The sequence below is a fragment of the Lytechinus pictus genome, chromosome 10 (genome assembly GCF_037042905.1).
Source record: "Lytechinus pictus isolate F3 Inbred chromosome 10, Lp3.0, whole genome shotgun sequence".
Classification (NCBI taxonomy): domain Eukaryota; kingdom Metazoa; phylum Echinodermata; class Echinoidea; order Temnopleuroida; family Toxopneustidae; genus Lytechinus; species Lytechinus pictus.
Genome location: NC_087254.1, coordinates 28,140,153 through 28,212,241, shown reverse-complemented (window position 1 = coordinate 28,212,241; position 72,089 = coordinate 28,140,153). Strand labels below are relative to the sequence as shown.

At 38.1% G+C, this 72,089-nt stretch overlaps 1 protein-coding gene across 7 annotated transcripts; it reads left to right on the top strand.

The window, feature by feature from the left end:
* Positions 1 to 11,722: 11,722 nt before the first annotated feature.
* On the top strand, positions 11,723 to 64,348 carry LOC129269404 (uncharacterized). Of its 7 annotated transcripts, none has more exons than XM_054906900.2 (16): positions 11,723 to 11,930; positions 20,565 to 20,625; positions 22,156 to 22,318; positions 22,736 to 22,806; positions 23,424 to 24,821; positions 26,726 to 27,889; positions 34,976 to 35,052; positions 35,865 to 36,047; positions 43,690 to 43,833; positions 44,154 to 44,363; positions 45,798 to 46,049; positions 46,976 to 47,857; positions 48,237 to 48,665; positions 49,755 to 50,183; positions 51,767 to 51,886; positions 61,185 to 64,348. In XM_054906900.2, exons 2-16 carry the CDS (start codon positions 20,616 to 20,618, stop codon positions 61,872 to 61,874), a joined length of 6,222 nt encoding a protein of 2,073 aa, XP_054762875.2. In that variant the 5' UTR covers positions 11,723 to 11,930; positions 20,565 to 20,615; the 3' UTR covers positions 61,875 to 64,348. The 7 variants fall into 7 exon arrangements, with proteins under 7 accessions (XP_054762875.2, XP_063961789.1, XP_063961788.1 ...); XM_064105719.1 differs by having other exon boundaries at positions 11,881 to 12,100; XM_064105718.1 differs by having other exon boundaries at positions 11,909 to 12,109.
* The last annotated feature ends 7,741 nt before the right edge of the window (positions 64,349 to 72,089 follow it).

Genomic DNA, 72,089 nt, shown 5'->3' with positions numbered 1-72,089 from the left:
ACAACAGTTGTAACTCTTTAAGAAACGGGCCCAAGATATTTCGTTTATCGAGAATTAATTTATGTCCCCTGGAAAAGTGCCTTGATATGTAGCTTCTGGACAGACTATCGAGCTCATTTAGCAAGTGGCAGCTGTTGTATCCGTTTTCGGAGCAGACAAGACCTGTATGAAAATTTAGAAAACGACAGCGTATTAACAAAGACTATTGGTTTGTTCTCGAAGATTAATTTAAAAGGGCTCAATGTCCCAGGTTCATGGACCTGGCCACGGATGATTATCTACTGTTACTGGGAGTGCTGTGAAAATGCTCAGCACCCCCCAGTAACAATACAATAATCCTCCGTGGCCAAGTTCCTGCCTGGGTTGAGTGAGCGGTAACGGCATCTTCAAAGGCACAAACATTAAAGCTGAAGCAATGACTTTACTTTTAGTGTGGAAAGTTGGAAGAGTTATTCGGTATAGTCTTTATCGTGAATCGATGTCGGGATCAAATGCAGATGTGCACACCTTCTTGAGTAGAGAAGTGAAGGAATCCTTAGTAAGGTTTACGAAAGGACATAGTCACGTCACAATGGATGCCGTAGACTATCAAAGACAACTGTGCATTCACTGTCCTGGAAGGGTCTTTTGATGAAAGGGGAATTTACAGGACATAGAGAAGTGTTAAAAGGTAATCCGTCTTTCTTACAAGATCAACGGATTTAGGGGAAATTATAAACACTAAATAACGGCTGTGTTTGCTCTCTGTATTTTCCATGTCACTGCACAACAGAAGATTGAGCCTCTTCATTGCTGCTCTGGTAGACAGCTATATACAGTACTGAGTGGTAAGCAGAAATATGGCGTCTTTAAGTTAATCTTGTGATTGTGATATCGCCTTTATTTTGATGAAATATGGCAATTTGTTTCTTGTGGTACCTAAAGTTTTTGCTATAGCAGAGATAAGTGAATCCATGTTGCCCTGAGACAGTTTTCAACATTGTACAATTTTTACCTGTCCATCAACTTTTCAACCTACTCTCCAGTCTTGTCGCTTTCCAACTCTACCATCATCGTGTCATGTTAGTTCTACAACTCTTCTTCGATGTAACTTATGAAGGTTTCCATGGTAATGAAGAAGAATGTAGTGGTTTCGCGGTACACCATTCTTTGTGGGCATTTGTAGGGCCTGAAAAGGACCAAACAAGTATCCGTGGGTCCTTTGATTGCTTGCTTACAAGCATCCATGCTTTCTTAGCAATCAGGTACTTGGATTATGATTGGACGGGGGTGTGAGGCTCGGGGCTTGAAACCCTGACCCATTTCTAAGGGTCATTTGACCGTGGACAATGGTGGACAGGTACCCATGTCTAAGGATTTTTCTCAAAATACAGACCCATGCTTTTCCCACTGCAGTTCCGGACCCCAAGTCTACATGATATTCGCGTCCATGCTACTCTTACTCTCGACCGGACTAACATAGACATTTCCGGGGGCTTTTCCTAGAGATTTTTCTCAGAAACGGACCCGCATCTAAGTATTATTCAGTAGGAAGATAGGACCCATGGCTAAGGATTTCTTGCAATAGCAAGACACATATGTCTAAGGATTTTTTTTTAACGACCCACATGGAGTGGCACATCCCCGTATGCGATATACACGCGAGTACCCCCCGGGTTGCGCCATCATCACCACCTGTCCATTAAGGTTGAACGTTGCCTGCATCATTGTCATTGTCGGTTGTAACAATTCTCCAGCAAATCAGTTTTCCACGTGCTACCATTTTCATTTATCCTTTAATAATTAACTTCATAACCTACCAGTTTCCCACTTTCCCAATATTGTACAATGTCGGTTGTCAAATGACTTTTCATCAAACCAGTATATGCTCTACCATCGTCATCTGTCCATCAGTTTTCCGGAATATCAACGTTACCGATGTCGTGACCTCGTACCTTTACCAACAACCCTCGAACAAACTAAATTTAGTTTCCGACGTTGCTTCAATCTTGACACGGTGTAATAAGCCAGTTCGTAGTTCCACTCTGCGCATGATCAGAAGATTCTGCGCATGATCAGAGGAAGGTCATTTGTACTAAAGTGACATGGTGGTTTAAAATTTAATGAGATAAGCACCAACTTTGATGTCTTGATTATTCATATATTCCTTTGAGTTGTGTTTTTTTTACATCCACAAAACACAACAATTTGTCCACGGACGACTGGTATCTCACAGTTTTGAAAATACATTGTACAATATGCTATAGTATGCATTCAAAGTAGAAATGCAACAAATACCTTCATAGAGTGTTGAATGGTCTGCTATTCTAGTCACCTGGTCTATTCAATTTCTTTATCCTGCTATGTAAAGCATGCTTACGTAATATCTTGCTTTGAAATCTGCCTATCACACTGAAAGAAATCAAAGGTCAGTTGACCAAAATTGTCCAGAAATAACTACGAACTGGGGAGTGTTTCATCAACATTTTCATCCGACAAGTTGTCAGATCTGACATCTTTCTCTGATGTTGATTGGCTGAGAGGTACTGTTACTATGGTAACTGTCGGATAAAATGGGACTTGTCGGATAAAACGTCCGACAAGTCCTTTCATGAAACGCTCCCCTGGTCTATTTCAACGTCCAACGAGTTCGAGTGTACGGTGTATTTTGATTCTTGTCAGGGAAGGGGGGGGGGGGCATTATGGAACCTACTTTGTTTTTCACTTGACGTTTGCATTAATTATAATTTGCGTTAATAATAATACTAATAATCCGCTTTGATATAGCGTTTAATACATAGCGGAACGACGTCTCTAAGCGTTTTACAGATATATTGTGACCCCGCTCATCTTATCCTGACATGCCTCCATACAACGTATGCACTTTCTCCATTTGCTTGGGAGCATTCCAACAAGAGTTCCAACACTAGATTGCTAGGCAGACTAGGCTTTCGCATCCTATCGGGTACCCATTTAACACATGGGTGAAGAGTGGCAAAGTGTGGGTTGACGCATAATTGCCAAAGGACACTAGACCATATGGTAGGACTCGAACACACGACCCTCTGATTACAAGACAAGAATCAGAACCGCTACACCCGATTCTTCCAGTATACGACAATGATGTGCATAACTGCTTTGTGCTTTGTGAAATTAAAGGTCCCCTGACATACATAGTCATGTTATTTTCAGTTAATGTGTACGAGTCTTTACTTCACTTAATCATTACCTCTTGAGTTTAGATGTGCATCATTTCAATATTCTTTATTCCATATTCTTGCATTTATCTGCAGTGTACTAAGCTCCGCCCCATTAAAATCTACTATATCAATTTTTGCCTCTTGTGATGTCACAGGAGGCAGAAAGCATAATGATATACAATACTATGCAACTTGCCACAACTACAGTTGTGCTCAGAAGTATTCATACCCCTAAGAAAATATGTGTTTTTTGCATTTTTCATAAAAATCAAAGCTGAACTAGGATAACTTGCATAGTAGTTAAATACTACTAGGCATTATCTACAAAAGCATGCTATTTTTTCATCTCATTTGCATAATAATAGAGAAGATGACTTTTCTGAAGTTGCTGATGCTCAAAAGTATTCATACCCCTGTCTTTCTCAAGTATGATACACCTTATTTTTCCATAATTCAAATATATTACTACCCCCACATGGTTTCAAACTGGACCCTATAATGTCAGGCATGAATACAAAAGAATTTAAGCTATGTTGCATGGTATCCAGGAAGAGGAAGTTCTCAGAAATCTTCCCTCTTCTGGGGTTTATCCAGATTTTAGTTGCCATGTTGATGAAATTGATTTCAAATCAATTAAATTCAAGATTGGGATCGAGGGGGGGGGGGCATTTCGCATTGTTAAAATGAAATTTTGTTGAGAAAGTCATTTTTTATTCCACAAATATCAGTGGTTCTACAAAATTGAGAATCAGTGGCAAGATCTTTGTCAGTTCATCAGAATCGACTTAAACTTCATCATGATCTAGCGAAAGGAACTTAGTGACGACCTGAGATTGCGAATAGTGAATGCTCACAAAGATGGTTTTGGTTACAAGGCAATGTCCAAGCGTTTTAAGGTTCATGTGGCTACCGTCCAGAGCATCATCAGAAAGTTCAGGACTTTCAACAAAATGGAGAACCTTAAAAGACCCGGAGGGAAGACCAAAGTCTCGGCAAGGTAAGCAAGATGTTTAGTTCGAGCTGCTGCTGTCAACCCCAGAATCCCCACAAAGAAGATGCTGAAAGATCTCAATGGCCAAGGGACCAATATCTCCAGGCAAACAATCCAGAGGACCTTTAATAAGGCATGATTGAATGGACGACGGCCACTGAAGACTCCACTCCTAAAACCCAACCACACAAGATCACGTTTGGACTTTGCCAGAAGACATCTGGGAAAGGATGAAACTTTTTGGAGGTCTATTCTTTGGTCTGATGAAATGAAGATAGAGCTGTTCGGACACAGAGATGTCACCTACATCTGGAGGAAGAAAGGGGAAGCCTTTAACCTAAAGAACACAGTTCCCACAGTAAACATGGTGGAGGGAGCATAATGCTTTGGGGCTGTTTTTAAGGAAGAGTCTGCTGAAACACTTCAACTTGGCCCCGATTGGATCTTCCAACAGGATAACGATCCAAAGAACACTGCCAAGAAGGTCAAAAGAGCATGCAGTCAACGTACTGGAGTAGCCGAGCCAAAGTCCTGACTTGAACCCAATCGAAAACCATTGGAAAGAGCTCAAGGTGAAGGTCAACGCAAGGAAGCTCTGCAACCTGAAGGACTTGGAGAGGATTTCAAAGGAGGAATGGGCCAAAATCCCTGTAGAGACATGCAAGAACTTAGTAACAAACTATAGGAGACGTCTGGAGGCAGTCGTTGCGAATAAAGGCTATTCAATTGATTATTAACTTGTGGTTCATGACAGGGGTATGAATACTTTTGGACATCAGAAAATCCAGGTAATTTATCTTTTCTTTTGACATGTTTGATATGCAAATGAGGTGAAAATAAAAATGGCATGCTTTGTACATGATACCTAAATGTATTTGACTGATTTGTAACTGACTCCAATTCTACTCTTACTTTTATTAAAAATGCAAAAAAACATGATTTTCCAAGGGGTATGAATACTTCTGAGCACAACTGTATGTGCCATTGCTAACAATCACAAGTCTTCAAACAACACTACGACCTGCATAGCAACCATTCTAACTGTCATTTAGTTACTGCTTGTGAAGTGGTATTGTATGAAGACTTGGGATTGTTGGCAACGGCACATAGTTATGGCAAGTTGCATAGCATTGTGTATTGTTATGCTTATTTCTACCTCCATGTGATATCGCGAGAGGCAAAAATGATCTAGTGGATTTTACGGAGGCGGGGCATAGCATATTGCAGACAAATGCAAGACAAATTAAATTAAAAGAATATTGAAATTATATGATGCACATTTAAACCCGGCAGGACATGATTTGGTGAAGTAAAGACTCATACCCTTTAACAAAGTATTCTGTATTTTCATGTCAAGAGGACCTTTAATCAAAGGGGGAGTGAACTGTGTGCGGTCTCTCATAATCTCAATAACTGTGTGTTATAAATACATAGTCTTAAAATTTACGTTTTCAGATATCTCCTAATACTACAGAGAATAAATTGACTTATAGTTGTATTTGTATAGAGAAACTGATATGTTTTGAGAAGAAAAGTAACTGTTTTACACTTGGTAACATAATTATTGTGATTTAAATATGTTGAGTAGTTAATTAGCATGTTATCATTCAAGTGGGTCTATATTACTAGCCTACATTAGCATTATGGGTCAGGAAACTGGCCGGGTATGAGTAGTTGAGGACTCGAGATGGCGTTATTGGTTCGTATATTCTTTAAGTGAATCTTTATAAATGCCATAACCCGTACTTTACATGAAATATTCAGGGATAAAAATCTCAGTAGTATGCAAGTTTATTTTTTAAAATCCCTTTAGACAAGACATGTTTTCTGTCTCGACTAGAAAATAACTTTGTGGAGGCTAAGACTATAGTATTACGCCAGTTCGACTTTCCAATTGTATTCAAATCAAATTTTTGTAGAGTACATTTGCCCTTAAATAAAGGCATTACATGTTTAAAATGGCTTCAGATAAGACGAACTTTTCGTCACGATTAAAAAAACAATAATGTGGAGGCGAGAGAGTAGCCCATGACGCAAATGACTTCTGACATCACCTATACCTGTGAGCAGTGGTTGAGAAAATATGGATAACTATTTTTGCGCTCTTAGACGACGCTTTAAAACAGAACAGTGCATTATGGATTGCTAATCCCTTTTTGAAAAGTGAAAACCTCCATTCACATGTAATGCATTAAAATTATAGTCAATAAAGAGTTCATATTACAATCCATAAGGCACTCAGGCCCATCTTTCTGGAACTCCCTTCCCTCATCTATTCTTATTTTGCCTTCTCAAAATGTATTTAAAAATGATTCATATTATATCTTTTTATCTCACTTTTCGGATTGTTGATATTTTGGCTAAGATCCTTGCTTTATATTTTTAATGTTTTTTCCAATGTATTCTCATGTATTTCTAGTATGTATTTCAATTTCTTCTCATATCCCTTTCTCTAAAATGTTCTTAAATCTTTAATTCTTTGACTTTCTCTTATTGGATTACTGCCTCGACAGAGACTTTTTTTGCAGTATTCCTAAATTCCATTCTTTTCTTGAAATCTCTCTGTCCATATATGTACTGTATTATGTACATGTATGTAATTTGTTAGCATACACGCATGTATTTCTCTGTATATTTCTTTTTATCGGAATTGAATATAAATGAATAGAAATGCGTTATTCAGCTGCGGGCAGGGACAAACAATTTTAATGACACTTTATAATCAATGAGGCTCGGTGGTTGGAACCCAGTCCTCATAAATGAATTGGTGCTATGTCAGTCGATTCTCCATAGTCTCATACTGTTGGGTGTAAGTAAAAATGACATGTGTACCAGTCGATCTGCACATGCCAAGATTGTATCTCCGACCAGGATCTTCAAACTGGCCTATTGAAATCATTTGAAGGACGGTCAACCTCAGAAAAATGTTGATATGAATCAAAGAAGAAAAAAAAATCAAACAAACATAACGCTGAAAATTTCATCAAAATCGGATGTAAAATAATAAAGTTATGACATTTCAAAGTTTTGCTAATTTTTCGCCAAACAGATATGCATGCAACCTAGTGACGTGCAATTAAGTAAGAGAGCAGATGATCCTTTTTCACCATTTCTTTGTTTGATTATTGTTTGAATTATACAATAATTCAATGTTTACAGATCTAACAATAAGGACAAAATTGACTGAACCATAAAATAAAAACTAATACTGCATGTTTAGGGAAGAATAAAGCATTGTTTCATATGGCAATGAGGACAAAATTTTGATATTTCCTTTTTTTTATTAAAAAAATACAAAAGAAATAGTGAATGGGTGATGTCATCTGTCCCCTCATTAGCATACCGAACAGGATCATGCGCATGTATAACTGTTTTGTGAAATTAAACGAACTCTTGAAAATATAGCTTTTTTTTACATCCGATTTTTATGAGTATCATTGTTATGCTTGTTGGATATTTCTATTTTTATAATTATTCAGATCAATTTTTTTTTGGGTGAATAATTTGCAATGCGCAAAGATCATCTCGTACGTAGCATGTGCAGAGGGCCAAAGTAGTCTAATCATGTACACCGCCGGGCCCTTATTGCTTTTGCAGCGCAGAAATATTTGACCTTCTTTTAACACCAGTCCCTCGATCGATCGATCATGACGTCATTGCATGCGATAGACTCGTGATAAAAAAATTCCGTGATTCATGCAGTCTCCGTCGCCGTCTCGCGTCAGGTCGTGCTCATAACCCCTCATAACATCCGTCTTGCGAAACGCTCTCGTCTTGTATCTGTATATAGCTAGCCTGTTATTACATAGAAAAAGTCACGGTTTTGCACACACACACACACACACACACAAAGAAATTGTGGAATGATTTATCATAAATGAAGTACATAGGCCAAATGTAGGCATTTGCCTACTATTTTTGAAGAAGCGGGCCTATACATACCGCTTTGATACCCCCACGTCAGTTACATTCCATAAGGAGCTTCGTTCTGGATGACGGATGCTATTAAACGCGTGACGCCCCCCCCCCCCCGCACAGTTCCCGCTGACCAATTACCTTGAGATGTAGCCTACCCTAAATGGCTTATGTACATATATTAAACAAAGTTGCGCTTAGCATGCGCGTATGGGGAAAATTAAGCCGCAAGGAATTTGGCGCGTAAACTTGAGGATCCGGCTATTTCCATCCGTATATATATTCCTAATGCAGAAGTACCACGTGATTCAAATGATCAGAGTCTTGTCAACGGAATGATTCTTGTCGATGGAGTAACGCAGATGGATCAAAGTGAAACATCTTCTGTGTGCACAGCGTGCATGTTTGTCAATTTCACCGTCAGTTATAGGCTATTCTTGCCCAATATATAATATTCTGGGTGGTCTCGATCACGTATGTGGATGCCAAAAAGTGTTCAATTAATTAGATTGGAAGGTACATGGGGTACATACCCAAGGGTTCCCTATGTCGGCAGCGTTTAACCCACCGAACCCACCCCCGCGCGCTAAATGTCTATGCCGGACCCGTCCCTTGTGATGGCCACCGTACCACCACCCACACTTGCACTAACCCTGCCATTTAGCCACGTGATATCCCGGATAGCAAGCAAACCCACTCGACAAACACTGGACAACATTTATAGATTCGCGTTCCCTAAAACAGCCAACAGTCCGATAATTACTTCAACCGGGGCAGACATTATCCCTGGGTTGTATTGAACTCCGTGCGAAGGCGATGCCAACGAGGGGCGTCCAATGATCGACGCTCTAACAAAAAGTTTGTTGTGCAAGTTTTCATTCATACAATAGACCTATTCATGTACGTAGAACACAATACAGGGCCGCTATTCAAATTGGGGGCTTCATGCCGAATTCAGGCCCCACTTGCAAATAAACGCGTACCAAGTAGGCCTATTAGTAAGCGTATAAAATGATTCTGATTGTATATTTTGCATAATTTTTGGTCAGCAACTGCGTAAGCCAAATCTATTTTGCGAGAGACCTTTTACACTCAACCCGGACCACGTTCGAGAGCATAATGAGTAGGTCATGTAATATTATAGCTAGTCTGCAAGCACAGGCTCAAATTTGTCAATTTATAACAATTCTTTATCTAGAATGTACGTGACTAGACTCCGAAGCCTATGGCCCGAATTCACAAAGGTGGATCTTGCAAAATCCATGGATTAATCCGTGGATTTTGCAGAATCCACCTTTGTGAATTCAGGGTCTGTGTGTGTGTGTGTGTGTGTGTGTGTGTGTGTGAATGGACGTATACTAGTAGGTCCATGGTGTGTGTCAAGCAGCCGACCTCGAGATAGCTATTAGAATGCTGCCGCTCGCATTGTTTCTCTATCTCACAGTACTCCTATTTTAAGATCCTTATATTGGCTCTCTGTAAAACAACGTATTGTGTTCAAGATTTTGTTGTTAACTTTCCACTGTGTCCATGGCTCTTCTCCCCAGTACCTTATTTCACTGATCAAAAGTTATACCCCTTTAAGATCCTTACATTCCTCCTCTTCCAGTTCTCTCCTTACCCCCAAAGTTTCCAAACAAAACCTGGGGGGGGGGAGATTTTGTTCACTCATCCTCCAAGTTATAGAATATCCTTCCTGAAAACATTAAACAATGCTTGTCGACCTCTGAAACTTTCAAACAATACCTTAAAACATTTCTTTTTTATTCTTAATTTCCTTTATAATATTTCTTAAAAAGCGCCTTGAGCACTCTATACAGAGCGGATTTGGCGCGATATAAGTCTAATTATTTAATTCTTTAAAATCCAAGGGGGCTATCCCAATAAATTTGGTATTATTTTAAGGCCGAATATAACGTGAGTTGCACGTTCTCAAACGCGTGGATTAGGCCTACTTGTGACGTGCCCTAAATTTGTGTTCGATTTGTCGATCATAATAGTTTACAGAAATAACCCGACAGCTTGCGCCGCAATGGTGGGTAGCGCGGGAACCCCGCCCTTCGAAAAGTCCCTCTGGTTTTGCCGAAAGGGTGCGTTTGGAGCGTCGGGACATTTGAGTGGAACCCGTTCCACCCCAATTCGTCCAAATCTCCTTGGTATTGCCGAAAGGGTGCTTTGATTTGGACTTAAAAAACACCCCATACATGACATTCTGAATAGTTTCATATAGTTTTTAATCTATTTTTGGACTAACCATCAAATAGCCGCCAATTAAAAAGGTTATCTTCCGTATCGATTTATACTACTTGGTCGATCTCGTATCTAGTTGATTCCCGGGGGGCCGGGGGGGGGGGGCACTTACATTGACGAGTGGATACCATGCGCGACCAAAAAAAACACGTAAAAAGGATGTCCTTTTCACGATAGGGCACGTTACGTACGTAACGTGATAACGGTGTCTATTTCGCTAGGAAAATTACGTGTTTTGGGTCGAATTTGCGGGAATGATAAAACAAAATTAAAATGTTTTATAAAGGATGTCCGTTTTGCCCCAACACTTCGTGTTTAGAGTCCGATTTGCGCGAGGTGTAGAAGGTGGGGTCGTACTAAACCAAATAAGGTAAAGCCGACGACCGAAGGACCCGTAACAATAAAACATTCCTGTACTTGTTTAGGGGTTCATTTCAGGGAATATTTGCCAAGAGTATCGTTTTGTTTCCAATACTTGTTAAGGGTAGGGTTTCACACGCCAATACTTGTTAAGGGGTGCATTTTCAGAATATGGAAATTACGTGTTTAGGGTGCATTTCGAGACCCCATGGTCGCGCATGGTATCCACTCGGGAATGGAAGTGCCCCCCCCCGGAGTTGATTTTAATAGACATTTTTTTAAGTCTAATGCCACTTGGTCTAATATCAGTTGGTCTCAGTGGGCAATGAGACAAAGGAGATTGAGGGGGCTAGATTCGTCGTATCGGGCAAAATTAATTAGAAAGCCGCGAAAGCGAGCGAGCAAAAATTTCGACATTTTCATTACAAATATCAAATTTTGTGATACATTTTGACATAAAATTCAGAAGATATCATATTATTTCACCGTTCTCTCTTTTTTTTCCTTTCTCATATTTTTTCATTTTTTTATAGCGGGTGGGGGGGGGGGGGGGGGTCGCCCACCTCAAGCACCCACGAAGGGTAGGATTCTCGTTGCGTATGAAATTATATATGTTATAGTACGAAAATGAACCAAACTTAAGTTTGCTTGGTGGGCATGTGACGATGATCGACACAACGTCGGAAACTGGTTTGATAGAGAGCCGTTGGACGGCAAACAATAGACCAGTTCGTAGTTCCTTCATGGACAATTTTGGTCAAATGACTCATTTCTTTCATTATAGGCAGATTTCAAAGCAAGATATTACGTAAGCATGCCTTTCATAGCAGGATGAAGAAATTGAATAGACCAGGTGACTATAGAATAGCACATTAATGAACACTCGATCTATGAAGGTATTTGTTGCATTTCTACTTTGAATGCATATTATAAGCCTATCATGTTGTACAATGTGCTTGGCAAACTGTAAAATACCAGTCGTTCGTGGACGCATTGTGTTTTTGTGGATGTAAATGAAAAAAAAAACACAATTCAAAGAATATATGAAAAATCAAGACATCAAAGTTGGTGCTTATCTCATTGAATTTTACACCACCATGTCACTGAAGTACCATTGACCTTCCTCTGATCATGCGCATGATCTTCTTATCATGCGCAGAGTGGAACTACAGACTGGCTTATTATGATATTCGCATGCAACGTTGAGAACCAAGTAGATGGGAATTAGTCGATAGGTGTGTATTTGAGTTTTGTCAGACGTGTATCAATCAGATATGATTATTTACGTCTGGGACCGACCTTTAACGTCACCATCCGAAAGACGTGACCAGGGCTCGAACCTCTGCATCAATTTGTAACTTCCCCACGGCTTCGATTACAGGCGCACGCCACGTACAACGCTCAGGTGACGATGGTACAACATTTGAAACTTCTTTGTTGGAATGTCTCTGTGGGTAACCAACAATGGTAAAATGTTAATAACGTTGGAAACTGATTATGTTTGGGAAGTCGAAAGCCTGACAGGTGACGATGGCACAATTTTGGAAAATGGACCAACAACAATGATGCGAGTGTCGAAAGGTTGGGAAGAGAATTGGAAAGTTGGATACGCGATGGCACGGTGACGGCACAACGTTGGAAACTGGTTTGTTGGTCTGTTGTTGGAAAAGCATGATAACACGGCATAGGTTGATATATATATTGTTGGCAAACGACGTTGGACGAACGTCGACGTACTCACTCGTTTCCGAAATTTCACATACGCCAAAAATATAAGGGAATTTTGATTCACTATATAGCTTTTCCCTCCCCTTTTTATTTTCGTCAAGCATCTTTCACTTTGGATTGACTTTAGAATGAACCGGAATTAACAGACATTTAACAGAGTTAAATTTATTGAAGGTATCTTAATGTAGTGAAATTTCATTCATTCTCCCCAAAGAGTAGATGAGAGACTGATATCCCAGTGAAGTATAGATTTTCACGCGATTACGTCAAGACATCAGCAATACTCTTATTGGAACCTTTTTAAAAAAAATCTAAATGCGGTCTTTAAATATTACTCGCTATAAAATGGATTTGAAAATATGATTTGGATATAATATGTCCATTTATTCTTTGAAACTTGCATTAGCAGGGCAACCACATCTCTCTTCGATCATGTTTATTGCTGCCATACTATCGGTCTGTCGGCCGCACAGACCCGGATTGAAACTTTGATCAACAAGCGGGCCTTCACACAAAAACTATCTCATATATAAAACTTACAAGTGAAAGGGCCTTCAGCACACAAAGTATTGTAGGCTTTGCCATCAGACCCCTCAACTCGAGTAACGGGTATGTTTATCAGGCTAGTCGAACCACGTCTCGCTAAAATCATCAAGGGAACATTAAAGCTATAAGGATATCATTCAAATTTTAGGCTATAGGCAAACTTCTTTTCAAAATGGCGCATATAAAATTTGAATTGAAATTCGCATATCTCTTTTCATTATTAAATTTGTTACATGCACATGGTCAATCCAAAGTGAAGAAAAAATAATTTGGGTCTGAATCATCATATCAGTATTAAATTCGCGTCGAAAAATGTTGATGTCCGACTTAAACAAGACACATAAATCGACATGAATATCCTCAAGTTTTATTTGTATACTTATATCAATATAAACAGTGTCGAGGTAAAAAAAATCACTGAGAAAATAATGGCATGATTAAAATTTATGCTCGACAAAGAATTACATTTTGTAGTTTTTACGCATGCAATTACATAAACTATCTTAGCAACACTAAAGGCAAGAGAAAGGAAAAGAAATAAACGAAACAAAATGTGACGTTTTTTCCTATGGCTTGAATAGTTCTACTGTCTTATTTATTATTGCACGAATAATGCACGGCTGAGACGGCTCAACCCGGGCTCAACATTATCATTATTGATAACATTACCGTGGGGGGGGGGGGGGGGGGGGCTTCGCATAGTTATTCAACATGTAACACACGTACCATACACACACCGGCCCGCACTACACAAAGAAGAGAATGCTACATTGACAGTCAATGAACATGTTTATGGGAATAATTTACACATTTGTCGTTCGGGCAGCGTTGGAGGGTCGTTCCTACAGACAACGTTGAAACAAAAAGGCATTTGGCCTACCGCCTACTTACGTTGGGACAATAGTAACGAAACAACGTCTGAGTTAATAGATTAATTGCCAGACGGCATTGGATTGTTGTTGCCAGACATGCAAAGACCCTCGATGTATACATCTAAGCTGCAACGTTGAGGAAATGTTGTGTGAATCATATCACATCGTATGTCCGCGTATTAAACGCGTTTATTACAGTGTAATTGTTACCTGTGCTGGGTGTGGGATAATAATGTTCTACTATATTACATAATAATAGACTTCGTTTGGTCTAACAGGTTTGACATCGGTGGGCCTACCCAAACCGGCTGTCCGTTAAAAAATGGCTAAAACGAGAAGAAAGTTAATGTAATGTGAGGGATGTTTACAACTTTGTTCGATGATGATGGAAGGCACTGTGTGTGTGACTGTAATACCGTTACCCCTTTTTTATTGAATGTACAGTAGTATATTACTTGCGCAGCTCATGCTCAGCAGCGCACCTCGCTCGATCTCACTCGCATGATTTTTTTTGCAGCTACCATAGCTTTTTGTACGTACGTACGCGGACATCGGAATCCGATTATTAGTTTCGGGAAATTCGTATTTTTATTATCGACAAAAAATGCAATTGCCGTGCTCCTGGTGAGTCAATTTACATTGATGTATTTGTGTGGGTGTTTAGATTGTTTATTGGGACTACCATTTTTCATTCAGTTAATTTTCAAGTCTTGAGCGCTAATTTATCAATCGGCCATCGCATCGCTTTATATCGCCAACGCGCTTCCAATACATTACAAATGCATGCCGCGTGCAATGCATTGCAGTTAACCACCGAGTGGTTCTACGACTCTGTGACTGGCTCGGCTGCGCTGCCGTGCATGGACGTCAGGCACCGGTCCGGCAGGCAGGGCCAGGCCAAGACTAAAGTCAAGAGTCCACGGCCATGACGACACTTGGCAGAGCAGAGCACCCGACTTTAATAAAATGTGAAATTACTTTGATCTAGATTGTAGACTCTATATCTAGACTATCTAACAGACTCTTCTCATGTACAAATAATGTAGCCATTCATGATTCAAACTGCACACAATCTCAATTCAATTTAATTTCAAACAAAATAAAAATTAACAATATTCAAGACAATAACAAGCTTGTTGTCATAAACTGTTCTGTAGAGTGTTGTTAACATAGTCATAAGTCAGTGATAGTGTTATTGTTATTGTTAAGAACATGACTCTATTCGCAACAATAAACATGAACTGCAAATTTTGTGATTTGTGTGTAGATATACCGTACATGTACTACTATGGTAGTGGATCGTATTACCGAACACTTATCATGAATTCAATCATATCAAACACATTATACTCATAAAATTCACAAAACTTTGAACATAAATACACAATTACCTACAAAATATGAATATGTAAAAATTTTGCCGAAATCGTTTGTCCTTTTTACGATATTAGCTTCTAATCGGACCCTTCTTCGCACGTGAAATATTTTGGTCACTTGAAAAAGGTATCGTATTACCGAACGTGTGTTTTCTATGGGAAAAGTTGAGGAAACAACAAAAACACTTATGAGCTATTTTGACCATATTTTATTATTGATAGAATATTAAGACTTTGAAAATGTATTTTTGATCATTTTTCATCAATTTCTATTCAAGTTCTCTTTGGAAGGATGTTGCAAAATTTTGAGCATATGAATTTATTTTCTGATGCGTATGATGCGTGCGTTCGGTAATACAAGGCCGGTCGGTAATACAATCACTCACTATACTACTGTAGATCTAATGAATTTTCGAGGTTTATTTCATGTAAGACACTAAATTGTTGTAAGCGAGGTCTGCTTGGGACAGCAGCAGCTGCAGTACTCCAGTAGCCTAACGTTACAGATGGACGGTGAATAGCCAGGTTCAATACAGGGGCCTCAGTCTCACTCTCAGAAATGGTTTTGAAAGTGGTGTGCTGGGGAATTAAAGGGTGCGGGGAAGGGATGTACTGGAGGGATGTGGGAAGTGCTGTGGAATATACCATAGGGGGCCTATGTATTTTTATAAAATTTCAAGTCTACCTATTAGATCTGGAATACCGAAAAAAATTAGATCTAGGTCGAGATCATGGAGGGGCCAGTCAAATCACTGTACACATGCGTGACCAAAAACGCGTTGAAAGGGGTGTTTTTTCAGTTTTGGATGTGGGCCGCGCGTGCACTTGTTAGGGGTATCAAAAACACAGATTTTCAAAAAAAGAGTGGTTTTGAAAGACTGGTCAATGGTCAAACATATTTAGGGTATATTTTTTCCAAAAGCTTTTTTTTTAAAGATCAGCCAAATGTGTTTAGGGTATGTTTTTTCCCCGGGGCTTCTTCCTCCTCGTTTCTGAAAAGTGTTCGGGCCCCAGACAAAACTTGTTTGGGGTCATAATTCTGGCAACAACTTGTTTTGGGGCCAAAATGTGTAAATGGAGCCTTAAAAAAACTTGTTTAGGGTTGTTTTTTTGCACACAGAGAACCCCCCCACCCCCGGTCTTGATCTATGCATCAAAAATAGGGTAGGTCTATAATTAAGAGGGGGAGAAAAATCTCTGTCCCATGCAAAATATGGGTCGAAGCTAAGACATTTTATCAAAATTTAAAAGAAGAGGGTTACGTGTCTCATTTCATTCATGTTTGATACTTGCTGTGGTATGAGTAGATCTAGATGGGAGAATTTTCATTGAGTGCTAAGATTGGCATGCCCTGAAGATTCAAATTTATGTATATTTCATCAATTTGTAACCAAAATGCAGTACGTGTTCTTTTCAAATGACTTTCTGCGGCAACTTAAAGCCTTTTTTTTTGCTTTGGTAAATCCCCCCAAAATGTAGCTATCATTCCAATTTGTAAATGTGTATGTCCTAAAATTGTAATGATGTGGAGGATATAAAATAAAAATGTGTTTACAGGATAAATTTGAAACATCTCTAGTTCAATGTTCCAAGGGCCTATTGCATTTCTTTATCTGTAGTTTCTTGATATCAAATCAAGTTGTGTGCTAAATGCCTTAAGAGTCCTTATAAAGGAAAATTAAAATATTAAGAGAGGGCGCTATATATGTTTGACTTCAATATTTACATTTTTACAGGGAATTGATGGTTGAAAAAAATGGATCAAATGGCTACTACAATAATAATGAATAATAGCTGGATTTATAAAGCGCTTTTTGCCTGAGGATACAAAGCGCTGCTATTATTACCCCAGCTTTAGCTCGAGCTACCATCACCGTAGCCTCTTGTCAAGGCCCTGGCGGCTGCTTCCCGAGCGAATTAGGCCTGGCGAGCGCAGCGAGCCAGGGCCTCTTGACATCTGAGCTGAATTATATATTCATGAGGAATGTCTTCATAATGAATATACATGAGTCATGAATATTACAGGTCACCTAATATAATGAAATGTCAAAGCTGTTTCGTCCGGGGTTCGGAATACTTGTAGTCCACTATTCTCAGGGACTATTCTAGCAGGGGATTCATTTAATTGCGGGACACTAAAGGGGATATAACCAGCAAAATGCTACAAGTAGTGGTACTACTACTAGTACTAGCCGTAACAGACCCATCACCGCCCCGAAACTTCCCGGGAGATCGGCCTGGTCAGACTCGAGTCAAGGGGAATCACTAACTGAACAACTCAACTCCAGCATTCCATGCGGAGATCGATAATCGACGCATAGTGGAATCCGGGGTGGAATCACATGAAAGATTACATTTTTCCATATCCTGTGGGTAGATTTACAAAAACATCTAGTCCTTTCAGTGCAGATTCAATTTCATCGACTTGCAAATCCTTAAATTTGTCAATATTTCGCATTTTAGAGGCATATTCAATGCTCTTTGATATTTCGTCGTCACTCTTCGACAAGAATCCACGTGTCGCCACTCAAGATGAGCTCATTAATATTCAACATGACGTCATAGCAGCCGGCGCTCTCATTGGATGATTTTCACTGACCAGTTTTTGGTCCGAATATTGGTAAAAACAAAACAAAAGAAAGTCCGTGAAATTCGGCTCAGATGTCAAGAGGCCCTGCTTCGCTACATATATCCCTCGCTTTGCTCGGTAAGCAGCCGACAGGGCCTCGACAAGAGGCTACCATCACCGGCACTCAGTGCAATCAAGGAAATGATCCTGCCGGGTACCCATTCACCTCACCTGGGTCGAGAGCAGAACAGTGTGGATAAATTTCTTGCTGAAGGAAAACACGCCATGGCTAGGATTTATATACTGCAGTCAATGATAATTATATTATACTCAATGATAATTGAGTATAATTCAAATTATTGACCCTTTTATACCAAATATATGGCTTTAAGTCTGGTATTCATCTGCTTGATGCATAATGTTCCTAAAACTTATTTACTCAAAAATGAGAGCATCACCAGCAAGTACAACAAAATTGAAAAGAACATTTTTGGAAATATAATTGGCCTGGAAAGATTCTTAAATATGGGCATTAAATTCACTTAATATACTTACATTTGAATTATGCTTAATCAATTTCAGATGCCATTTCTTCAAAGTCTTTAGTGCACTTTCAGTTTCAATATTCATTTATTATCCTGAGCAGAACAACCCCATCAGTAACTGAAAAACTTTTGTGAATGGGGCCCCTACATAGTCCTAAAAATATAGAGATATAAACATTTTCATTATGAACATTGCATTATGAAACTTAACAGATTATTAAAAAAAAGTAGAAAAAGGAAAATCTGCTAGTCAAACGTTTGAGAAAATTATATAAGTTTGGCTAACAAAAGCTTTATCATAAACAGAATGTAGGAATATTTTTTTTCAACTCAAGCGAATACATTTAAGTAAGTACTGTATACTGTAAATGCTGTTATTGTCGCGGGATTAATATATTTTGCGCTTGGCGGCTTCAAACATATTCGCGGGTTCTTGAATTCGCGCTGCACATTCCATTTTCACAAAGTCACTTCCTTCTTCCCCATCTGTGAATGGTTTTCATTAACATTTCAGCAACAAAATCATATTTTCTGATCATAATTCTAGCTCTAAAGCACCGTAATTCATGTATGTAAAGAGACACTGATGAACGGTTAGTCTTACATGTATGGTCCAAAGTTTGCTTCTTTCAATTCTAATCAACAAATTTCACTAGAAATACAAAGCTAGCCAACCGCTTGAGAAAATCATAAGTTTGGCTAACAAAAGCTTCATCATAAACAATGTAGGACAATTTTTTTTTCAACAAAAGCGAATACATTTTTCAATGTGTAATGTGGAATGATACATGTTAAATTGTTATCATAAATTCAGCTTTTGTATCTCAGAAATGTGTCATCTGTGCCAGAGAATTTGTCATAAGGTCATCAGGTGACACAAATTACATGTCAGATAACATAGGGTCAAGTATTGATCCTTGTGGGATGCCATCCTTGACTTTAAGATTTCTGACTACATGTAGTATGCCCTATCTTACATGTAGACAGCACACTGTTGTCATGATCCTAAGTAATGTCATAAACATAGCAAGTTTTACACCTCCTGCTTCTGTAAGACTCTTGAGAATGTGATTCAAAATTGTTTCTTCCTACCTGTATGTAAAGGAACAATGATGAACAGTTAGGCTTATGATCCAAAGTTTGCTTTTTTTTTCTATTCTAACATTCAGGAAATTTTACTAGAAATACATTTACGTGTAATTGCGCATTCTAGATTTAGGTTTACAATTCTGTTCCAACTGTTTGTCCAGGGCTCGACACTAACTTTCTTTCCTGGGGGTCCGGCCGGGTGCTCCGATTTCATTCAAAATTTTGAGCTCTCGGAGTTCAGTGTTCAGCGCCTGTAATAAACTTTCATTATACATGTAAAAGAAAATACACATTGAAAACCTACTTCGATCACCCTATCATGCACGCACAATCACCTCGCTAGCCTTCCACAAGCAAAGATCATTTGTATTTTCCATTATCACAAAAACAAAAGGGACCCATGTGGAATTCTTCCCAAGATATCTAAATCAATGAACAATGATACAAGTATTTGCAGATGACAGCATAAACGTTTTGAAATAAAATCATATGAAAGACGTGAATCACACAGAGTCAATCCGAAAGATTCTCTTTCAACTCGCAGTCAAGAATTCTTTTTTTCTTTTTTGAGCGCCTGGTGGTCTGATGTAGGTGCCCATGTGTCCCGGGCACCTGATAATGACAAAGGTCACATTACAGGGCTGAACTTTTGTTGAAATTTCCAATCTGTAGTTTCAGAAAAGGGTTTATGGATATTTTTGGCATTTTGGGGAGGAGTTTGAGGACAATTCTCCAGGATTGTTTTCCACTTGACAATTTTAGCAGTTTGAGGACAACTCCAATGCTGTCCAGCATTTTCACGATGGTACTTTTGCATTATCGTGCAGTACGAGTATACAATGTGTAATCCTCTGTTCCTGTGTTGCATCTTTTATACTTCTAAGAACATGCATGTATGGTACTGTCTGGAATTAGTGCAGTTTTAATGCATACATGTATATGCAAAGCATTCTTGTGCTGGTGGTTTTTTACGTACTGTATTGACTATAGATGGCTCCAGAAATGACCAAAATGTCAGATTGCTTTTTTGCTCTTTACAAATTGTCACTTCACTTGGGATTATATGATCTGCAACGTGTAGAGTATTTTGTTTGACCATTTTGACCATTATTGTATTGACTTATATTTCATTTTATCTTTTCAGGTTGTGACACCAGGATCATAGGCCCACTCATGGGCACGACTTCCTGTGAGGATGCCAAGAAGTAAGTACCTGCAAAGTGCATGGGGGTGTCTGTGGTAGACATCTTGTCCATTCTTTTCTTTTATCAAAACAAGCCATCACTGGTGTAATTTCAAGCTTTTCTTGCTCACGTGATATCAGGTGGTTTCAGACCGCCTCGAAGTTCGTCATTTCCAGGTATTCTCTGATCGGGAAATTTACCCCGATCAGAAAATACCAGGTATTTTGGTCATGTGAAAGCAAACTATGCGTAATTTCCCCGAAAGAAAATACCCGCTAAATAGTAGGTACTTGGCGAAATAATGAGAACTTTCGCGGGGATTTTTCCAAGTTCGCAGGTATTTTGGCAATGTGAAAGCAATTTACGGGAACTTTTAGCCCAGCGTGGTGTTGGGCGCGGGCGCCGTGGGTGGCTGCTGGGCTAGTGGTTTTGAATCTCGCGCCTTGCCTGCTTATTAGACCATACTGCACATGCTCCTAACTTCAGGAAGTTATCTCGAAGGGTATGTTTCGGGGCGGTGTGAATGCAGGAATAATTAATGGGTATTTTTTAAGGGGGATTCTTGAGATCGAGGCGGTTTGAAACCACCTATCTATAGCTTTTCCAATCTCCAAAAAATGACTGCACATAATAATCTTTTAATCTGAACTAGTCATGCAAGTATGCAACATTTCTCTCATCCCGCGTCAACCCTTGAAGCTAGTCCAGGATTGGTACCAATCTTCACACTCAGGGTCTCGAAGATGATTCAATAATACTTTCGCAACAATAGAAATTAATATAAAATGAAAGAGGAAATCAGATCTAAATCTTAGCCTCATACAGTTTATTGTTTAAACCAGTATTTCCTTAAGCTTCTCTTATTGTACACAAAATAATAATAAACAAATGGGTGTACTCGGCTTTCCTTGGGGTACACCAAAATTAAATTGCTGAATATATACATGTACATGTCTGCAATATACTAAAATGGGCTTGATGATATGTTATGAGTACCACACAGCTATCACTATTTATGGTGAGTTCATTAAAAAACAAGAATCTGAGTATACAGGATTTTATTTCAAAGTAGATTTCATGTTGGTATACATTCACCAGTTAATAAATAGGGAGAAATTAGAACCATGTTGCTTTCATTGAAAGTTCACCCGGTGCTTATGGTAATTTATGCAAATATAACTGCCATGACAACAATGCTTATTGTCCAATTATATCAAGGTTTCCACGGATGATACGATACTGGCAAAGTGACCATTACAGTATAAGGTATTGTTTAAAAGGAACTTGAATGGGTTGTTAAACTGGGAACAAAGGAGAACCGTTTACTCCGTAATATATGGTCTTAGAAATGGGAGCTGGTCATGAATGGATTAAGACAAAGAGATTAAGCTATACTCAAGTACACTACCTGTTGCAATCCATTCATTCAAATTGATTGGTACATGACATGACATTGTGATTGTTTTTATTTAAGGATTACTGATGTGCTGTAGGTGTGTCCTTTTGCATATCTTTTGTTGTATTACTGAAACAAACTTGTTATAAACATAGACACTGACAACGGTAGCAGCGGCACCGGAACAGTGACTCCTTCATCAACAGCCCTCATTGATGGTGATGCAAGAAAACGGCTTCACTTGACAGTTCCTTGTTCCGTAACCTTGGACAAGCTGAGGGAATCTTCAAATAAATTTGTCTTGAAGCATGGCAGTGGGTAAGTCTAGTCTTCCTTGGTCCAGGGCACGGCATATTGGAGTCACTTTCCTCATCTTTTTTTCCCTCTATTTCTTTTTTTAACCTTTGTATAACATCAACCCTTTATTAATATGATCAGGCCTGGTGAAACTTCAACCCTTGTGCTTTGAACAATATGTCCTGAATGTGCAAACCAGTCATTATGCCATTTTGTGATATTTATATTCCAATCATGCATCTTTTGAAGGATACAAGGTTTGTGACATCTTAGCTCGCATACTCCCTTGTATGTGTATCTGAACAGATAACCATCAAAAGAATAATACACTCTGGGATATGTGGAGATTCTTCCTTATTTTGCTATTTCACATGAATTCCTTATCACCACTACAATGTGCATTTATATTGATTGTCTAAAAATTCTTTTTTACATCAGGTACTATACAATAACAAAAGGAGACTCGTTGAGATACAGGATTGAAGGAATCAAAGTCTTGAGAACGAGAAGTAAGTATGAAGCTGTTTTACAGGTTCTCCTGTATAAAGACACAACATGCAATGAAAAAGATCCCAGATAGAATATATCTTAGTAGATCTTCAATAAATTACACCTGAAACACACTGTATTTAATATTTTGCTTAAACATGTTTCAGGGAAGTCTTCTCAAATTTATTTTTGTTGTTTATAGAAAGATACAGTGGCAATGTACTTCATTTCTCATTTAAATGAGAGAAGTCATTATCCCTACCTAATTTTATCTATGCTTTTGTGGATTTTTTTTCACTAGAGATGTATATGCAACCATGAAAAAAACTTCGATATGCAAACTGAAATCCCTATTAGATACATCCTAAACTATTGATACATTATTGTATAGTATTTTTAATACCGTAAACTGGGGTGACTCTGGACACAACAGAGAGGGGTGTTGTTTCGTTTAATAGTAATGGTGGTGATAGTTACATTTATATAGCACTTCATATGTTGGTTTCTAAGCGCTATATAAATGTAACTATCACCACCATTACTATATCAAACGAAACAACACCCCTCTCTGTTGTGTCCAAAGTCAACGGTACTTTTCTTTGTTTATCACTTTAGATTTGTTTCATTCTATCCCCAGATCGATCGATGCCAACTTCAACTAAAAAAGGTGGGAACAAAATGAATCGGCCAGACCCCAGGGGTGAGGGGTATCGCCGCTTTCCTCCATCTAGGGAATCTAGTTTCCTAAATGCTACGCAGGGAGACTACGAGGGTCGATTTGATGGGAGATATTCAGGTCCCTATCAAAGCAGAGGGCGAGATAATCGCTACGAGCAAAGAAGGCATTGGCCACCACGTGGTAATTATGGAAAACGGGGGAGCAGAGACTCTTACAGTAGAGAATTCAACAATTCTAGTGGTCAGTTTGGGAGAAGGGCTTCCTCTTACCCTGACGAAGCTATTGGTGAACATAGCAGATTTGAGAGATTTCCTCAAGGAGACCGGGATGGAGCCATGAGGTTCCAAGACCGTCAAGGGAGGTACCCGAGTCAGAAGAGGAGGCACCAGAGTGGCTCCAGTTTAGAAGACGTTCCGAAACCATTAGCATCAACATACAAGAAGGCTAACAAAGCTGAGCTGAGCAATCACGCAGTATTACAGAAAACACCTGTCAATGAGGACTCAAAACAATTGAGTAAAGAATCCAAGCTTTCCAAAGACAATGCGTTAGATAATGAACGGACTACACAAAACCATAATTTAAATAACGACAAAGCAAATCCATGTGGAGCCTCACCGGGTCTTTCAAATTCTGGTGCAAACAAAGCATCTCAAGCAATTCTTAATGAAACAGCTAAGCCCAATACTGAAAAACAGAAAAGGAAAGCAGTGTTAACAATGTCTCAGCAAATAGAATCTCTCAGAAGTAAACCTCCCAAAACTAATGTAGATCAAACTAAGGAAAGGTCTGCCAAAAAGCCTGAAGGAGTTAGCGTACCTATCTCAAGAACTGGTAATGGGGATAATGCCAAAGGGAGTCCCCATCGAACTGAAATTTCTGTACCAAATCATATAGATGGAGAAAACTCTTCAGCAAAAGAAACAGAGGGCAGCAGTTCAAGAGAATCAGAAAATGCAGGTGCAAGTCCAAGAAGATTACATAGTGCTAGGAAAAGTGCTCCAACATCAGGTGTTAGTAGAACTCAGAAAAGTGACATGCTGAAGAAGCAAGCTCTTCTAAAGCAGTCACAAATTGCTTCAAGCCCACCACCTGACAATGCCTCAAGTACACTCTCTGCAAGGATGGGTGTGAAAGAGAGAAAACCTTATCAGAAAGACTCTGCTGAAAGTAGTCCTGTCAGTGTTTCAGAAGAAAAGGATCCATCCAAGTCTTTGAATGACCTTTCAAGAACATTATCGGAAGAAGCACCAATAAGCCTAACGGAAGAGGCGTTGACACCACCTCCAAGCGAGGACCTTGTAGTTCTCTCTGACACAGAGGGCAGTGTAATGGAAACTAGATTGCAAGACAAAGGTGAGTTCTATTTTGTGGTTTTTCCATTTCATTCTAGGCAATGCTGTATTTTGGGTAGCACTGTTAACAAGTATTGAAATTAACATGATAATGCTGTGAATGGTTTGACTTTGACAGTTTTTAATGAGGTGACAATTAGTGAAGACGTCCTTGTGTTTTTTTTGTCTTTATTTTATTAAAGAAAATTTGAAATGACAAGCTCTCACATCCAAACCAATGAACAATATGTGTTTTTATTCAACTTTGGTGTGAGTTGATGACTCATTTCATAAAATTTTTGTTGACTTCTAATATTTTTGTCACTTCTGCACCAAAGTGGGAGAAGCAGAGTGCCTCAGTAGACCCCTATAAAAAAAAATAACATGGACAGTGTAAGTGAGAATTCTTAGCTGTTGAACTGGGCTGTAATCATTCAATGGTAATACATGTTAGTTTCGAATCATTTAACAGCAAACATTCTCTTTCAGAATCAAATTTTTACTTTATTTCTGGTTTTGTTACATGTATGTATGAGAATCTCGTCTTTTTTCTGAAAATGTATTTTTATGTGCTCGTCTTAGACGGGATGTATTATGTTATCACGCTCGGTGTCCTTCCGTCTGTCCGTTAACTTTTCATTGTTAATGCGATAACTTCAGTTTGATTTAACCTAGGCTCATATAATTTGGTGTGTATGATACTAGCATGGATCCCAGGAAGCCTATTGATCTTGAAGTCAAAAGGTCAAGGTCACAGTGACATTTTCATCGTACCCTTCTGCAGTCCTTGTTAACAAGATAACTTCATTTGAACTTGACCTAGGATCATATATTTTTGTGTGTATGATACTACATGTAGCATGGATCCCAGGATGCCTATTGATTTTTAGGTCAAAAGGTCAAAGTCACAGTGACATTTTCATCGTAGCCTTCTGCAGTCCTTGTAAACACGATAATTTCAGCTTATATTAACCTAGGCTGATATATAATTTGGTGTGTATGATACTAGCATGGATCCCAGGAAGCCTATCGATTTTGAGGTCAAACGGTCAAGGTCACACTGACATGTTTTCATCTTACCCTTCTGCAGTCCTTGTAAACGCCATAACTTAAGTTTAACCTAACCTAGGCTCATATAATTTGGTGTGTATGATACTAGCATGGATCCCAGTAAGCCTACCGATTTTTAGGTCAAAGGTCAAGGTCACACTGACATGTTTTCATCTTACCCTTCTGAAGTCCTTGTAAACGCCATAACTTAAGTTTAACCTAACTTAGGCTCATATAATTTGGTGTGTATGATACTAGCATGGATCCCAGTAAGCCTACTGATTTTTAGGTCAAAGGTCAAGGTCACACCGACATGTTTTCATCTTACACTTTTGCAGTCTTCTTAATGCGATAACTTAAGTTTAACTTAATCTAGGCTCATATAATTTGGTGTGTATGATACCAGCATTGATCCCAGGAAGCCTATGATTTTGAGGTCAAAAAGTCAAAGGTCAAGGTCACAGTCACATGTTTTCATCTTTATACCTTTTGAAGTCCTTGTTAACACAATAACTTTAGTTGAACTTAACCTGGGCAATTTATTGATTTTGAGGTCAGAAGGTCAAAGGTGAAGTCGCCACCTTTCACTTTTCTTGCTTGACCAATAACTCCATTTTCTGCTTTACAGGCGGGCGTATTATGTGCTTGCCTTCTCGACACTCTTGCTGGTCTTGGTTTGATTGAGTTTCAGTTGCCTGGTCACAAATTACTAATGCTATGATATTTTTTTACAGTTACAACATTCTAATCCCCAGCAGTAGGAATAAGAAATCAATGTGTCATTTTGTTTTCTATCTTATTTCACTGTTGTTGGCATATGAGTCATGCTAGCAATAACAAAAATATTCTCAAATGATTTCTTTTTTTAAATGTCAGAAGTCGTGTCTGAGGAAAGAGAACTAGGAAAAAGTAAGGAGCCAGAAAACAAAGTTGAAGATCAGAAAGCAGTATCAGATGATGCACCAGCTACCTCCATCACCAGGGATTTTGTGAAGTCTGGTGATCCTGAAATGTCCTCTGCAGTTGGAAAGATGGTGTTGAAGATTAAAGAAAACTTGAAGAAGAAGCTGTCAAAGGGCAATATTTCCCCTCGGACTTCATCTTCCAGCAGTAGCAGGGTAGGATCAAGACCAAGTTCCAGCTGTTCTATTGAGAGTCTAATGGATGTTTCTGAAAAAACTGATACTCTTGATACTGACATTCCAGAGGATCACCTGAAAGAAAAGAATGAAATATCTGCTGAAAATTCTTCTTTACCAGACCAAAACAATGAATGTGAAATGTCTTCAGAAATCCCTGATAATGAACACAAAGTTAATGGAAAGGAAGTTTCTGAAGACACTTTATCAAACGAGAACACATGTACAGGAGACGACAAAATTACAAACTGTGATGCTATGGACATAGTAGGTGCTGATGAACAAGCTTCACATCCAGATGGTGTCCAAAGTCTGGACGGTGAGACCCAGCCATTCCAGGTTTCAATTGAACCTTCAGCTGATCAAATAGACCATATATGCAAGGTAGTGCTGGATGACTCTTCAAAGATTTCTTCTGCAACTGAGAAATCTGATATAGTGAATAGTCAACATATAGATGATGAAATTGTCAAAACAGCTACATGTAATTCCCTTCCTGAACAATCTGAAGAAGCGTCGCTTATAAAAGATGACGCAGTCTTGCCAAAGGCTGCTGAAAATATTGAAGAAATTAGTGATGGTAGTGTTGACTTAGGACCTCATGAACCTGGTGATATGGATGCTATTGATGATGACCTTCTCTTGGAGGATGATCCTGTTATGTCTGAGGGGTATAACCCAGAACCAGACAAGATGGACACCTCAGAACTTTCCGAAGCACAGGACTGTGAGGTCACTGAACTTGCCATAACCAAGGTGGAGTCCCAGAGTGAAGATGTGCTTCAGGCAAGATGGGATCAGCCTACCACGTCAAAGCGGACCTTAACGGGAGATGTTGAGGATGTCGAAGGTGAACCTGTCTGTAAGAAGAGTCGCACAGAAAATGAAAATGTCATTGAAGGTGAGCTCAATTTATTGGTTTATTTTTCTTTTCAGATTTAAGTTTAGTGGTTCATTTTGGGGGTTGTGTTCTATAGCTTGAGCAGTAAAATATTCAAGTCCTATACCTAAATGAATGAAATTCACATCCCTTTTATCAAGCAAATTTATTTGGGAGGGTGAAATCTGGTCAGAGATCACAGGGGTCGTATTCTGTACCGACACGTACATGTAAAAGTATTCCATTCATGTGATAACTGGAAAACTGATAGATCAACATCAAATGTTGCTCATGTATTCATGGGAGCGATGTTGATCTGATTAGATTTGGGGGTCATGAGGTCCAAGGCCAAAGGTCACATTGAAAAATGTTCTTGCAATTAGTGAAGAAACTGAGCTTCATGTATCAAATTCAAACTTTAAGTGGAGGGACAATTATCGTGTTGGATATGGGGGGTCACAAGATCAAAGGGGTTGTGTACTCGTAATTATCCTGTTCTCTTAATCAAAGAACCATTTTAGGGTTCAGCTTCTAATTTGCCTCATACAACATTCACATGACATTCTATTCATGTTGGAAGTATGATTTCTTGATGGATTTGACATCACAAGGTTGAGGTCAAAGTCCCAATGATTATTGAACCATAAATTGAGGGGTCACAGGGGATCAATTTCAGACTATATGCTCAGTAAGGATCTGAGTACATTTAAGAGTCAAGAATGCTAAGGTCAAAGATCACAAAGTCTTTGCATGATTACGTATGTTCTTGTGATCAGATACATACTGTATGGAGGGATAAACTGGGTTCATGTCAGTAGACATGTATGCATATTATAAGTTTTGGGTCACAAGGACTCTTAGGTCACAAGATGTCATCTATATTGTAGAGATATATTTCTTACCTGGCAATTGCATAAATTTTGATCTAGTGAAATTGAGAATCATATAGTGATACTCATAAAGCAAAGCCCCCAAGCTTCTTATTTTTTTGTCTAGGTACTCTCTGTATTGTTGTAAAGGGCGCCGCTTTTCCAACTGTAGTGGGGGCAGCATTATCAACATTGAAATCTTAACCAAGGCTAAGTTTTTAAAATGTCATAACTTAAAAAGTATATGGACCTATTTCATGAAACTTGGACATAAGAGTATAACAAGTATCATAGATTGTCTTACCTTAGTGTTTGGTCACATGATTAAGGTAAAGGTCACTGAAGGTCAATGAAATTTGAACATGTTAGGTGTATTTTTAAAATTGTTTTCATCATTTAAATTGAAAGTTTATGGATCTGGTTCATGAAACTTGGGCAGTCAATTATCACTGATTATTTTGTGCGCGTTTCAGGTCACATGAGCACAGTCTATAAGGTCATCTAGGGTCAATGAACTTAGTATTTTATTATGTGAATGGTGATCTTTGAATATAAATATTTTAGTTGTTTTCAAAGTCAGCACTGCTGCTTTATTGAATAGCATAATGCCTGCGAGGCTGATATTTTGTATTATAATGTTTCCACTATTGTTAATTATTTATTTTCTTAGCATTTTTTTTTCTTTTTCAATAAAATTTGATGGTGATATAATGTTGATCTTAACCAGCAATAAAAACATGAAAGTTATTGATTTGAATCATCAAAGTAAGAGCAATAACAGAGTTACATTTGTTCATATTGACTAAAGTGTGGGCGCACAAATTTTTATTGCAACCCCCCCCAAAAAAAAATGCCCTAGAATTTATTTTTTGCATGTCATTCTGTTTTCCAGAGACCAAACTCTCTTAACCCTTTGAACCCTGAATTATTAGAGGCGGTGGTGACCTATACCCTGTATTATTTGCACATATTGACCACATTCACAAACTTCCATGACTCGAGATCCAACGGCATCTTCCCCCCGCTAGTACCTGGACCGAGCCGCCTGACGTTGTTTACCTTCTCGTAGACCTAGTCTACAAACAGAAATATCAACTTTAGTGTCTGTTTTGGGCTCAAAATCACTGTTTTCACCAAAGTCAGATATACCAATTGTTTCCCCATAGTAAGCACGTGACTCGCCGCTTATTACACCGTGTGTTACCGCACACACGACACGAGCAACCATAAAAAAGTGGCATATTTGGGCCATTTCTTATGCTAAATCCTTCCGAAATCATCACCAACCTTGACTGAAATTATCGACTAAATATTCCTACACGTACTAGAAAGATGACGTCATTTTGAAAAGATCACCTGACATTTAGAATCCATGTTTTTGGAGTCACATGGCTGTAGGCCGGAATAATCGGGTGTATGTGCGTTTACTGGTGGGCCGGTATTCCGGCCTATCGGGTTCAAAGGGTAAATATGTGATGAGTCATGACTTTTTGGGGGGCTTATCAAATTTGGGCAAAATGCTCCCCCTTAATTAAAAGCAAAATCCTGGATCTGTGAGCCCATGTTATGTCATCAACTACATGTACTACATACTGTAGAAGTTAGCTGCTACGCCGGCTAGGCCTACATTTTACATACCAATGGGCATAAAGTTGCCCAGAGTATTTAGTTTTCCTATACAGCCATCTAGTAAATCTGTCAGAGCTATACCATTTCAGCTTTGTTCTGTCAGATTTTTCCTATTAATATTTAGGAGGTATGAGAGAATATAGATTGCAGGCCTTAAATTGTGATTTTTTTAGGTCAAGACCACTTTTCAGTGGGCACAGTTTATGCGAATCAGAAAGAAAATTAATGAGGGTTTAAATGTCCAGTGAAGGGCTAACTTTCCAGTCAGTTTCCGAGGACATATCCATGGCCATGGCTGGCCCGGATTTTTAAGGCTGGCCCTGATACTATATGAATAATGCCATATTATTGCATTAGATCCAGAGTCCCAGTGGGTATTTCATTTTAAAGCCGTTTGTAAGTTACAAATGATCCATGGACTACTTGTAACCCTCCAGTCTTTGGTAACTTTACAGACAGCTCTGAAACACCTTCTTTACCTGATCTTTTGTCATGTCAATCCTGCAATTACACTTTCAAAGAAAGACTCCTTTTAAGTTTTATAAGAGTGAACTGTTTCCAAGGAACTATTCAAAAAATCTAATCTGGGTGTGGCTACTAAGACCCATAGAAAGCTCTGTTCAATCCTCTTATTGAGCATGTTGGCCAGTGGCCTTTCTTGTCTTTGTTAACTTGACCTCTCCTTCAGCCATGCACTCCTTTGTGTGCTATTTAATAAGAGCAAGTTTGTGTAATACACTGTAGTTCTCTGTATTCATCATTGATTTCTTGGATGGATCTATCATTGCATCAGCCAAGAAGTATGAGCAAACACTTGGCTCTTTGTTCTGCACATGTAGAGTGGGGACCTTTTCCCTTTGTGTACTGAAAGTGAGTGATCTCAGTACAGAGCCTCCACTGTCAGTGTATGTATTGTCCTACAGTTTGAGCAAACACACTGGCTCTCTGTTCTGCACACGTATTTACGTATACATGTAGAGTGGGGACCTCTTCCCTTTGTGTACTGGAAGTGAGTGATCCCAGTACAGAGCCTCCACAATCAATATGCATTGTGCAATAGGGATCACAAGTTCATTCAATTAATCCTTCCCTTGTTTAGGATCTATAGAACTTTGACCCTTGAACTTCCTGTTGCAGCTTCTCAGACTCAGAGCTATGTTCTTGTACAAGGAGGTTGTTAACAGATTTCAACAGTTATATTGTCTTTGATCATGAACAAATAGTGGGCCCAGGGATATGGGCTTTCTATATAGTAAAAATGAAATATTGCTCCGCCAAATATATATGGAGACTAATTTCTCAAGGGGTGGGGAATGTTGATTTTGTTGCTATCTAAATATTGGATGGTGAAATGTACATGTTCATGTAATGTGTTACATGTACACTGTCATTGTGTGCACACGTACATGTACATGCACATGTAGCCCATAATTTACCAGTACCCAATATGATCTGTACATGCCAGCTGGTACACGTACTGTACTGAATCAGTGTTATTATTATATACCTTGCCCCTTGGCTCATTGCCAAAGCAATGTTCCTTGTAGATTATCTTTTTATATTTCATTGTGATGTACATGATCTGTCTGACGGTCTTAGACCAGTCCTGTACATGTAGAGTAACTGTGAACTAGATGAGTACAGAACTGTACCATACTATACTTCTACATTTACAGTAGAAGGAAACACATTGCAAACTGCAATCTGACTATAAATATCTTTTTGGTACTATTACACACAGCACAGGAGCTGTATACTCTGCATTGTAAGCACAGGTCATACACACTACACACAAATACATGTCACACAACCATTGATTGAGTCGCTCAACCTGTGTGTGTATTTGTGTGTGTGAAAGTACTTTAATAGGGTTGGACTTGTACAACCACCCAATGTCCATTAGCTTTGTACTAACAGCAACAAATTATAAACAAAGGATTATTGAAATAATGTACTTGACCTGGACTGTACATTTATGCCTCTGGAAGTCCCGAGTCTACCGTATTTCTTAGGAATGCAACATGCACATTTTGTATGCATGGAGCGTTAGCAAATAATGCTTAGGAGTCAGACAGTCATGTACATGAAACTGATGTAGGCCCCATGAAATATTCACGTATATTGTCACGCTCAAAATTTGTCTAGCTGACGTAGGGCCTACACAGTATACAAATCTTTGAAGTTATTAGTACTGCGGTAATATTGAGCAGTTCTATTTTGCCAGTATGGCTTTCCCAGAGATGCCAAGTTTAAAGACCAGGGGCGGTGTTCTGAGGTCATTTTATCTCTCAGATAAAATTTAAAATTTTATCTTGCGTATCTATGATGATACACAACAGAGCAGTGGCTGCGTAGACATACCCATTGCGAATCTGGCCATTGCAACGCGGGTGATGTGCTTGCGCCCAAGTAACTTTTAAGAAAAATTAAAATAAACTTAAAAGAGGGTAGGGGCTATTTTATCTCTGCGATGTTGATTTCGTCAATATTTCTAGGTGAATTAACTCCAAATGTTGGCATGAAAATTAAGAAAAATTATATATTCATTGAGAACAACACCTTAAAGTTATTCCTGTACAATAAGGAAGCATTTCATAAGACTTTACTTGACTAATATTGTCTTTGAAAAGATGCTTGAAAAGATGCGATATAGACTTCGAAAAAAGATGAGAGTATTGCCATTTTTGTTAAAAAGAAATCTCTGTAGAGACGCCGAAGCGTATAGTGCAAGCGTATTGAAGTCAATAAATTGACGCAATCTCACTCCTTCGCCACACCTAGCGGAATGGATTTCCATTGGTTGAGTGATATGAGAGAGCTATAAAAGCGCTTTTCTAATTGGATATTGATTAAAAAATAGGTGTGTCTTACAGAGATAAAATGAAGATAAAATTGTTCTCAGAATACCAATTCGGAGAGATTTTAAGGGTGTTTTATCTCACTGATTTTAACGGAGATAAAATATTTTATTTTATCAGAGATAAAATGGATCTCAGAAAACCACCCCTGAGCTCTATTTTCCATGACTTGGTTTGAGATCACAGGCGTGAGATCACAGGTATTCTGTATATATAATCTATAGAATGTATGGGGTATGCTGTGATCCAGGCGTGCTAGCAAAGACTACCAAAGGCAGGAGTCCCACACTTAACGGTGTGAGACTTGGTATGTCTGCTTCCTTTCTTTGCTGACTATTGTTGTCTGTGCATAATCTAGTAGAGACATCAATAGTGTTGTTTTTGATCACCTTGACCTTCAACCTCTAAACAGGCAATTGGTTTCTTACATGTACAGTTGTATTCTGGGATTGTTTCGGGGGGGGGGGGGGGGCACTTACATTAACGAGTTGATACCATCCATGACCCCCAAAACACGTAAAAAGGATGTCTTTTTCAAGATAGGGCATGTTAAGTAGGTAACGTAATAAGGGTGTCAAAAACACTACACTAATGAAAAAAGGGTATCTATTTCGCTAGGAAAGCTACATGTATGTGTTTAGGGTCAAATTTGCGATGGTATAAAAATGGCAAATATTTTTTAAAGGATGTACTACGTGTTTAGAGTCCCGATTTGTGCGAGGTGTGGGAGGTTGGGCCGTATACCCAATGAAGTAGGTGAAGGTAAAACTGACGTCCGTGACATAACTAAAATATTGCTGTACTTGTTTTGGGGTTCAATTCAGGGAATACTTGTGAAGGGTTGGGTTCACACGCCAATACTTGTTAAGGGGTGCAATTTCAGAATATGGAAAATACTTGTTTAGGGTGCTTTTCCAGACCCCTTGGTCGTGCATGGTATCCACCCATCAATGGAAGTGGCCCCCCCCCCCCGGATTGTTTTGGCAATGCATGGCCAAGATCCGATTGAGGGTGCATTCAATGTCGATTTTCAATTTCAAACAGCAACATCAATCATGATGGAAAGCCAATTTACAAAACGCAAATATAAAAAAACAAATGGTGTGTTTTATGTCCCCCATTCCTGTTTGTAAGATGAAACTTTCAGCTCCTGAAAATTTGAATGCCAAAAAACTTGCGTTTGGAAATGCGATCAGCTCAGATTTTATGACCTTCAGTATCGCAAATGCTATGAAATGCAACACTGAACATGATTGAGTTGTGAAAGGTCTTTAGGATTGCTCTCACAGTGAAAGCCTACACAAGCCCGTACCTGTGATGGATCAAATTGCGCAGCAAGCTGTGCTAATGAGAGCAGGAAATTTAAAGACGAACTCGGTCTAATCGGCTTTATATTTTCTTAACTGAACAGTATACTGCTGATCAGTTTGTGTTCTGCGTTTTGTAATTGCTTATAGGTCCCCGCTCTACATGTACATGTGCAGAACAAAGAGCCATTCATATTACTGTTTAAATTAAAAAAATCATCATTTTGAACACACCCTGAGATAGTAATAAGTATTTTGGGATCCCATAATTTTTTTTTACTGTATTTATGAAGTTGTCTGGTCTGCAAATTTCTTTGACTAAATAGTAGGCGATTATGCGACTTATGAAAGGTAAACTTACAAGGTATTTGACACAGCGACATTTAACTACATTGTACATGTGCATGTTATTAAACACAATTATGCTATGTATTTTCTCTACAGGTATCGAATGTCCAACTGAGTCTGAAGAAGTTGCCGACCTCGAAGCAAGTAAAAAACCTGTCATTTTCTCACACAGTGTAAGGCAGCTTTTTTTTTATATAAACAATATGCATATTAATATTAAGCCCTGTTGAGATGTTAGAAATTTTTATTTGCTTTTTAGTTTGTAGAAAATTAAATTGTTATTCAACCAGAGGAGTATTAATAGTTGTAATATGAAATGAAATCAGCATGGCAATTATGTTGAGAAAAAGGTGAAAATGGGAACTTTTGCACTGCCTATTCCATGATTCTGTTAAAAAATGGTCATGTACATGTAGGTGGTCACACCTTTACCATGATACATGTATTTGTTTGCATGTTTTGTGCCAAGTCAAATTGAGTGAACTACATGTAGCTGCAATCCGTCTTCTACAATTTTTTTGTAGGTTAAACCATGTTACACTATCTTTATATTTTCCTCAAAATTAAAAATGTCACTAAAAGCATGTCTTTCAAACTAACTGGATTTCATATTAACTGGTAGGTACATATGATCTGAAAAATACTCCTGGAAAGATGATGGTCTTCCAGCTTTTCCAAATCATGTCCATGGAGAAATCTAAAGAAATTCAAAATACATAATCCATCAAAAATTGCTAGACATATCATGTTTTGTGTTTACACATGAATGGATTGATGTAAACGAAAATACTATCTGATTGCGTGGTTCGCAATCAAGCAGAACCTGTGATTATCATATTGGGTAAAGGACAAAAAAAGTACTGGCACTAAAGGATTCCTATTACCGCCTCTTTTATTTATTGTCCATCTGTATTATGTAATGTGTGAAGAATTGACTATGGATGATTTTTTTTTATACACATGTAAATAAATTTACCCATTATAGGAGTGGAAAGATTTTGCTCAGTCTATCAAGGAAAAGTATGAGAGATTGGTCCAGACCTTTAATCAAAAGACGAACGTCATGTACGAAGCTCAGGCCCACTGGCAGCAGGAGTCCAACTCCTGGAAGGACAGGTATGATAAGCTTGAACGGAAATACGAAGATCTTCTCATCCAAGTCAAGGAGGTGAGATTCAGTTATCATTTTGTCTAATTATAGATTGTGCTTGGTGCATGTTAAAAGTCAATGGTCTCTTTAAAATATTTGTTTTACAAGGCCCAAGTGAATAATTTCATTTCTTTTGAGTGCTGAATGGTATTTTGGGAGATCATTTGGCGGGAGGCCCCCCTTGAGATCTCGGCCGTCAATTGCGCAATCGCGCCGAAAATTGGCGCAGGTTGTCTGGGATATAATCTACAAAATTCTATATCAATATATTTCATGCAAATTACGATTGATTGATTATGCTAATTTCTGCGTTTACAATTAGTATGCAAAATCATGCTTTTTCCTGTTACTTCCTAAATGAAGTTCCATATATTCTAATTTTTGGTGTAGAAACTCTTTGTGGTGTTCTTTTTTCCCCCAAAATTGCCATCAGATCAGATCAATTTCTTACGTATTGTTTTTGCAATTTCTTATGTATCTTTTTTTTATCTATTGTTTTTTTTTCAGTGTTTTTTTTAATGAAGTTTGTTGGCTCTTTTGAGATCATAAACGGCATAAAAAAATCCATTTATACAAACAAAACTAGAAATAATCATACTTTAAAGATTTTGGTTGAAAACACAATTTGCATTGACTTTGTACACGAAATCACGCTTTTGTCTCGCCTGCATAGCAGAGCGAGACTATAGGCGCCGCTTTTCCGACGGCGGCGGCGTCGTCAACATTGAAATCTTAACCAAGGTTAAGTTTTTGAAATGTCATAACTTAGAAAGTATATGGACCTAGTTCATGAAACTTGGACATAAGGGTAATCAAGTATTACTGAACATTCTGCTTGAGTTTCAGGTCACATGACCAAGGTCAAAGGTCATGTAGGGTCAATGAACTTAGACCATGTTGGGGGAATCAATATCGAAATCTTAACCAAGGTTAAGTTTTTGAAATGTCGTCATAACTTCGAAAGTGTATGGACCTAGTTCATGAAATTAAGACATAAGGGTGATAGTGTATCATTGAAGATCCTGCCTAAGTTTCAGGTCACATGACCGAGGTCAAAGGTCACTTAGGGTCAACGAACTTTGACCATGTTGGGGGTAGTTGTGGAATCATCATCATAACTTCGAAATTTTATGGATCTAGTTGATGAAACTTAAACATAAGAGCAATTAGGTATCTCTGAACATCCTGTGCGATTTTCAGGTCACATGACCAAGGTCAAAGGTCATTTATGGTCAACGAACTTTGATAATGTTGGGGGTAATTGTGAAATTATCATAACTTAAAAAGTTTATAGATCTAGTTCATAGAAACTTGGGACATAAGAGTGACCATGTATCCCTGAATATTTTGTGTGTGTTTCAGGTCACATGACCAAAATCAAAGGTCATTTAGGGTCAACGAACTTTGATAAAGTTGGGGGTATTTGTGGAATTATCATAACTTAAAAAGTTTATAGATCTAGTTCATAGAAACTTGGAACATAAGAGTGACCATGTATCCCTGAATATTTTGTGTGTTTTAGGTCACATGACCAAAATCAAAGGTCATTTAGGGTCAATGAACTTTGATAAAGTTGGGGGTAATTGTGGAATTGTCATCATAACTTAAAAGTTTATTAATCTAGTTCATGGAAACTTGGGACATAAGAATAACCATGTATTCCTGATTATCTTGTTGTTGTTTTAGGTCACATGACCAAAATCAAAGGTTATTTACGGTCAATGAACTTTGGCCATGTTTGGGGTACCGTAAGTAACGGTGTATTAACCGCACCCGTGTATTAACCGCACCCCCAACTTTGGACTAAAAAAAAAAAAAAAAAAAAAAATCCTTCTCACATTTACTTGCATATATGAGGTACGAAGAAACAAAAACTAAGTTAAAGATTCCAAAGTATTCAAAGAGATTACCGGTATGCGGAAATCTGCTGTTCTTGATCAATTCATCTACAAAATAAAGAAATTGGCATTTTTTCCAGTTGTTTTACGGCTTCGTGCCGTCTCTCTCATACGTGGTGCACGATGTACATGGTATCTTATGAAAAGCAAACAGGAAAGAAAAAAATAAGCTGGCGCGAAACGGGACTTTGAGGGGTTAAAATGAATAGCGCCAGCTTAAGTCGCACTAAAACCACAATACAACGCAAGCTAGCTCTCGGCTCTTGCTCAGCTGTGACAAATTATTACCGAGAATGCTTTGCGTCTCTTTGAACTTAGCCAGGGAACTTCGCTGCTTTGAATCGAGAATAAAGTCGAAATTAGTGTCATGAAGGAGGGTGCATCTGTTATGGACACTATTTGATTCGCTTCCCATTACCCGCGGCTCATACCCCTCTAAACGACATTGCCCTGGGCGGCTACGCCCGGCCACTCGATGTGTTGTGAACTGGCAGACTTCTTACATGTTCGGGAGGGTTTACGCGGGTGGGCTCAGACCCGTCACCGTGGATAAACCGCACCCCCGACTTTTGCTTATATCCCGCCGAGAAAAAGGTGCGGTTAATACACCGTTACTTACGGTATTTGTTGAATTAGCATCATAACTTAAAAAGTTTATGGATCTACACATGTAGCTCATAAAACATAGACATAAGGGTAATCAAGTTGTTTTGCACATGTCTGAGGTCACATGATCATGGTGAAAGGTCATGTTGGGTAAATGGACATAGTATTTTATTATCATATAAGTGTTTTCTTTTATGAATAATTATTTAATAATCTTTTTCAAAGTCAGCACTGCTGGTATATCAAATCACGTAACGCAGGCGAGATTGCCAGAGGCGTTCCACTTGTTTAGCAACTTTTGATCTGACATGCAATTTAATAGAAAATGTTGCGTAATGTCGGAACCATGTACCCGAGCGTCGAAAACTCTGTCTAAAAAATGCGCGAGACTTGAAAGTAAAAAGTCAGCGAGTGGCGCGGTCAAAAAATTTCGCACGGTAAAGATATTGTGCGACTCGTTGAGGGGGGCCTCCGAGGCCCCCCCCCCCCCTCCTGGCCTAGATAGGGTTGGATTCCTTTTATCTCAATATTGCTTGATAATTAAACACGAAGTGAGTGCTTTGAATAAATCTAGGCTTATGACTAGGCCTACTTGTGATATTTCACAATTCTGTTTGTCTTTCCTTTTCCTTTAAAATTTGTCAATTTGCTAAATGAATTTTATAATACGGTTTTATACCTTTTTTTATCTACATGTACTGTATTGATATCTGATGTATTGTTTAGTGTACACACTGTTAGGAATCATTTGCCAATAATATACAGAACTTTGTGGACAGTTTTAAATGCTGATTTATGTCTTTAAATTAATATAGGTTAGTGAAGCGTTAAGGATTTGAATTTAGGTTTCATAATTTTTTGTAGTTTGATGGTACTGAAAGACCTTTCAAGGCAGCATTCAGGAAAACAATAAATATAAATCAAGGACAGCGCCATCTATCATACAGTCAGTATAACAATGGCTGACATTGTGAAGCTGTGATGATCCAATTTTCAAACTTAGGTTCGTCCAGTCATTCTCTTTCTTTTGAGGTATGCTCGATGTATTCTTCAATCATTACAGCAGGTATATTATCCCAGAGTTTTGGCAGCGAATCGATTTTATCTCTGTAAAAAAATACTTATGATTTGCACCGACAGCAGTGAAATACTGTCTTTGTACACCCACTACAATAGATTACGTGTGGTTACCATTGGGGAGGCAGCTGCATGTACATGTATTTAATATTGGGTCTCTCAGATCCTTATAAATCCCTTATCCGGATTGGTGCTGGTTCCAATTTGTCCGGATAAGAGAGATCGGACTGTAAACAGAGTGCTTATGGGTCATTCTCAAAAAAATGTTACAATTCACAAAAAACGTGTCTCGACTATCTTATGGCCACTAGCTTCACAACCCTGAACATTTTCTACAAAAATATTATCAAGAAAATGACAACAATAGACTAGCTCCACAAAGCATATGCGACCAGTGACTAGTAAAGCTCTAATTTTATTACAAAAGCCTTTTATTTTTGCTTTTTGTTAGAATCGACGCTGTCTCGGGTCACTTTTAGATTTTACTATCATTCTCTTTCCTAAGTAGTCTGTATTTCTTACCTACATTTATGTCTGGTGAGGGCAGCTTGGTGTAAACGTCCGACATACTGCGCTTATCCTAGTATTTGATGATCCCTTTGTGATTAATTTCACTTTTAACTTTGTCCCAAATTCATTTTAACCTCCGTAACGAATACTGCCACAAGTTTTTTCTCCCATTCATACTGAATGATATTATGTGATAATGTGTCTACAAGTAGAGTGATATTCATTAATAAATAATTGATAGGGAATTATCCTATGTGTTTCCTGTATTACACGGAAATAAAGGACTATTCTTAAAAAATAAAAAGTATGACTAAACAGCTTTAACATCCGTAACGCACCATAAGAAAATATGCACTTTGGCAGTTCTGTTAAGGATTCAGTATTATATAGAATAAGAGACACATTTCATAATAAATACAATTTTCAAAGGTATGGCTACTAAATAAGGACCACGTTTTACCATAAAGCATAAAGACATTAACTTCCGTAACGCATTAACTTCCGTAACATTTTTTCATGAATATGCTACAAATTCGTGCTATACTGAATCACTCTGGATCATACAGATATAAATCATATAAGGTACCGTCCACCTATTTACCCATAAAAATGATAGCTATTCATCCTTGTCAAATTATTATTACACACCTTATTTTCAACATCACTTTGAAAAGAGGGAAAATTGCCAGCAAAAAACAATTTCCCGAGAATTATATATGATATTTAATGCTTTTAGAATTTTAAATAATTCATACTACAAATTTTGAATATTGGCATCTTCTTTAGAACTTAAGATTTCTAATTTCCTTTGCTATATAAAGTGCATTAACCTCCGTAACAATTACTGTTACGGAAGTTAAAACACTTCTTTGCTGTACTTTGCTAAGATTGATAGCACGATTCTAGTTCCAGAACAGGTGGCATGGCTTTGTCTAATGCTGTAGTCGGCAGAAATGGTGTAGAGAAAGGGAAAAATGAGAAACAAATAAGCTTTCATGGACGAGGAAAGAGACAGAAAAACTGTTTGCAATGACTCATGAGGAGGGTTAATGTATCACCGATCAAAAATGTGAGCGCAAAGCGCGAGCTAAAACTTGTGTAGTCTAATCTGAAAACTTGAAATTCTAGCATTTTTTTGTAAAAATGATCAGGATGTTATCTGAATAAACTATTAATGCGAGTACAAAGTGTTAGCTGATTTTTTTTTTCGTATTCTGACTGAAAGCTTGACATTCTAAACACTCTTTGTACCAATCACAAGGATGGGTATCTTAATTGATGCGACTGTAAATTTTTCATATTTTGATATGAAAACAATCATTTTTGGACGTTGTAATTTGAGAACAAGATATATAACCAATAAACAATTATTGCAAAGGTAAAACGCGCGCTTTTTGAGGTTTAGTCCCCAAAATGGGACATTCTACTAATTACTTTTTGTAATCATAAAAAGGATGGGTGTCTTGCTAAGGAAATGATGCGCAGTGAGTGCGAAGCGCGAGCTGAAAATATGTGTCATTCCAATATGAAATAAAGAGGATATAAATTGAATAAAAAATAATTTCATGCAATACAATACAAAAAAACAAGTGGGGATTACATGTATGTACACCATCAATCAACTCTTTTAATATTCATGAAGATATGCATAGACTATATTGTTTCACTAAAATAATGCAAATATTTAAAATGGCATAACTTCGTTATTTCTTGTTCAATTTTGATCATATATGCAGTATTTTGTTTATCTGCTTATTATCTGTTCGAGATCATATTTTTCAGCCTGGATGACCCCTTTAATGTGCATGAAAAGCGCTTGAATAATCGATATAGGCCTACTGACATGAAAACATGGAAAGGGGTATTTCAAACACTCACGCTTTGTTGGAATTTATAAATGAAATACGTATTTCGATAATCAAACATTTTAGCTATTCATCATTTTTTTTAAAATCACAAATAGGATGCGTAATTGCGTATCTCGATAAAACAAACTAATGAAAAAAAATCGCGATTAGATCATATAGATTCCATTAATAATTTATGTATTTGTGAATTTTTAGCCTCTTGTTTCATTCACCTTACTTTTTTATTATTCATTTCCCCATGTCCTTTTTTAAATGTTTTTTCCCCTATTTTTCTATCTTTTTTTACCATTGGCAAGCGGCGGGAGTCCTCGTAACCAAGAGAACTCGTCCTGGTTACGGGACTGCGATTGTTACATTTTGTTTATTGCCAGAAACTTTAAAGATGAACTGTAATTCTGTGGCCCGGTTATTCGGTTTTCTCATTCCAACTTTGAACAAGAACGACAATAAAATTACAGTTTCCGTTTCCTGTTTATGTTTTTCACATTTTTTTTTTTGGGGGGGGGGTGGCAAATTAAACTATGCGTTCCACATTTATCTTTATTTATTAAAAAAAGGTTATACGAATACCTAAATATGGAATTTCCTAAGCTAACAAATAAATACTGCAATTTGTAACTTAATTTAACTTCCGTAACGAAGATTGACAAGGGTAAATGCCACTCGAGGATTTGATGGTAAAGTATCTTGGGATTCCCAGAATTGGTCATGCATTGCTTAGGATCTTGCTTAGGATTACTTAGGACCAGAAACTTGTAAGATGAACTACAATTCTGTGGCCCGGTTATTCGGTTTTCTCATTCCAACTGTGAACAAGAACGACAACAAAAATGACAGTTGTCCGTTTCCTGTTGTGTTTTTATTTTATTTTATTTTATTTTTTTTTATTTTTTTTTTGGGGGGGGAAATTAAGCAATGCGTTCCACATTCATCTTCAATAAACTAAAAGAAAAATGTAATACCAATACCTTAATATTGATTTTCCTAAGCTAACAGAATAAGTAGTGCAATGTGTAACTTGATTTTAACTTCCGTAACGAAGGTTGACAAGGTTAAATGCCATCGAGAGGATTTAATGGTAAACTATATTTTGATTCCCAGCATTGGTCATGCGTTGCTTAGGATCTCAGGTTATGGATGAAAGTTATTTTAAGGTTGCCTCATTCAAATTATGAACATTAAACTAAACGAAAGATGAGCAATGATTTTTATGGTACTTTTTGTTAAATGTTATTTGGTAAAATCCTGCTTCTGAAAAAGAATATTGAATATTTTTGCTATCTTGCAAACATTTTTGCTTCAGTAAATAAAACTGTTGATACCACACTGAAACTAAATGGTGTGCATTTCTATTTCAATCATTTCAAAAGTGATTTAATTGAGTAACATAAGTGAACAATGCTAACGATTTAACCTCCGTAACGTTGACATACAGTGCTTGAGTTAATCCGGTCAGTACTTCAAATTGACGCAACAGCGACATGCCCCTTTTCTGTTGCCACTTTCTCATACATGGTACTTTCACAATATGTATTTTTCAACCCATTTTCTAGACTTCATTTTTACGATTTTTCCTCCCATCAATTGTAGCATTTTTCTGAGAATGACCCTTATGTACTACATACTACCTCTAGTGTTGGTGATTATACATATCTTGACTGTTCCTTTGTATTTTTGTACATTGTGGTCATCTTGATACAGAGGTCAGTGGTTGAGAAACAGGATGTTGAGGTACAGACCACCTTTACACATAAAACAAAGCTTTCAAGGAGGAAGAAAGAGGGATCCCAACAGGGAACTCCTAAGTCGTCGCAGGAGAAACCTGTAGAAGAAGGAGAAGCAATGGTAAGAATGTCATCAATTGTGAACAACAATTATTTTGGTTTGATAAGTGACTGTATATATGTAAATGGATATGTCTACTGTGATAAATTAAGTGAAGTTAATACTAATTAGGTATAATAATGCATGCATATGGAACTGATGGTCGGATCAAAATTTGAGGTCGCAAGGTCATGCTTTGCAGGCTATTGACAATTTTGTGTGGCCATTGGTTATAGAGATGTATATGTAACTTAACAAACAGAGATGGGAACATGCATTGTTACACACAATGTAACACACTGTGTTTGCTTTTGTTAGTATCTTGTTTCTTTTTGTTGTAGGAAACTGAACAGGGTACTACAAGCTCTTCCGAAGTCCCTGCTCTGTCGGGGACACCACCACCTACCTCAGACTTTGAACCTTCTGCTGCATCATCATCTTCAAAGTCTAACAGCTCCCCGGACATCCCAGGTAGCAGTAAATCTACCCACCTTGAATCCAAGAGAGAGGTCTTCAGGGCCACCCTCAATAAGGTCATGCAGAATAAGAAGGTAGGATGATACCCTGGCGTTTGTTTACATAAACTCTGCACTCAAGTGCATCATCATCATTCCAGAGTTTTTAAATCCTTGTGAACAGGGGCGGCCAGATTCACCTCACACTCGTAGCAATTGCCTTTACCCCCTCCTTCTACTTTGCCTGATTCAGTGCTTCCTCCTCTGTCCTCAACCCAACCCTCCCACTCTGCTCATCCACTTGCCTCTTCCTAATACCATAATTGATATAAAGATGCCCATATAATCTTTGATAGTTGAGCCATGTATAGTTCATATTAGCTATTGGCTTTATTAACCAGGTGTCCCTTTCCTCCCCACTCTAGCTTTCTGAAGCAGTGATGAGTAAGGAGACATACAACCTGGGATTTTATTGTTAATTGCTTTGTCAAGAGTGATACATGTATATAACGCTATTTCCAGCCATACGGGGAAATGCGGAAAAATGGTAGTCATGGGGAATTTCATTAAAGCATCTTATAGTACAACTTTAGGCCTTTCTGATATATCATGTGTTAACATCAACTAGAGGAGGCCTTTCATCAACAAAACATGCAAAAACATACAAGCATACAAACAACAAACATGTATATACTTTATTGAAGAAAAATGAGAATCTACATTCCCCCAAGGACCCGTTTTTCCAGACAGGCGAATATACACACCGAAATTTTGCACTGCTGTTAATCTCCCCGAAATAAGACAAATGGACCAGTCCTCAGTCTACATGTACTACCCCCTCTGTAGTCCACATTGAAACAGTCTGAAGCGTGCGGGACAATGGCAAGGCAATGAAAAACACTGTCAAACTCTTAAGGGGAACTGAAAAATTCCCCTTTAGAACAAATTCCCCTTAAGGTACCTCTTTTTCAGACGTATATTCGCCCTATGGCCCAAATGAGAGAGAGAGATATATATATATATATATAATGATAATAATAACAGGCATTTATATAGCGCCATCCATCTCGAAATATTATATTCCGAGGCGTGCTGTTATTATTATTACCCCGGCTTTAGCTCGAGCTGCCTTACAGCACTCATGCATTCAAGGAATTAATCCTGCTGGGTACCCATTCACCTCACTTGGGTTGAGTGCAGCACAATGTGGATACATTTCTTGCTGAAAGAAATTACGCCATGGCTGGGATTCGAACCTACGGCCCTCTTTGTCAAAGTCAGAAGACTAATCCACTGGGCCACAACGCTCCACATGTATATACACATGTTGGCTGCTCGCATTTTCAATGGTTTCAGTATCATTATTATGAGCACATTTGGTAATCAATAGGCCATGGTTTCGGAACAGACCCCAAAATTGTGGATTAGGAAAGAAGAAATTAAATCGTGTATGTGGCGAAGGTGATGGACATGACAATCGTTAACCTATTACCAATCTCTTTCATCCTTGACAAATATCTTTTTTCACAGAATTTGTCTGGAGCAAGTGAAGCTGGTACTTCATCAGACGCTCCCTCAGGAAAAGCTTCTCAGGACACAGCGTCACTGTCAAAAGCAGATGCTCATGTAGAGTCCACAGAAAAACCTGGTGGTATTACTGATGGTGCTGCAGCCTTAGAGACAGACCAATCGAGTGAAGAATCCCCTATGGACACCTCACAAGCTGGTAGTAACACAACTGATCCTTCTCCTACTGCTGATGCTGCATCTACTCAATCAATGGTGGGTAGTCATGTAGTTGATGACTGAATGGATTAAATATTTGCCTGTGGTATTGTTCTCTTCAAGGCTCTTTCATGAAGTGGTTAATAAGAACTATGTTCATTTAAGCCTATTAAATGTTTAGGTAGAGTTTCGACTATGTGAATTTTATTGCAGTAAAATCTAATATTCCAATCTTAAAATGATGTAGTTTTGACATTTTTTTTTTGCTGTTGATTTGTGAAAATTCAAATTTTACGTTTAAGTATATTTAGCACTCTCGGTAATGTTTTGTTATTTTTTCTTTTAAAAGACAGATGAAGGGCAATCTTACAAATTTAGTGATCACATATCAGAAAGAAGTGTTTTTTTCACTATTATGAGATTTTCGAATGTGTTTAATTATTCTTAGCAGGAACATCTGATTCTTATTTTTAATATCTCTACTTACATTCTTACCATTTTGATGTTTGGCTAGAGCACTTAAGCATGTAGCTTCTCTCACCCTTTTCGCTGTTGATATTCTAGCTCAAATAGTTCAGGGTTTGGATGGGGTTGGTTTGCTTGGTAGGCTTTTGATAGTTTTTCAATTACAAGAGCACAGAGAGAAGTCTCTAAATATGGTGATCTCTGTAGCGCATGTGTGTTTGTGCTCCATGTGAGTTATGACTGTTTGTGAGCTTGCTTTAAATTTTACGAAAATTCAATTTTTAATGTAATTCAGGTGCTCACGTAGAGCCTGCATGAAACTAAGCTGTCAGAAGCATTTTCTTTTTGTACTGTAAACTTTGAGAATTTAGTTGACATTACCAATCAACCTGGTTTTTTTATTTTTTTTTAGATGAAATAAAGCTATAGAATGGAAGAAGTGCTTGTCTTTGTTTAGAGGAAATGTTTGCATGTTTTCTGTTGTATGATATGTTTGTCCTTTATGCATCTCTTCACAGCAAACAAAGGGACCAAATGTTGCAATCAATGCCTCAGGAACTGCCACTGCTGCATCTCACCCACAAGAGACTATTTCATCTGCACCAACACCTTCTAACATAGAAACCTCTAAAGGGTCTTCAGATTCTGAAGCAGTTTCTTCACAAGACATTCCATCACCATCCAAATCCCTTTCCAGCACTTCTGGTACCGGTCCTGCTGAATCACCTTCTAAGGCACCATCAGAATCACCTGAGAAGGCCATTGTTCCTTCAGGCACAGACTCTTCTAAGCTTCCTGGATCACCCAAGCACTCCACTGACACTGCTTCCACAAAGGTGCCTGAAGCATCTAACGACACTTCAAAGAAATCTAATAGCACTGAGAAAAAGAAAGACCCTTCGGCTGGCAAGCCAACCAAATCTGCTCCGGCGCAAGATGAGCCAGAAGTAATAGACCTTACTGATGACCCTGAACTACCTGCTGAGAAGTCATCAAAACCATGTGGACCTAGTCCGCACAAGCAAGATTCACTGCCTATTAGCAAATTCACATCACTTACCACTAAATCGCCTCATACACTTGTCAACTCACCTTCAGTTTCCTCACCAAATGCATTAGAAAGAGCACCAAGTGTCTTTGTCGTCAGCAGCAGTATTACAACACCGACAACTTCAGGAACAGTATCAAGTGCAAGACAAGTTGCAAACATAGGGCAAAATCTTGTTTCACAAAATGCTATCCAGAGAACTAGCCAACGAGTAGCTGCTGTACAGCCTGTATCTATTGCTTCACGGACTGGTTCCATGTCAGGGTCTGTATCATCTCCGAAAAGAATTTCCCCAGGAGTTCCACAGAGCATCTCTCCGCATAAACAATCTTCATCTTCAGCTAACATTCAGGTGAGTGATTGGTGAAGAAAAAAAATTATTCTCTCTCAATCAGTTCAAATTTCACATTCAGCTGTTGGCTATGAGTAACTTTTCATTTTTTGTATGGTTTCACCTTGTGGAGTGAATACTTCTTAGTGTTTGCCAAATGCTCAGGAGACTTCGCACACATGTTGGTTATTTAGAGAAGATGTTTTGGACACTTTTTCAATGCGTCAGGTACCGCTTTGCTGTGGTAAAAATATTTTTCATGACAATAAATCTTGAAAAATCTATTTTCATTTACATTTATTTGTTCCTCACAAATGGCTGTTGTGATAGAGATGAAGTATCCGTCAACTTTAGTAATATCTCTTATGTGTTGTTTGTTTTCATTGTGCTACTACTATAGCTCAGGAACGTGAATCCTCCATTGGTGACAACCCAGGGTTCCAATCTACGCTCTCAGGTGGTGAGCCTCCAGCATGGTCCCAGGCAACAGGTCCCTCCTGCTAGCCGAGGACAACCTCAAACTTCTCAGGTATCCACACAGCAACGACAAATGTCGTCAAGCCAGCAGTCTGTTACAGCTACCATAGCAGGTCTACAACCGGTGATGACGACAATGCAAAACCAAGCCAGAATGCAGGGGCAGGTGGCAATGGCACAAAGGCTTCAGCAGGAACAGCAGCAGATATCTCTGAACATGCTGCAGCAGGGTCGACAAGGTGTCCATCAGCTTCCAGGAGCTGCTGCTTCAGCTGCAGCTCTTGCTACAAGACAACCAGGCCAGGCTTGGCTGCAGCAAGTTAGACCTGGTCAGGTCACTTCTACACAACAGGTATGAGTGTAAACAGTGTTATAAGGGTATATTTAAGGGTATTAACATCTTTAATCTATGTAGGAGTTCACAGGGGTTGTCTGACCTTTCAACCATTTTGATTTTCAAGGAAAACAAATTTGAATTGTGGTCATCTTGAGCTATTTATTATTTTTTTTCCTAGGCAAGATAATAACAGAACATGACAGATTTAATATGAACATTACAAGAGAAATATTATAATTGAGCAACAGCCAATGCCTGGGGATCACCTAAAAGAATTTACAAATTCTGTCAAGAGGTTCTCCTTATTGGCTGGTGCCTACATAGAATAATGTAAAATAGAAATATATGTAAACATGTCATTGTAATCAAAATTCTGGATAAATTAATCTTCATTGTAATATGAAGAGAAACAAATGAAAACTTGGTTAACGTATCATGACAAGAAATAATACAAATTATATCAAACCAGCATTTATCATTTTTCAATGAGTAAAATGGTGGGAGGTCAGTTGGTTGAATTTTAAGAGTTTGAAAGGAATTGAAATACATGACATTGATCATGTTCATGTGCGAGTATAACACCAAAAGAAACAAAAACACCCCCATCCCCCCAAAAAAAAGGGACACCAAGAGTAAGTATGTAACAAATAGTTAGACAAACAGGTAATGAAGATTCATAAGCAAAGTATAATCAATGAAAAGGCTTCTTAGATACGAATTGAGAGGGAACCGTAATTGAATTCATATAGGTGTGATCATAAATGGGAACGTATGGCAAAGCAATAGAATAGTAAAATAATTCAAGAAATAAAGATGCATTCAAAGCTATGAATTTTGGTATAATTTCCCCATTTTCTTTGATAACTATACTGCTTTTTTGCAGGAAATGCTGTCCCTATTCTATTTTGAGCAGAATCATATTTTCCCAGTTGCATACTTTTCTATCAATCAGTCAAATTATCTACATTAAATTGTGAAGTATTATGTCTAACATATCTTCAAAAAGTGCTTAATGAATCCAGCTGTTATTACTATAGTTTAATTGATACACAACTTTAGATGTGGTCATTACATGATGTGTATGTTCCTCATTTGTTCCTTCAGCAAAGTTTGCAAGTTTGTCAGCAAATCCAACTTCCGACTGGTCAGATACAGTTGCAGATGGTGAGACCTGTAGGTGCGGGTGCACCTCAAACCCTCCCCACATCAACCCTAGCGTCTGGCTCTCAGCTAGCTATCCAGCAGCAACAGCACTACCAGAATGTAGCCAGAAGTCAAGCCAGCAACCAGGAGCAGATCCAAGCCCAGGAGAGAACCCATGCTGCCAACCGTGCCCAAGCTGCGGCAAAGGCTGCCCGGGAGCAACGGGAACAGGAGCAGCATCAGCAAGCCAGAATTGCGGCTCAGAGGCTTCAGTCAAGTCAGCAGGATCAGCAGCAGGTACAAAGGGCTCAAATGAAGAAACTGCAGGAAGAGCAAAGTGCTGTGAAGACTCAGCAGCAGCAACATCAGAATAAGATGCGACTCATTTTGGTAAGTGTACTTCCTGACATAATCAGTTACTCTCTTAAGGTTCTTTGTCCCCCAAACTTCAACGTGCAAAAACCTATTGCTCAGGATTGTCACTATGTCCCTGATCTTTAAATGACAAAATCCAATGGGCAATTCCATAGGTTGGTGGACATGAGCTCAATGTGTTTTTGTACATATAGCCCATCTGAACCGTAACGTGAGTAACCACTTTATCTGCACCCCATGTAAAAACCATGTGTTCTTTATTTTTTTTATTATATACAAATTTGTCTCCCTAATATACTTCTTTGAAATGGATGTAATCAACTTTCATAAAAGCCTTGCACGAGGACACTTTTCACTTATGTCCACTTTTCATTTTATGCATGTCCAAATCATGTAACATGAGTAACCAACACATTTCAAAGATTTGCCAGGAGCATAATGAAATTTCCCAAGTTTTGTTTTTATACAAAGGATAGTCAGACTGCGTACTATGTTGTGATAAAGAGATGTTTAGTTCCTATCAATAATAATGAAGTTACAGCTCCAAGTATGAGTCAAGGTGTCTCCAAATGTAACGTGAGTAACCATGGAATAGCCCCAATGCTGTTGGGCCTATCATTTTGAATGCAGCTGTTGATATTCCTCCAAAGATTCTACACACATTCCCCCATTAAAATACATTACTTTTGTGAAATTGGTATGTTAGAATCACTCTAGACTATGATGAAAAATGTAAGAAAATATTTAAATTAGAAAACATAGCATTCTCCAAAGAGAGAATATACATGTAGGACAAGGCCCTGAAACTGGGTCAGGATCACTGCAGCAAGGATTAATACAATACAATACAGGTAACATTATTACATTATTACAATTACATTGATATTTCAATGTGCTTTACATGACATACTATATATCACGTAATACATCAAAAGATAATCATATTAATAAGTTTAGGGAAAAACATATACGTATATCTATGTTAGCATTTAAATTAGTACAAAATATGAATAGAACTAATAAGAAAACAAATGTATTTAGTCTAGTCTGCTTTTGGAGGCCTCAACGAAAGGAGCATTGCATATTTGGGTAGGAAGTCTATTCCAGAGAGTGAGAGCGATTGAGGAGAAGGCGCGATCAGCGTGTTTCGTGCAGGGCGGGGTCCAGATGAGAGGTCTAGGTGTGCATGTGCTGAAGAATATTACTGTGTCCAAATCACAAATCTTCAATTTGATCTTTAAAATTGACCAATGTCTACTTCTTCAATAGCTCCAGTCCTGCAAAAATCTTTGATTCCAGTTGCTAATTTGAATTGAAGATTCTGGTGACATGGAATACATATATGTCACTAACATACTTGATATATGTGTGGGAGAATCGTGGTATTATGAGAAGATAGTCATCAAATACTTTGCTGAGACTTGGCAAAAGGCTTGATTTTTTTTACTGTGTGACGCTATCTATTTAAGAAAATAGCTAAAATTTTCAATCACAAATGAGCCTGCCGTGTATACGATCATTCATGCATGATATTGAAATTATGAATTTGTGCACAGGCCCTCTTCAGGGTTTAATCTTGAATTTCTTTCGTATTTCAGTCTCAGATTCAGAGAAGTGAGGAATACCAGCAATCTCTCAGAACCAAATTGTCAGCAACTCATTCAGGAATGAATCGCCAGGTATATCGGAACTGTCAAAGACAACTACAAGATATGCAGGTAAATCAACTATGAGATAATGTTTTTTTTTCCTAAATTCTCTTGGCCCTCTTTGCGTGCCATAGTCTGATGGATTTTTCCACTCGCCTTCATATTTTAAAAGATATTTGGCAAAGAAGTGACGTCCGAGGGTCATCTTATCTGTTGTTCTTCCCCTTGACCCCTTGTTATGAAATGAGACAAAAATGGAAGTTGGTTCACCGCTCCTACACATTGAATAGTCAAACTTTGTGAGTGTATGCCTTGAAACAATTCACTTAACAATGTTTTAAGAAAATATTTATTTCAAGATGGCATCATCTTAAAGATTTTGAGTTGGCATTTCTCAATATATCTTTTAAACCAGAAAGTTTCCTTGAATCACAGGACAGGCTATGAACAGGGACAAATGCCTGCCAAAATAACAACTCTTTTGATGCCTCCGCTCATAGTTGAATGGGGTGTAGGTTTTCAGGTTGTTACACTGTAGTCTGTGGGCCTATCCTTGTCACAGGAAAAATGACAAAGGCCAGCTAGAAATTACTTCTCAGCTCGAAGAGAGCCTTTATTCTTTTCTCTTCGTATTCATGGCCTTTGCAAAGGCTCCAAAAATAAAAGAAAAACAAGCATTGGCAAAACATAAAACACCAATATGTAATTCTCAAGTTTTCATATGACAACTAACCCCCATTTTAAGCGAACAATTAATCATGATCAATTTTCTTCAACTTTTGAGAATTACACTTGCAATATAACCTGAATAACAGGTGCATGTTTGAAACAACCTTCTTGAACAACATGGAAAAATGACCTGACTAACCTTGTGTTATAAACATATGTACAAACATCTTTATGACCAAAATCACTTAATGAAATGTCAAGAAATTCCTAAAGGAAGTTCCTAAACTCCTTTTACATGCACTTCATATAGATAACACGTTATCAACATCATCACATTTTAAAACAACCATCTTTTCTTTTGGTGATATATGTATATATATGGAATGACTTCTTCCAAGTTTATCACTGAAACACAAAACATAACAATATCAATAACATGAAATATCTTAAGCACATCTGACCAGTTTTCTCTAGTGTTCCTCTTAGGATACTCTGAACCTAATACATCATTTACATGACTCCAAATAATAGTACAGTGCAAGTCTCCCGGATCCTGCGGGAGAATACTGGATTTCTATCCAATCTCCCGTTCTCCCGACCCCATGCCAAAATCTCCCGGATAATCAGGATTTTTAGCTGTTAAATTGTAAAATTCATACAAACGACTGTTTTACGAGTCTAGCATGCTCAACTCCCTAACACCCACGTGGAACCTCCTTATCACATTTTCATTTTACCCAGTAACTTTTACCAGTTTTTGTATAATTGTACATTGATTTCCAATGTAAATGAAGATAATTTTACTGAACGACTGGTAAAGTAGTCTAACAAGCCATTTTATTTCCGGGTTCTGCAATGTGTGATGAAAACACTTCAGCGGTACTCCATGCACATGGCCCCCGATGCGCCCCGGCGCGGCTCCAGCCGGCCGCGCTGCGCCAGGAAGCTACGAGAAGGGAAGTTCACGAGCGCTGCGAGGCATTTTTCGTAAGCTTGTGTGCGCTTTATTCGAGCTGAAACTGTGGATCAACGATGGGATTAACAAGTGGATTACTTTTACACCCCGACTTTCAGTTTCAGGAATAATTTTATTGACAATCCTGAAGAACCAGAAGCAAAGTGGAGATTTTTTTGCCTACTTTCACTTCGGTTGATCGGATTCGAACATTTTCTCTTTCGTGAGTGAGCTAGCCTGGCGCTGGCTGAGCTGTGCTTGTCCCGATTCATCCACACTACAATCGCATCGCCAGTGACCATGGAGATCATGGAGATGGAGTCATCCAAGACCAAGATGACAAAATACTTTTCGAAGTATAAAGTTAATTTTCAAGCGGAATGGGACTGTGTGACAATTTTCACAGGAATCCCTCAGAGACTTTAAGCAGTCCACATATAAAGCTCATTTACCATGTTAAATGTTTACCACGACTGCAGCCCCTTCCCCCTGGCTCTGGCCAATTAAAGGTATTTTCATGTTGAATGCATTCTTTAATTTTATGAATTATGTAAAAAATCTACTGTTTTGCCTGAAGTGTATACTTAGTCAATGACAATTCATGAATTCTCTCTAATGTGCATTTAATCTATCGGAAATTTTTTTCAATGGTTTAGACAGCTGTCAGTTACTATCAAATGTTGTTTCTTAATGTGTTTTGCTACCCAAAACTCCCATCCGTGGGACAACGTTCCGCCGCTCCCTCACATAATCATACATCCGCGAAATCTACTGGATTCTATCTTTCCAATGTTGGCAGCTCTGCATATAGTACTATCTTTTTTCAACGCAATAACGTGCCTGATTTCGATTTGCTTCCCCAATTAATCAACACATAAAATGGTTATAAGCATGTATTTCCTTTTTGTAACCTAAAAATTGACATCATGGAACTGTCACATGCAACATTACCACAAGATAATTCAAAGCATACATAATAACATTAGTTCACTGTAATGTAAGTGAACCAGAAAACCAACCTAACATGTATGACTACCAAATAAAAGGAATATCCTAAACATGATCCAATGTCCTCATGGCAGATTCCACTGACAGTCCTTAGAAACGCTGTTAAATGGCAATGAAGTTAGTATATATTAGCATCACTAGGAAGAACATAGTCTTGAATCATATAGGCACCCGCAGTAACTAAAGTCCAAGTTGGGGCATTAATCAACATCCATTATCTTTACTGTCCATTGGTTTATCCTCTTCCGAAGCACATTAATAAGTTAATTTTCCACTATGTTGGTGTAGTCAAAAATTTGTGTCCACATTGAAGATTATATATTTAACGAACGGCATCCAAGGCAACTATGTTGAACTGTCCATTGTCCTCATTGCAATGTTCATTTTACACAAAGTTCCAAGAATCACCATTTGCAGATGTAGGCTTTAAAATAATGATTTGCAAAGTCCAAAGAATTTTGTAGCCAGTTTCACAGTTAATATGTTTGAGAGTTCTCCAATGTAAATCTTCATTCTGAAGTTTAGGACGGACATGTGCATACATGAACAAGACATAATAAATATGAATTTCAACATGGATTAAAATGACCCATATCACAAACCGACATTGTCTACAAAAAAAAACTGCAATACAGTTGTAATAAAGAAATGCTTTTTCTTTGCATTTTTATAAGAAAAATGCTCTTAAAAGCAGTAATGTATATCCTATCACAAAATGAAATGAATCTGCAATATGACATGCAAATAACAAAAAGTATAACATCTTGGTAAACCTTATACATTAGCATAGATATAGAACAAAATATGAAATGCAGCACACAATTTCTGGTCAAATCCACCCAACATTTGTGGAGGCTTTCTACAATTTACATCCTGCTCATAAAATCTGCTGCGACCTTATCTTGACCCCTTACTGATACAAGCCTAAACCTGTAGTCTTGGAGCATCATGCTCCACCTCATGATTCTTTTGTTCTCAAGCTTCTTTGCTTGAATATACACCAATGGTTTATGGTCTGTATGTACCTCAAACTCACGTCCACATAGATAATAATCAAACTTCTTGATTGCCCATACAATTGCTAAGCACTCTTTCTCTATTGTTGAGTAATTCTCTTTCCTAGATAATAGTTTCTTACTCTCGTACGCGATTGGAAACTCTTCTGCTGAATGTTCTTGCATTAATACGGCACCTACACCCCTGTCAGATGCATCTACCTTCAATACAACTAACTGATCAAAACAAGGAAGATGAAGTATTGGACGTGTCACTAGACACTCCTTCAATTTCCTGAATGCCTTTTCTTCATATTCTCCCCACTTAACCTCATTTGGTTTACCTTTTACTTTCAAATCTGTCAAAGGCAGAGCAATCTCAGCATAATTTGGAATATAGTCTCTATAATACCCCGTAAGACCTAAGAATGATCGTACCTGTTTCTTAGTCAGAGGCCTTGGTGACTCGCCAACCTTCTTTTTTAGCCTACTACTGGTTTGGATAATACCATCCCAAAGACTATGCCCCAGGAACTCAATGGTATCAAATCCCAACGCACATTTGGATGGACGCGCAGCTAAGTTAACCTCGTGCAATCTTTGCAACACCTGTCTGATTGTCGCTATGTGCTCTTCCCAACTCTCTGTGTGTATTAGAACATCATCTATATAATGAACTACATTGGGAATACCTTGCAATATATTACGCATCATCTTGTTAAACTGTGCTCCTGCTGTTACTAAACCAAATGGCATGTATTTGAACCTATATTGCCCACTATGGGTAATAAATGCAGTCTTGTCTTTGTCACTGTCCCTCATGGGGATTTGCCAGTAACCCTTCGTCATATCAAGTTTACTGAAATACTTGCTCTGCGCCAATCTACCAAACAGATTTTTGGGGTCGGGTATGGGTTCTGGATTGAACACGGTAATGTTGTTCAGACGCCGAAAGTCAATATAAAACCTATTAGACCTGTCCGGTTTCTTTATCATAACTATGGGATGACCATATGGGGAATCTGCATGCTCAATAATTCCCATCCACAGCATTGTGTCTATTTCTTTTTCTACACTCTCTTGCACTGCCTGAGGCACCTTATATGGGGGAGAACGAATTGGTTCGTCACTCGTTAAGTGCAACTTGCACTCTGCTGCGCTTGTTTTCTTTGGTACATCAGTGAAAACATCCTGATATTCAAACAACAGATCAGATATCTCTCTCCTACGATCTTCTTCAAGAGTCTCATTCACCTTGACATGCTCTACAAACTCTTCCTGCTGCATATATAGATGGCATCACTTGTATCTCGGCACCATCAACATCACAACTATCTTCCTCACACTCCAGCTCAGAATCATCACACAGGTTCTTACTCCCTGTATCAACATCAAAGCAACCAGCCATTGACATGTTAACCTCCTTTCTTGGAAAGTATTTCCTTCCCTTTATCCCCCACTCTTATGCACCAGTTAATTATGCCTTTCTTTGTAACCTGTTTGACCCGCCTCTCACTAATTCTCTTGTTATTCATCTCTTCCTCACACTTGCAATCACTGTTTTGTTCCAGATCCTGTTTGATGTTGCCTGCCCAATTGTCTTAATCCCTCACAGCTTAAAGTCTTTTACTAGCCTTCCTTACACTGACTTCCCTTTGTGTCTGCCTACTCCTTTGCTTTCATCCCCTTCTCCAACCTGATTGGTCATCACAACTCTCTAATGCCCTTTTTGTCTCCTTGTTTCTAGTGTTGCTGTTGCATGTCTATGGTCTATATTATGTTTGTTCCACGTTATATGTTTGTCATTTTGCCTCCGACGAAGATTCTCCTAGGATCAAAAGCTTAGGCCCCTTTTGACTCTCTAAAGTATTTCTTCAACAGATTAATGTGATATGTTTTGGAAACACCATCTACATCTACAATGTAGTCATAGTCATACTTCACACCAACCACAGGGAATGGACCCATCCACTTCAACAACAGCTTATTCTGATTAGTGGGAAGCAAGATCAACACCTGATCTCCAATACTCAAATTCCTGTTTCTAGCATTCCTGTCATAATACTTCTTGTACTTTCCTGCAGCACCTTTCAATGCTTCTTGAAGCTAGCTCCCATGACTTGACTAATCTCTCTCGAAGCTCTATGACATATTCATACTCATCTTTCAACTCTGGTGTTACCTCATCATTTGTCCATATTTCACGTAACACATCCATGGGACCACGAACATTCCTCCCATATAACAACTCAAATGGGGAATACCCAAGGCTAGAACTAGGGGTCTCACTTAATGCAAAGAGGAGTGCTAGTAAATATCTATCCCACTCACGCGGTTCATCTGCACACAACCGTCGCAGCGCATTCTTCACTAGACCATTATACCTCTCCACTAAACCGTTGCATATCGGATGATACCTAGAACTAGTGACCTGTCTAATTGACAACAGTCTTGACACCTCCGTCATCAGACTTGAAACAAACTGTGGACCTAAATCCGACATGACCTCATTTGGTATTCTTACCCTACTATATATGCTAAGAAGTGCTTCAGCCACTTCTACAGTTGTGATAATCTTTAACGGAATAGCTTCAACATACCTGGTTGCGTAATCAACCACTGTCAAAATATGGGTATGACCTCTCTCTGACCTCCTAAGCGGTCCTGCTAAGTCTATAGCTATTCTCTGAAACGGTACACCGATGATCGGCATTCGACCTAGTGTCGCCTTTGATACTCTACCCTTACTGACCATCATTTGGCAAATGTCACAGGATCTACAAAAGTTAGCTACATCTACCGACATTCCTGGCCAAAAGAACTGACTTTTTATCTTAGCCATAGTATTGTTAATTCCTATATGTCCTTCCATCAGAGACTCATGTGCCACTTTCATGACCTTCTCTCTTTGTGACTTAGGTAGAACTACACACTTATCACCTACCCCAATTTTAGGATTGTTTGCATCTCTTCTCTGCCTGAACAAACAATCTCCCTCACATACAAACATGTATCTCGATTTTTCATCCCTGCCTACTTTATTCCACAACGAACGCAATGAAGGATCATCCTTCTGTTCCTGAATGAAAACTGCTGGTTCTGCACAGGGGCTAGGACTTCCTGTTTTCAAACCCTTGAGCGGTTTGACCTTGATCTCCTTTTGAGATCGAGTTTCAACTGCCATCACCCTTGGATTATTCTCATTCACCTCAGAGAAATTTCCAACCTCCTTTTCAACTCTATTGTTTTCATTCGCACTTCGTCATGTCTATCAGGGTTTTCATTACTCATTGTTCTCTCATCCTCATTTTGGTCAACATTACCACTAGTAACATGTTCCTCACTGCTCTCATTCCCATCACCGAGGATATTCTGGTTTTTGGTGAAGGGATCTTTAGGTTCACGTGCACCCCTAATGTTTCCTATAACAAGGTCGCACAAAGCATACACAAAGCATCTATCTCCCCGACATAATAAGGAGTGTCTACATTCAACCTCGCCACCGGAAATTCTCGAATTGTGCCATCTATTAATACCACCAATTGTTTGTAACCTGTAAGTTGACCTTCCGAAATCAATGAAGACTTCACCACACAAGTGGTGCACCTGGAATTACTAAGGACCGACACAACTTTATTCCCCTGCACCAGTTTCCCTGAAACAATAGGCAGGTCTTTCATGACAGCTCCCAAATTTTCATATGCCATGCCTGCTTTCACCTGCAAACAAATAGCCGACAAACCAAGCTGTAAAGTGTTGAGCTTAAGATCTGATGATTTCATAGAACTAGATTTAATCCGATTTCCTGTATCATCTAGGCCTACATCATTCCCAACTGACTGTATGATGTCTTTATCCTCCTCTTTATCCTCTTCCCTTTGCGGAGAAATGTCTGACCCATGATCATCGACCAGTAGCATACCCTGCGCGGCATACAACTGTTCGCGCAACGGACATTCTTTCTTAAAATGTCCCTGGCTACCACATACATAGCAACCCTTAGTATTGTTGCCTGTATTCTGTGCCTGTATTCTGTGTTTTCCCAGCCTTACCACAACTCATAGGTCTATGTACTTCTGAACCCTTGACATTGGAATTTCCTTTAGTCATAGCTACCTGAGTGGGACTAACACTACCTTGTGTACCTGTTGGCTTGAATCCACCTGATTTACGCAATGTACTTAATGTATGTAAACCATGAGCTCCTACATAAACCATAGCTCTATACATTGTCCTTCTCTGATAAATAATTCGATTTCCTTAGGGCAGCACTGCATGAATTGCTTCCTCAAAATCAAATTGAAGAGTGAGTCAAAATTATCTTGAGTACCCGACAACTTTACCCATCTCTGTAGATCTTTTGTGATAAAGAATAGATCTGAAATCTCTCCAAGAAAACTGATTCAACCGTAGAACAGAATTCTTATTTGGGGCCTAACGGTAGCTTAAAAAATCCAAGACAAAACGAAAGTCAACACTCTGCTGTCTTGATTGTACTCCGTAGATCTGGACATGCAAATTGAACCAAATCTGCCAAAGACAGTTCCCAAACTTCATCGAAGTATATAAAAACCTGTGTGCCTAAACCTGGATTATTCCTAAAATCCACACACATATCCTATACCGGTCATTTAAATCACCACAGCCCTTGTAGTTGTACAAAACCCGTACACCCGCTGTATCTAAATGCCAACGGACACTTCAATGCATACCCGAACTGAAATTTACTGCCCCCGTTATCTACACGTACACCCGGCATACATTCTCGCACACCGCTACCGTACACATGATCCCCGTCCCGTTGCAAGAGACGCAACACATCATACCCGGGATTACACAGCAAAATCACTCTTTTCGCAAGTTCCCGTCTCTATTACAACCTTACAAAACACACACACCGTAAAATAGATAATAAACCTTCATTACGGTGGTGTTTCATACGAGAAATAATTTCTAGTCCTGGTAGGGTCGCCATAAATTGTCACAGGAAAAATGACAAAGGCCAGCTAGAAATTACTTCTCGGCTCAAAGAGAGCGTTTTTCTTTTCTTTTCATATTCATGGCCTTCGCAAAGGCTCCAAATATAACAGAAAAAACAAGCATCGGCAAATCATAAAACACCAATATGTAATTCTCAAGTTTTCATATGACAATCCTGTTCTTATGGCCACAACCACTGATGAACAATTCAAGGGATCAAGTTCAAACTTAGTCCAAGTCTGCCTGTGGTAGTGACAATGATCTGATTAGATTTTTGGGTCACAAGGTCACAGAGGTCATTGTTTAAAAATTTTAGAATTTAGGTGGATTTCTGATCTGGCAAAAGCAGGGCCACGAACTACCACTGCATGCATTCTAGAATCACTCAACTTTAATTGTGTCAGATGTGATCCAAATACTCTTCTTTTTCTTATGTGCACCACGGAATAGAATATTTCTAGATAGACAGTGCTATGTAAATGCCTATAACCAAGTGCAGTTTTTCCATATTTTGATAACATTGATTCATGGACAATGATCCATGATCCCAGAAGCTTATCCGGGTATCATTGAATTGTTATTATTCAAAGTGATTTAATTGTTATGTCAATGATTCATTATTTTTTAAATAAAAAGACATGAAAGTTGTGCTCCTTTTTTCCAATTCACCCAGAACAATTGATTGATAGTCATTTGGTTGGATTCTCTTTGAATTTGTTGTGTGATTGATGTCACACCTGGAATTTATGTTTTTTTACAGCAACAAGAAGGGAAGCTGCGTAGTGAGTTGGGAATTGTGGAGAAAGCCCTTGCAGAATGTAGGAATAAGAGCAATAAGCTGGAGCAACAGCTGCGTATGACAACCATAACTGCCTCTGCTTCAAGATTATCCCCTCAAGAACTTCAGCAGCATCAACTGCAGCAACAGCAGCAGCAGTTAAATCAGCAACTGGCGCAGCGTCAAATACAACAACAAAGGAATCCACAGCAACCGCAGCAGCAGCAGCAGCAGCAGCAAGGCCAGTTACAAGTGCAGCAGAAACAGGATATGACAAAATCACAGAAACATCCTGCACCATTGCCCGACATGAAGACTACATTGGACCTCCCTCGTACAATTCTCTTTACCCCTCTGCCAATCAGACCTCTCCTAGAGATCAAGCACTCCCAAGAGGGTATTGTCCTCTCCTGGAAGGCAGACCCTGCAGGAGGTGCATCCAAAGTTGAAGTCATGCGTTACCTACTCTATGCCTACCAGGAATCTGAATCCGCCACTCCTAGCACAGACCTTTGGAAGAAGATAGGTGCCGTAGATGCACTTCCGTTACCCATGGCATGCACACTCACCCATTTCAAAGCTGGCAGTATGTATCACTTTGCTGTATGTGCCATCAGTAAGCACAAGAGACCTGGGGCATTTAGTAACATTGGCAGTATCAACCTCCCTTGAGCTGCTTGATTTTTCCTTCTGGCCCAATCGCTTCCAAACACTGCATCATCTACTGTCAGTTTTCTGAGTGACAAGCATTTCTTTATCTGTAAATTATGTTGTCATCATTACAATATATTCATGAATTTCTGTATTTATAAATAATGTCTGAAGTGACAATTTCTTGTTTTCTATGTATACATATATATGTGCATTCTGTTTCCTTTTAGTTTGATTTTTAATATCTTTTCATTGTTTTTATTTTGTATTTTGTTTTTAATTTCTTCACATGCCTTCAATTTTTCACCAGAATTTGTTTTGTTGTTTAACCAATGTCAATCTTTCTAGATGATGTCCAGCATGTGCACACCCCATATATTAATAGCATGCTTCTATGAATAAGATTTTACTTAAAAATTCAATAAATCTCTTGTATTTTTTTTTAGCTTTCCAGTACTTGTTATTCATTCAGATTCCTTTTTAAATGCAGAGCTACATTTAAAGACATTTGCAGCTTTTCACACAACATGAATGAAAAACCTTTCAATTTTTATTTAAATGTACTTCTTGTACTTGACAAAATGTCCACTGTTTGATCTACTGATTGAACACCCTTTACTGTGATGTATCTGTGTATATTAGTAATGTAAATTAAAATAAATGATTCCATAATTGTAGTTTCTCTGCTCTGTGAATCAAGATGCTCTTTGTGGTATTGTTGATAGTCAGTTCTCATCTAATTCTTTGTACTGGTGTCAAATCAGTAGATGCTTGGCTCTGAAATGACATTGGAAACTGTTGCATTCTATTCAAATATGGTCAGCTTCAGTTTAGTCTCTCTTTGATAGTGTCCAGTGGGATCAAATTAATAGAGGAGGTAGTGGTTGCTGGATCACAGAACACAGGAAGGGCAGGCTACAATAGCTTGCCTTTCCTCCAATCAGTTGCTTGATGGGATTGTCCTGGTACCTCTAATTCTTCTTGATAGGTTGGAGTTAAACTCAGTGGCCCGTATTCTGAAGTCAGGTTTAACTTAAACTCAGGTTTAAAGTTGTAGTTTAATTATGGGAAGCCAAAAGTATCAAAATCTTTATTAAGTTGTATGTTTCTTGTGTTTACTGTGCTCTTTCCTGATTCATCGATGGTGAAGACAATCATCTATTTATACTTCCTAGACAATCATGAATGATTTGAGAGCCAAGTGAGCTGAAGTATGATATCTCTACTGTTCGTGATTTGTGTAACAATTGGCTATCCATACTTAAACCACAACTTTAAACCTGAGTTTAAGTTAAACCTGCTATCAGAATACGGGCCAGTGACTTGGAGGAAACCTGACATAAATTGGTCAATCAGCAATGGCATACTTCTACAATCCTCTGTGTGCTCAATGTTCTCTGGAGTGCTTAGTGTTCTCTGGAGTGCCAGTAAAGCTGGTTACCTTTTGTAGAGGCTCTGGAATACTCACAAGCTTACATTCCCTTCCATTTCTTTGTGTCCTCAAAGACTGTTCCAGTGCTACTGATGCTAGGCACCTCATTTAGAGGCTCTTGAACACTCCTGGCTAACATTCATTGTCTAAGAGTGTTCCAGTGCTGCTGATGTGAGACACTTTATTTAGCGGCACAGCCGGCACTCGAACACTGCAACCTAACAACAGATATGACGAGCAAGCTATTGTGGGTTAAGAGTGGTATGCCCCTCCTATTCTTTTTGAGCAAATAGTGTTCCAATGCTACTGCTTAATAACTTGGAGACTTGACAATAAGACAAACTGTACATCCCTTTAACAGAGATGTAAGAAGTGCTTGCATATATTTTGTATTGGTAGTTAATATGCATAATATGAAAATTAAGCAGTGGGCAGCTCACCATTTTTGACCAAGCCTTTCAGAGTCAAAGTCTACACTGGCCAAAGAGGAGAAAATTGTTGATTATCGTGACAACCCTTTGTATGTATTACCTAACATCACACCATCATTTCCCAGCATGTGGACCATGATGATATTCATTCATGTTGACCTGATTATCTCTTCCTTTTATGTAGATATGTATGCTTGATTTGTGAAATTAACATTCTCTTAATTTGTAGGTTTTTACTGTTACTCGAAGCCTATATATGTGATGATTTGTTAGTTAGTTTGTACATAACTCGTTCCAGCACAAAGCCAATGTAGAAATGAGAGATGAACATGAATTGTGAAATAAAATGAAATTTGTGCCAGGTAATTAGAGGAGAAATTGGTAATGTATATACTGTAAGTACCTATGTTGTGTATGCATGCAAGTGGATATACATGTTTGTTGTTATTCAATTGTTATAAATCTGTTTTTTTAATGATTATTTTAAGACATTTTGGGCCAGTTCAAGTTAATGCATAAATTTCATTTTGGCTGAATCTTACTCTGTATTCTTATAATGAATTAGTGTCTTTTTTATTTCTTATTTAGTAAAATACTTGCAAATTTACAATTTAGTTTGAATACAAGATTTATTTAAGTCAAGAGCATGTTTTATTTTAAAATAGGGGGAGATGATTCTCACAGACATGGTTTTTCTTAACTAGGGGAAATTATCCAGATATTTACCATTCTTAGTTGTTGATTCTATTTGAATTTCCTGTTTTTTCTTGGTATTTTTATTTTTCACACCATGAGTGATATTTCACTTCTATTTTATAATAAAGTTATGGTCATTTTCAGTAAGGATGGTTGTGAGGTCTGCTTTATGATTGGAGTGAAACAAACTAAGAGTTGAGCCATGCATTTAGTATTCAGGATATTTGTAAATATATTTTTTTTGGAGGGGGTGAGGAATTCGATGTTGCTTTATTGCACCACAGATCAACGTTTAGAAAGGCCATGTATGCTTTGCCAATTTATTGAATCAATTCCTGAAATGCATAGGAATCAATTATCTTTTGCATTCCTCAGATATGTTCATGTATATGCAAACAGATGTAGGTACTATTTTTGGATTACAATTTAGTTTGCTTTGAAATCTGATATCAAGTGCAGTTAACTACGCATTAATTAAATATCAGTAAGTAAAATGATGGTCCAAGACGAAGCAATTTTGGTCAGATCAGATTGTGCAAAATAACACAAAATTAAACAATTTTTTTTTGGTCCAAAACTTAAAGACATTGTACTGATGAAGTACAGTAGATTCTTCATAAGTTGATAATTGTGCAAGTCTAAGCAATTTTTCAGACCAGATTATGTGTTTTTTGCCCGATTTATGTCAAACTTCACCTAAGTCATGCAGACCTCTATGTCCTAAGAGTTTCAACTGTAATTGAGTTATAGGTTGTGTGTTAAAGTTTACCTGACTCTACCAATCACTGAAGTATACAAAGCTGGAATTGGAAACCCAAACTCATTTGATGAAGCAGTGATCACTTGTTACATTTTTTTCTGGAGGTTATACTATGCAGAGTGAATCTATATGAATCCATCCAACAAACCATATCACAGTCTAAGTAAGTGCATATTTGTAACTTGAAATGCACAAATTTAATCTTTATGAAAGCGAATACATCAAAGCAATGTGTGTGGTATGTCTAATTCAAGATAAGTTAGATGACTGTTATAGTCCACTGTCATGGATCATTATGTGTACCTGATCAACTTCATGTGAAACAAAATTATAAGACTTGTTTTTGTTTTTTTGTCAACATGATAAATTTTATCTGCATTGAAGTAAAAGTGAATGATTCTGAGGCATAGGTTATCCAAGTTTTTATAGACTATAGATTATCAGAAAATAAAAATGTATAGCTTATTCAGGATAGATATACAATTACAGAAATCAGATTAGTTTTATTGGAAATAGGCCTTGTAATGATGTGTGTGTTTGTGACAATGTTTTTATTGTAAATAATTGTATAGTATGTTGTCTCGTTTGAAGAAAAAAATGAAAACATGATTTGGTTTCTTATGCTGGAGATATTTATAGATGGAGCGTTTCAAACTTTGTCAAACTGTCACCTGTAAATGCCCATTTTCTTTAGTTAATTGTAAGAATAAAATATTTGTACTATTAAATGAAAAGTCACAGAACTCGTAATTTTATGACTTCAAATCTTGATGCAAGATGGCAAATCCCTGTCCCTGTCTTACTAAAAGCTTTGATTGATCCAATCAATTTCAACTCTGAAAGTTAATGATACCATCACCCATAATAGGAATGTAAGTCTATTCACGTGGTGTAGAAATATGATGAACACTCATGCATTGTCTTGACCAATTCGCACACCCCTTTATGTAAACAGAGGAACACTCTATACACCTCCAAGATGATGAATTATGGCAGAAATTTGAATTCTTTTTGTAGTTGAGATAATTGGTTGGATCAATTCCAACTCTTTGGTAGGGGCTTTTTAGTGTGAAACAACTAACTTTACAAACAACCAGTTTGTAAAGCGCCAGAATGAGAGTCGTAAGTTGGTTTGTCTCACCAAGGTCTTAAGATATGACTGCGTTTGAAAGGATCTTACTTGAACCCTGCCAGAAGTTAGTAACTTTGTCCAGGATTCAAAATCAGTGATTCAGCTGGTAATGCAATTATTGTGACAATTGTTAATAGGAAATATTGATTGCATTTTTATGTAACAAGATACGATGGTTTCCGACACCATATATGAATACCAAGGAGTTTTAATTAGATGGAGAAATACACAACTCTTTGGAAGCCATGTTGGTATACACTGAGATATCAGTGTTGGAATAGACCGAATAGAGACGAGCAGAGAAGACTCATATCATGACGAACGTCCTCATTTATACTCGTGACCTCGGTCAGAAACTACATGCTAATGAAAAACTACCTACTGACGCCATCTGTTGAGCGAATTCGTCATATTCTACCCAGGTCAACTCAAGATGGCACATCCCAGGAAGAGAGAGAGAGAGGAATGCGTGGGGGGGGGGGGCTGAGAGGGGGTACCTGACTATGTAATAATCGGAAACGTACAGTATACCGCCTAGGTTAACGAATTGTGGACACTGGACTATTCGAAAGTTCTTCATGTAATGTTCGGATGATTAACCCGTGTTCTTTGACAGTGTACGAAGATGAATTATAGTAGGTCGTAAAATAAAACAAAACGATACATGTATATCAATAAAATTAGATTAGAGAAAATAATTGAACGCCTCTGCATTCGTAGTAAAAATATTTAAAAAAAAGAAGGATTTGATTCGTAAAGAAACATGACGAAAAGAAAAAAAAACCTGCAAATCTCATTTTTGTCTAGTACACTGTTAGAAAATTTATCCTTAAAATAAAAGAAGTTCCTGCAGCAGAGTCTCGAGAACACCTGTAATCTTACCAGATTGCGTAATCGTACAGGAAATTGGTATTTGGTGTATGGAATCTTACAAATTTCCTTAAATAAAACACCCTTTTCCCCTTTTTAAACATACATGTTCTGTTAAATTGCAGAACAATTCCTGTTTTATGAATTTACAGAATGATTCTATTATTGCTTTCTGCAAAATCTTCTTTTTTTCCCTGTAAAATCACGTTTTTTTTTAACAGTGTAGGAAACTCGAATCCATTGCCCTGCTCCACCCAAAGAGTTATGTATCTGAATACTGTACACGAGGTTTGATAAAACTGGTTTACAATCATGGCCTACTTTGATAGTGTTATATCAGTGGCAGGTGCTAGGGGGCGGCAGCCAGGAGTCCCGCCCAGGTGATCTACCAGTGAATTTTACTTTGCAATTCCCTTTTGTTTGTTGTTTTTTATGTGACATTGACGTCATTTCTTGTCCAAGGAACTCCCAAAAAGAATTTGTAAAAGTGGAATCGTCTAGATTTGGCTGGGATTGTTGTCATCGGTGGTGAATTCAGTGCGAAGCATGGTCCTGGATAGCCAAAAAGTGAAATAGTTTCCCGGGCTTTCGAATTCATCAAATTCTGGATCCACTACTCACTAATAAAAATAAAAATATTCATATACAATTCTACCTCATGATCATTTATTTTGTGTTAACTTTATATGAATTTCACACAACGTGCATTCTAACCAGTGAACACTATCCGCAAGTGACCTTTAAAGTGGCTGATTTCTAAATTGATATGACACACTTCTTAGGACGGATTGTATCTACAAAATAGTCGGCTGAAATGACGATTTCCCTTTTCACGCTAGATACGTTACAAGCATGGCCAAGTTAAAACCTGCTAGAAACTTTTCCAAAAAAAAAATTTCTGGTCAACCTGGTGATAAACATTTTTTTATCGTGAAATATAACTTATACATTTCAATATCCGATCGAGTTACTTGGAAGAGGGATAGTGTTCAGACGATGTCCTAATTTAGCAGACGAAATTCAAACACACAGTGGTCTACAATACTAGTATTCAGCCAATGACTCCATAAATCTCAGCCGTTTTCACAACGGATTTTATTTGTAATCGATTTACATTCTGAAAAATTGCATAAAAATAAAACAATAACATTGAAATCGTATTGAAATCAGTATGTATGATAGATTTGGAACGACTTTTTTTTCACAATATTCGTTTTCGTAGGTTAAACTCTTCATAGATTTGAAATAAATCCAGACTAGCTGTTGTAAATAGTGACCAGTCGAACACTGGATTAGATTTAAGGCTTGTATGTGGGATTCAAATCTAATCCAAAATTCGACTGGTCACTATTAGCTGATATGAATTTAAACCCTTCCCCCTTTTCTTTAAGAGTGTATTATTTTTACATGAGCTATTGACTTTTTAAAGTATAATTGTTTAGTCTTTATTGTATAAAAAAATACTTTACACTGAATCTCTCTGGTTCTCTGGCCAGTAAATGCTGAAAAGTCTGAAAATGAACTAAATGAAATAAGAATAATTGTAAACAGGTTAAAGCAAGCAACATGCAGCAGAGGTTTGAAATCAAATTTAAAGAAGGTCAAACTTGAAGAAATTAATGTTATAGGCCCTAATGTCTCCAGAGATTACTTCAGAGAAGCTAGCAGGTTGAACCATTAGAGGGCGCCAGATAAGCTAACATGATTTTCTGACTTCTTGCGGGACCTTGATTCCCACACAAATCAAATTCACGCGTGAACGTAATAACGTAATGAGATCATCAACTTAGCGCAGACGACACCGTTCCCATTTATCACCATCCTTCATCTCCTCTGATTCCCGCGCGATTCGAATGTAATTCACTTATTTCACTAAATCAAATTAATAACATAATATTCCGAACAAATAACACATCTCCGCCGATGTCATCTCACATCTCCACAATGCATGTAAACACGACAAATTCATTCACGGCCAATAAAATAGCTACATCTATTTTCTCCCCCTCTCCTCTTTCAACTCCAATATTTTCCTCTCCCGCGTTCACGCCCTAGTCGGCCTCCTGATTTTTGTCATTTTATTTGAACAACGATTGCCTTGAAAATTTTTCCTGATCGCCGTAAAGCATTTCGCAGGCTGTCACAAAGTTTCCCTCAAATTAAAGTTATCACTATCAATATTGACTGTCTTTTAGCGCTAATTTGCAACGCTCGAAGGCAACAAAGTGCAAATGGGGAATAGAATATGGCCGCGGCTCGATTTTTTCCTCTCTCCATCTTAGACTCGGGTAATCTTCTAATCGCTTTTTATTAGTTGCATTTTGCAAGACTTGTTACTTTATTTTTTCACTATTGCGTTGCAACTCTTGGCCGCCCGGAGGTTGTTTTCACTCGACAGAGCTGAACAAGAGACCGTGTACACACTTGTCTTCGTGTTTGAGCAGAGATGACATTTTGCAAATGTAAATATTGCTCGGGGCTACACTGTGAGCTCCTCATCAATTTGCATCGGTTGGGTAAGATAGAACAAGAAAACAAAATGGCGTCAGGTTTGTAACTGGAGTATGGTTCCTCCTCGGAGCCCCTCCTTTCACGGAATGGTCCTTCTAATTTTCTCTTTTTATATACAACACCTTTAATACCGATGGTTATTCGCCGAGATCATGGGGGCTCCTTCCTGAGAGAATGCTTATAGGGACATTGCCTTTATTGGCCAGATTTTATGAGACAGTGGAAACAATTTGAGGAACCACAAGGGAGTATATAAAAAAAAAGATCAATTTACTACATAACAAAATAATCAAGTCTCCCTATAGTATAGGATACGCGGCTGGTGACTGTATTTATCAAAGACCTTATAATATATTACTAGACCGAAAGCTGCGTGCGCGTTCAGCACAAAACAAATGGGATTAGGCTCCGCCTACCGCGATCATTTGAAGACAAAAATAAGCCCTCATTGACATTCATGAGCATGAAGATATTCATAATCCGGCCTTTTCATTGGCTAAGAGCGTCATTAATACGCGATTTCCCCGATTCTTTGTCATCGATACTAGTGGTATCGTGTTACAGAATTAATTATTCATTTGACCTCATTACGTCATCTAATTTATTCATTCTGAAACTTTTCTTTCCACACACAAAATGGACCTACGAACACTCCGGTGAGTACGTATAAATTGATATAACCACATGAATTCAGTGGACTATTTACACATTTCACACTGTATTTTGTGATCTTAGGTTATTTGTTTAACAAATTAGAGATTTTGCTATCATTCCTCTGTTAAAGGAAAGCAGAATTTGGTCTTTGAAATTGAAGTTAGATTGTCATCGTCGCCCAGTGCAGCCTGTATGTATGTTGCTTGCAGTGTTGTGGTTATGCCGTTATGCCGCTGTGTTAACCACATGTATTTTGTACGGGGTCCTAGCCGGCTGGGAATCGAGAGATAATCGGGCTGGTTTGGTTCACCTCCAACAAGGACCAACCCACGATTGATTAAAACAAGAAGAATGAGGCTTCTTTTTGTACACTGTAACGTTAGATCTAGAGGCCGGGAGATCTACATCTATCTTCAGTAGATCGAGACTCAGTCAGGAATAAACTGTGAAGCGGAGTGTGGATGAACTGAACTTCTGAAGATACGCCTGTCAAGTGTCATTGTGTCAATCCTCATTGAGTCATTCCTCACTTTGTTTCAGATATCAAATTTATTTTGCATAACTTCAGGCTTCTGCATTTAGCCCCCCCCCCCTCCATTTTAACTCTTATTGTTATTTATAAATATAGTTCGACTCGGTCTTAGAAATAACATGCTGCGCTGCATGTTTGTTTTATTATCAAAACAAAAGATCTAGGACCTAGATCTTCTTAATCCTATCCTATTCCTAGGCCCTACTTACTTTATACTTAGATCTAGGCTACTTTACTTTTATTTATTCATCGATGCTATTAAGAACTGGGCCTACCGAATTCAAATCTAGTCTAACTTATACTTTCCCAACCCTCAACACTTATGATCTAGGTCTGTAATTTAGGCCTAGATCTAGGTCTGTGCCTAAACGACTCCATTTACATGTACGAGTATGACTGTCAGTGGACCAAGGACTAGATCTAGATCTACTCTCGGTCAATAATGGCAATGAAGTCTTAGCCAGGAATAAAAGTAAGAGTCAGACATCAAAAATTTCTAAACCGATATAGGGTCTAGATCTCGGTTTAGAACCGAAGCTTTACTTTCTAGGTCTAGATAGATCGAGAGTCCATCGTTAGTCTAACATTAGATCTAGACCTAATTTAGATACATGAATGCTGTCGCACAGAACTGAGTCTCGTTGGACTAGATCTATACTTTCTTACAAATAGATCCAGAACTAGTGCATGAGATTATGAAATTATGTTAAAATCAAATGAAATAAGATTCGGAAATAAAAAGATCCAGATTATAATTTTTTTTTTGGGGGGGGGGGGTGGGGGGGCAGACTTGTGAAAAAATTTAGAGAAACCTAAAATTCAGAAAGCGAGGGCCAGAAGCGACCAATATTACCTAGGGCCGTTTTGTTCATTTTCTAAAGTAAAATTGAAGGATGTCATGCAATTCTCTTTTTGATGAAGGTTTTCACATTTCAGCTCTTTCCCAAACCCCTCCCCCTATACATACGAAAAAGATCACTTCTTATTATTGTTCTCTCTTTTTTTTTCACAAACAGGTTGAGTTTGAAGAACAAGAAAAACAGTATAGAGGTCTACCTATATGGTTCAAGATGATGATCATAAGTTCATGCATCATTTTGCAGATTCTCATCCAGGTATAAAAATTAAACTAACCCATACAAAATTACAGATACATTACATGCATTGAATGTTAACCATGTTTACATTAAATAAAAATAATCCGAGCCACAAAGAGGT

Coding starts and splice junctions, on each gene's coding strand:
- LOC129269404 (XM_054906900.2), top strand. Junction 36,048..43,689: donor TTCTCATCCAAGTCAAGGAG/GTGAGATTCAGT, acceptor ATCTTGATACAG/AGGTCAGTGGTTGAGAAACA. Junction 51,887..61,184: donor GACAACTACAAGATATGCAG/GTAAATCAACTA, acceptor GTTTTTTTACAG/CAACAAGAAGGGAAGCTGCG.